At 37.8% G+C, this 72,089-nt stretch overlaps 5 protein-coding genes and 1 non-coding gene across 7 annotated transcripts; 1 reads left to right on the forward strand and 5 right to left on the reverse strand.

Annotated features, from left to right (window-relative positions):
* The first annotated feature begins 26,259 nt into the window (after positions 1-26,259).
* On the forward strand, positions 26,260-28,236 carry ABA4 (abscisic acid (aba)-deficient 4). The gene is made up of 6 exons (XM_078985472.1): positions 26,260-26,425; positions 26,899-27,094; positions 27,203-27,303; positions 27,539-27,667; positions 27,741-27,829; positions 28,041-28,236. The coding sequence occupies exons 1-6, from the start codon at positions 26,381-26,383 to the stop codon at positions 28,189-28,191; spliced, it is 711 nt and encodes a 236-aa protein (XP_078841598.1). The 5' UTR covers positions 26,260-26,380; the 3' UTR covers positions 28,192-28,236.
* Positions 28,237-28,306: 70 nt separating this feature from the next.
* Positions 28,307-31,173, reverse strand: LOC145036942 (alpha/beta-Hydrolases superfamily protein). The gene is made up of 8 exons (XM_078985471.1): positions 30,782-31,173; positions 30,537-30,581; positions 30,332-30,452; positions 30,180-30,228; positions 30,047-30,095; positions 28,965-29,062; positions 28,742-28,874; positions 28,307-28,664 (listed from the first exon to the last, which is right to left on the reverse strand). Exons 1-8 carry the CDS (start codon positions 31,124-31,126, stop codon positions 28,524-28,526), a joined length of 981 nt encoding a protein of 326 aa, XP_078841597.1. The 5' UTR covers positions 31,127-31,173; the 3' UTR covers positions 28,307-28,523.
* Positions 31,174-32,454: 1,281 nt separating this feature from the next.
* LOC145036944 (small ribosomal subunit protein eS7-like) lies at positions 32,455-34,165 on the reverse strand. 2 transcript variants are annotated; one of them, XM_078985473.1, is made up of 6 exons: positions 34,083-34,165; positions 33,416-33,500; positions 33,261-33,334; positions 33,050-33,173; positions 32,790-32,972; positions 32,455-32,717 (listed from the first exon to the last, which is right to left on the reverse strand). In XM_078985473.1, the coding sequence occupies exons 2-6, from the start codon at positions 33,488-33,490 to the stop codon at positions 32,598-32,600; spliced, it is 576 nt and encodes a 191-aa protein (XP_078841599.1). In that variant the 5' UTR covers positions 33,491-33,500; positions 34,083-34,165; the 3' UTR covers positions 32,455-32,597. The 2 variants fall into 2 exon arrangements, with proteins under 2 accessions (XP_078841599.1, XP_078841601.1); XM_078985475.1 differs by having other exon boundaries at positions 34,079-34,142.
* A 3,423-nt stretch (positions 34,166-37,588) lies between these two features.
* On the reverse strand, positions 37,589-38,711 carry LOC145035715 (zinc finger BED domain-containing protein RICESLEEPER 2-like). The gene is made up of 3 exons (XM_078984222.1): positions 37,902-38,711; positions 37,794-37,859; positions 37,589-37,681 (listed from the first exon to the last, which is right to left on the reverse strand). Exons 1-3 carry the CDS (start codon positions 38,709-38,711, stop codon positions 37,589-37,591), a joined length of 969 nt encoding a protein of 322 aa, XP_078840348.1.
* Positions 38,712-41,363: 2,652 nt separating this feature from the next.
* LOC145038171 (small nucleolar RNA R71) lies at positions 41,364-41,470 on the reverse strand. The gene has a single exon (XR_013679235.1). It is a non-coding gene; the product is annotated as a small nucleolar RNA R71 (small nucleolar RNA).
* Positions 41,471-65,725: 24,255 nt separating this feature from the next.
* On the reverse strand, positions 65,726-68,829 carry DIN9 (Mannose-6-phosphate isomerase, type I). The gene is made up of 5 exons (XM_078985476.1): positions 68,323-68,829; positions 67,507-67,674; positions 67,258-67,437; positions 66,889-67,155; positions 65,726-66,147 (listed from the first exon to the last, which is right to left on the reverse strand). The coding sequence occupies exons 1-5, from the start codon at positions 68,626-68,628 to the stop codon at positions 65,821-65,823; spliced, it is 1,248 nt and encodes a 415-aa protein (XP_078841602.1). The 5' UTR covers positions 68,629-68,829; the 3' UTR covers positions 65,726-65,820.
* Between the last annotated feature and the right edge of the window lie 3,260 nt (positions 68,830-72,089).

Genomic DNA, 72,089 nt, shown 5'->3' on the forward strand with positions numbered 1-72,089 from the left:
TTGAGTATAAGCCTTCTAGAGTTAAAGGATGGAACATTGTGAGAGTTGGTGACTTATCCAGCCATGCAAAGGCATAAAGCCATCAACTTTATGGATTAAGAGGCTTAGATGTGGTCGGATCTAGAATTTGGACGTGAGTCTTAACTGTTTAAGACCTAAAGAGTTAAAGGGCTGAAGCTGGGGAGTATGTCGGGCGTAATCCCAGTACGCGCCGCGTACTGGGTGGCGTTCCCTAATCCTGAGAGGCAGTCGGGTACGCCCAGCGTACACATCCGGTACCCGCAGCGTAACCCGGAAAGTTGACTTTTGAGTTGACTTTTAGGGTATGGTCTATTGTGGGGCTTTTGGGTTGTGAGAGGGGTAAAATGGTCTTTTACCCTTCTGAGAGTGTCATATGAGGACATATTCTAGCCTTTGAGAGTTATAATAATTAGAGTATTTTTTTATATGATTAGGCAGAGGTTAGACCAGCGTTACCGAGTCAGAGATTACCGAGATACCCGAGGTGAGTCTTCTCACTATACTTCACCTAGTGTGGTAACAGAGTTATGTGATAGAGTATTTTAGAGTTATGTGCCAATGTAATTTCATGTTATTTATGTGCTATGATTTATTGTGATATGTGCTATGCATGATTCAGAGTTACAGAGTTAGGACCTTCGGGTCCACAGAGTTAGGGCCAGAGGGCCCATAGAGAGTTGGGGCTGGAGGGCCCCACTGAGACATATAGACCTGAGGGTCAACAGAGTTACAGCCTCGAGTGGCTATTATGTGTTAGAGTGGTATTTTGGGGAACTCACTAAGCATTTATGCTTACAGTATTATGTGTTATGTGTTTCAGGTACCAGTGATGATCGCGGGAAGGCGCCGGCATGATTCGTACACACGCACACCGGAGTTTATGTATTTTGATCTTGGGTTTTGTACTGATACAATGTTGACACAATGTTTTTATTTATGATTGCAAATGATATTTTATGATTTTCAAAAGTGAAAAAAAATTGTTCAAATTTTTACGGTGTTACATTTAAGCATAAGCAATCACGTGACGTTTATGCATTAGAACTACACCCAAAACCATGATCGATGCATCATAATAAACCACAAAATCCTCGACACCCTCTAGCAGGGTCAAAATCGGTGCCTCACATAATCTCTGTCTCAAGGTATCAAATGTTGCCTGCTGCTTTGGCCCCCAATGAGAATTGACTATCATCTTCCTCAACTGAGTCAGAGGAACCACTATCTTGGAGAAATCTTGAATGAACCTCCGATAGTAGTGTGCTAACCCAAGGCAACTCAGAATCTCATATGGAGACCTCAAAACCTCCCACCTCATCATGGCCTCTACCTTGGCCGGATCGACCAGAATATCATTTTGTTTGACAAGGTACCCCAAAAACGCACCTCACGCAACCAGAACTTGCACTTAGAGAACTTCGCAAAAAGTGTCTCCATACTCAAAGTCTCCAACACCTCCCTCAAATGCTCCTCATGAAACTCCTAGGTCTTGGAATAGACCAGGATAATATCAATGAATACAATCACAGACCGATCCAGCATCGGCCTGCATACATGGTTCATGAGGTCCATGAACGCGGTTGGAGCATTGGTGAGCCCAAAGGGCATCACCATAAACTTGTAATGATCATAACGAGTTCGGAAGAATGTATTTTGCACATCCTCCTCTATGAACCTCATCTGATGATAACTTGAATGCAAATCAATCAGGGAAAACCAAGATGCACCCTGAAGTTTGTCAAACAAATATTCAATCCTCGGGAGTAGATAATGGTTCTTCACCGTTGGCTCATTCAGCTCTCGGTAGTCAATAAACATCCGATGAGACCCATCCTTCTTCTTCACAAATAGGTCGGTGCTCCCCATGGTGAACTGCTCAGTTGAATGAAACCCTTGTCTAACAGCTCTTGTAGTTGTGTATACAACTCCTACATCTCTGGTTGAGCTAACCAATACGGTGCTTTGGCTATCGGAGCCGCACCAGAAACAAGGTCAATCCTAAACTCCACGTGCCTCTCTGGAGGCACTCCAACAAAATCCTTTGGAAACACATCCGGGTACTCCCATACAATTGGCACACATCCACAGTCGCCTTACCCTTATCCCGGGCATCCATAATGTAGGCGACATATCCGGAACAACCCTGATGAAGATAGCATCTGTGTAATGTCTCAAAAATTATAATAAATTTAAACTTTTTAAAAATGACCCATTTAATAAAAAAAGTGTTTACAAAACCATTGTTTCCAAAACATTATCTAAAAACAAAGTCTCCCAACATCAAAAACATGAAACCAAGGATGTGTACGGTCACGCCTTTGCCTTGCCACGGTCCTCTTAAGTACCCAAGACAAAACCAAAACTGTAAGCCAACGCTTAGTAAGTTCTCCCAAAGTACCACCACATAAACATAACAAACAAAAGTATGCACATAGCTCCTTCAGCATTACCGAACTACTTCATCGGGCCTACAACTTATCTGGACAACTCTCATGGCGTTCAGTCTGACCGGTTCACCTTGTAGGCCTTTAGTCTATCCCAACCGCCTTGGGTATCTTGGCCTTCAACATAAAGAATGATCGCCTCAACCCAATACACCATCACATATCAACATATACCATAACAATAAATAGCTAGCACATACAGGTGGTCATACAGATCTAACAAATCACTATAGCATAGCAATATCCTATATACCAGGATACAGATCTAATAGATGACTACAACATAAAAACATCCTATATACCAGGATATAGGTATAACATATCACTACATCCTAATAGCATATGGTAAAACCAAGATATCTATCTAATGGGTCGGTCTTGGTGCTTTCGACCTGTAAGTACATTGAGGAAAACTCACCTCGCAGTCTAACGAATAGTTGATCAATACTCTGCTCCTAAATATTGGCTCAACTCAAATCCTAAATGTCAAATCATTTCCATTCTAAATTAATACCATTTCCCCAATAATACCCTTGGTCAAAACTGGTCAAAGTCAACAAGTCAACCGAGTCAACATAACAGAGTCAACTCAGTCGAGTCAACTCTGTTGAGTCAACTCAGGCTTCGTATGCGGGGAGTACTTCGGAGGTACATGGGACATACTAATTGTCTGAGGTATTGGGGCCAGATTTGCGTACACGCAACATACCCTTCGGTACGCCCAACGTACACAACAGTCCACCTCTTAACCTATTAAGTGCTTATTTCTTCGACTTAATACATCTAATTGAAGATCCAAGGCTAAAAATATAATCAAGAGTTGTAAAGTTTCCAACTTATGACTATGCATGTCCATTAATTACTTAAAACACAAAATCTCAACTTCTTAATGCCTTAAGACCTTCTATAGCATGCATGGAGTAAAACTAGCCATCAAGACCACATTTTTATGACTTAAGACCCCCATAAGGTCTGAAAGGACGAATTATTTGGTCAAGAGCAATCCATTCTTAAGAATCACCATATTTGGGACCAAAAAGTGCCTTAAAGGAAGAAATGGCTAGATCTACAAGATATAGTGATCAAGTTATGAACTTTTTACCTCTACAAGGTTGTTAGCTAGTGAGAAATCCTAGATCTAAGTTGCTTCCAAGCTTCAGCGTTCTTGCACCAACTTCTCCTTCTTCAAGAACACCAAAAAGGCACACAAATGAGCTCAAAATCACGCTTCTTACTTAGGGTTTTCTAGACGGTTAAAATCTCACATGGGGGCTGATCAAAGAAAGATAAATAAGGCTATATTAATGGTGTTTATATATGGACCAAACCCTAACAGATTAGGGTTTGAACTTCCTCCACATACGCCCTGCATACGAGGTGTACACCCAGCGTACTAGGGTTTGCCCTGGTACTCTTAGTATACACAACGTACGCCCATCGTACTACCCCATTGCCCAGAATTACTAAAATTCCACTATAGGTCATTTTGCACTCTTTCTTATACTCAGGGACTAAATTGCAACATTTGTTCATACATAGGGTTAAAATTGAAAATACCTCAACATCAGGATGTTACAATTATCCTCTACTTGAGCTAGACTCCATCCTCAAATTCTTCTATTGCAAACAACTCAGGATAATGCTCCCACATCTCTACCTCCAACTCCCAGATCCACTCGGAGCCTTTACAATTTTGCCATTGAACCTTTACCAAATGTATCTCCTTGATGTGCAAAATCTTCATCTTCCTTTCAACTATCATTATCGGCCTCTCAACATGATTCAGGTGCTCATAGACTTGAATATCATCCAAAGGGGCCACAACCTCATCATCCAACACACACTTCTGCCACTGCGAAACATGGAAAGTGTTGTGAATTCGGTTGAGCTCACTCGACAAATCCAACCGATAGGCTACTATGCCTACCCTGGCAATCACACATAAAGGTCTAATATATTGGGGTCCCAAGTTTCCCCTCTTATTGAAGAGTATCACACCCTTTCGGGGTGAGACCTTCAGTAGTACCATATCGCTGATGTGAAATTCCAACTCCGATCAGCGCCATAGGCATAACTCTTCTGCCGAGTCTGAGTTGTCTGTAGTATCCGCCTAATCTGTTGAATAAGCTTTGTGGTCTGAAGTACTGCCTCGGTCCTTCCCATTACTCTGTGACCGAATTCCCCCCAACAAATGGGTGCGGCATCTCCGACCATACAAGATCTTAAAAGGCGAGGCACCAATATTGGAGTGATAGCGCTTGCTGTAGGAAAACTCCACAAGAGGTAGGTAGGAATCCCAAATCCAACCAAAATCTATAATACAAGCTTGCACCATATCCTCAAGTGTCTGGATGATCTGCTCATTTTAGCCATCGGTTTGCAGATGATTAGTAGTGTTGAAATGTAGCCTCTTGCCCAGTTAATTGTGGAACTTCTGCCAGAATCGAAAAGTGAACTGAGCATCTTGGTCTGATACAATGGAGACCGGAAGCCCATGACGAGCAAAAATCTCCTGAACATACACATCGGTCAACTTTTTGGCCAAAAAGCTCTCTCAGATGGCCAAAAAGTGGGCACTCTTGGTCAATCGATCCATGATGACTCATATAACATCAAAACCCTTGGCGGTCTTCAGTAAACTGGTGATAAAATTCATGGTGATCTATTCCCACTTCCACATGGGAACCTCCAAAGGCTGCAATTTTCCATGTGGCCTCTGATGCTTGGACTTGACCATCCTACATGTCAAGCACCTCTCAACATACCAGGCTATCTCTCTTTTCATATACGGCCACTAGTAACTTAATCTCAAATCCCGATACATCTTGATGGCTCATGGTGTATAGAATAAGCGAGACTTATGAGCCTCTTCTAACACTATCTTCCTGATCCCACCAAAAAGTGAAACCTAAAACCGACTACACCGGGTCGACAACCCCCGACTATCGGTGACAAACCTGTCAATCTCTCCCATGATCCTCTCTTGTTTCTAATTCTCCTTCTTAACACCTTCTTCCTGTGCCCCTCTGATCAAATCCAAAAGTAGGGAATCAATGGATATCCTCATACACATCTCTCCAGCTGAAGATCCAACCGACTTGCGGCTCTAGGCATTCACTACCGCATTCACTTTACCCCGGATGGTAAAGGATCTCGTAGTCATAATCTTTGACCATGTCCAGCCACCTACATTGCCCCATATCAGGTTCAACTGGTCCATAAGATATCGCAAACTCTTATGATCCGTGTAAACGGTACAACGGACCCCATATAGATATTATCTCCAAATCTTGAGGGAAAACACCACTGCCACCAACTCTAGGTCCATGAGTAGGATATCATGCCTCATGCAACTTCAGCTGTCGAGAATCATAAGCAATCACTCGTCCCCTCTGCATAAGGACCGCCCCCAAACTAGTGATGTATGCATCACAAAATACCATGAAATCCTCGACACCCTCTAGAAGAGTCAACATTGGGGCCCCACATAACCTCTGTTGCAACGTATGAAAAGCAACCTGCTGCATAGGGCCCTATCGGAAATCTACTCCCTTCCTCATCAGATGAGTTAGGGGTACTGCAATCTTGGAGAAGTCATGAATAAATCTCGGATAATACCTTGCTAATACCAAGAAACTCCAAATCTCTGAGGGAGAGTTCGGAACCTCCCACTGCATCACGGCCTCGTTCTTAGACGGATCGACCAAAATTTTGTTCTGGTTAACGAGATGTCCTAGGAATTGGACCTCTCATAACCAGAACTCACACTTCCAAGAACTTGGCATACAGCCGTTCCCGCCTCAATACTCCTAAAAGCTATCGAAGGTGCTCCTCGTGCTGCTCTCTAGTCTTGGAATACACCAGGATATCATCAATGAACACAATAACTGATTGGTCGAGCATCGACCTACATACCCGATTCACTAAATCCATAAACATTACAGGCGCATTGGTGAGCCCAAATGGCGTTAACACAAACCCGTAATGCCCACAACGAGTCTGAAACGTGGTCACGTCCTCCTCTCTCACCTTCGCCGGATGATACCTCGACCTCAATTAGATCTTGGTGAACCAAGATGCACCCTGCAACTGATCAAAGAGGTCTTTAATGCGTGAAAGGGGATAACGGTTCTTCACCATCAACTTGTTTAACTCCTGGTAATACACATCTGGTGTGAACCATCCATCTTCTTGACGAACAGAATCGATGCTCCCCACAGTGAACTGCTCAGTCTGATGAACTACTTTCCTAACAACTCCTAAAACTGAGAGGACAACTCCTGCATCTCGGGTGGTGCCATGCGGTATGACGCCTTGGCAACCGGGGCCGAACCTGACACAAGGTCAATCCTGAAATCAACCTGCCTCACAGGAGGCACACCGGGTAATTCCTCTGGACACATCATAAAACTCTCTAAAAACGGGAACATCTGAAACCAAGACATGCTCCCCTACCTAAGTATCAACCACAAAGGAAAGATAACCCAAACATCCATGTTGAATATACTGCCAAGCCCTAGCCTCCGAACAAAACCATGATCCAACCCAGGTACCCTCTTCATAGATGACCTATTCTCCCCCACTTGGGGTTCAAACTATCACTCGATGACCCTTTCAATCAATCATATACCCAAACCTACTCAGACAATCCGCCCCCACTATCACACAAACATCCCCCGTGGGGATCGAAATTAAATCGATCAGATAAGGCACCCCAAAGATGTCCAATACACAACCCTAAAACACTCAGGATGCACAAACCCCATTTCTGTTGGCGATATAAACCCACAACAGACACTCCAACTCATTAAGGTGCACACCAAAATCCATATTAAAAGATCGAAACACGAAGGACCAACTCGCGCCCGAGTCAAATAACACAAGAGCAGACAAAGAATTCAATAAGAAAGTACCTATCAGAAACATTACCATAAGCATACCACAATATAACCGACATAACAATAAATAGATACACACCAATCATGACGTCTGGCACTGCCCTAGCCTCCACGGTAGTGAGCTGAAAAGCACGTCCCTGATCCTTCGAGGGCTCTGCCCATCCCTGGCGCCCATCGGTAATCCTCAAAGTGGCTTGTGTCGTGGCCTGTGCCAGCTTGGCATCGAGCAATGGATAGTTGACCTTCACATGGCCAACATGATCACAATGGTAGCAAATCATGTTGATCATTATTGGGGCTGACTGGTGACAATCCCTCGCAAAGTGCCCTTGTTTTCTACATTTGTGGCATCCAGAAGTAGATCGACAAGGACCCTCATGAACTTGTCGTACTTGCCACAAGTGCGTCCTCTCTAACTCCCAGATCTCACATCAGCAGCCTTGAACCGCTTTGCCATAGGCTGCAACTATATAGGCGTCAGCCTTAACTCTCTCGTTTGGATATCCATCTCAATCTCACACCACCTTGCGACCTCATATAACTCAATGAGTGAACCATATCGCTGATTGGAAACAAACTGGCGGATATCCATCGTGAGCATGCTTAAGTACCAGGTCATCTGAGCTTGCTCAGAAGCAGTAAACTCAGGGTAAAACAATGCTCTCTTAGTGAACATCTTGGTGATTTCTATCACCGACTCAGTACCCTAATGCAGGTCTAAATACTCCTGAGCCAATCTCTCCCTCTCAGCCAGAGGAATGTATCTCGAGCGAAACATATCAGAAAACTGCTCCATTGATACATCAGCTCTCAGCTCTGGAGTGTATGAACCAGTAACCAGTCTCCACCAATCCTTCGCTCTAGACCAAATAAGGTTTAGAGTTCACTTGACCTTCTGGTCAGCTGGACAGGAGCAAGTAAAGAATCATCCCTCCACATTGGACAACCAACTCATGGAGATGATCGGATCCTAGGCTACATTAAACATTAGGGGCTTCCTATAGCCGAAGTCCTGGTACTGGAAGTCTCTCCCCTACCAATCCCTGCAACAGCAACGACCGAGATGGTTGCAGCAGCAACAACCTCAAAATATGCAGCGTTAGGGATGAGCAGTTTTTCCCAAATCCCGATCTCGTACTGGTACCGTACCGGAACCGATACTGAACCGTACCGAATTTAAAAATACGGGACGGTAGTTGGTACTCCAAATACATAAATTCGGGAATCGGTACCGCGGGTACCAGTACTAGTACCGAGTACCGGTACCATTCCTGATACCAGTACCGGTGATGTTAATTCGGTTCGGTACTCGGGATTAACTTTTGATCAAATTTGGTATTCGGGAAATCGGGAACGGGACGGGTCGGTACCGGTTCCGCCCCACGCTCATCCCTATGCAGCGTACAAGTCATCAAAGAACTCCATCATAGTGGTCTTGATATACCCAAACAACTCTAGTATCTGCTCCTGGACAATAGAAACCAACTTAGCATGAATCATGTCCCTAACATGAGCCTCAGACATGAAACATCCCAAAAATACAGTCCAAAATTTTCATTTTTAATTATCAATAAAACCATAAATATTATTCATCATATAAAAATCATAAGTGGTGTATCACAAAATATCAACATCTGTTGAAACATATATCAGAGTATAACATCTCAAGCTAAACAAATGGTGTGTGCACTGCAATCATCCCGAACTCTTCCCCTTGCTACCGGAAGTACATGAAACCAAAACTGGAAACTATAAGCACGAAGCTTAGTGAGTCTCCCCAAACTACCACATACCATACACATAATCACATAATAGCATACATTGGGCCTTTCCCACTAAATCGGGCCCCGCCCAACATCGGACCGAAGTTCGGTACACATATAACATATCAACAAGCATATGACATAAACACATAACATAACATATAAACATTCCTCGGGCTTGCCTCGGCATCGGACTGAAGCCCGGAACATATAACATATAACATATAAGGTAAACATTCCTCGGGCTTGCCCTGACATTGGACCCAAGCCCAGAACTAATAAACATACACATGTAAGAATCACAAAGACATCAAGCATACAAACATTCCTCAGGATTGCCCCGACCTCGGACCGATTTCTGGAAACATATAATCTACATCGGGCTAACCCCGGCATCGTACCTAAGTCCGGCATATGTTAACATACATAAACGGGTCGACATTGGTGTCGTCGACCCATTCCTACTGGAGGAAAACTCACCTCACAAAGTTGGCAATTGAATCTCTTGGTAAGGAAATCTCTATCGGTTACTTCCGTGACTCCACAACTAACGTAATCAAAATAACACTTAATTAATATCCAAAATCTTTCTTAGGGTAAAATGACTACTTTACCCATGGTTAAAGTCAACATTTTGGTCAAAGTCAACGTTCTAGGTTGAATCAACTCGCCGAGTTGACCCATCAACTCGCCAAGTTCTATAAAACAAGAATCCTAAAATCACAATCCAACTCGTCGAGTCATCCCTCTGACTCACCGAGTTCCCTTGCTACTCGTAGTCGTGATAAAGCAAGTCAACTCAACGAGTCCTTCCTCAGACTCACCGAGTTCTACCTAGTACATAATCGAGACAAATTGACTCAACTCATCGAGTTCCCTGATGGACTCGACAAGTTCCTCAGTCTGTTAATGAATTAATCCCCTACTCTTCAGATCTAAGCTTCTTATTTCTCATGCACACTGAAAACGTCCTTTTAAGGGTAAAGTTTCCAACTTTAACCGTTTATACCTCTACTTCACGGGTTTAGCTCAAACCCTAACCGTTTAGGACCTAGATCTTGGTCCACAAGCCATCCATACACCAAACTAACACATACAAACAGAGATCTAGACCCTAAATACTACATGAACATGTAAAGATTCCACCTTTCACTCCATGCATGGCCTTTTGGAGCTTAAAAGGCCAAAATGACATCCTATGGCTTGCACGGGGCTTTAATAGTCATAAATTTTGCACCTTTATGCCATGAAAACCCTCCATGATTCCAGATTTGATGGTTCACTCACTTGGGATGTCCAAATCCCAAAGGTCAAGTTTCTTGGACCAAAAACCCAATAAGATGATTATAAAGAGATCTAAGAAGCTACTAGGCAAGTTTGAGACTTGCTTACTAGAAAATGATGAGGAAGAAATGAAGTCTCTGGATCTACTATCTTCTTCTTGAATCCCCAAGCTTCTCCTTCCTTCACAAGCTTCAAAACACACAAAGTTTCACTCACAAAAGGTTCACAATCTCATAATTGCATTAGGGTTTCTGAATCTAGGGTTTGGGACTTGGAGGCTGGAAATCAGGCCAACAAGTGGGGATTAAGATGATTAAATAAGGTGCAAAACCCCAAAATTAGGGTTTCATCCTGGCAGCCCTACTCGTCGAGTTGGGGGCTCTCAACACGTCAAGTAGGTTACTTAAAATCTAGCGTCTCTTTTGATCTCTACTCGACGAGTTCGAGGCTCCCAACTCGTTGAGTTGCTCTACAAAAATGAATAAATTATATTTTAAAAATGCGTACTAGCTAACAGGCATTACAATTCTCCCCCACTTGTCTTAGACTTCGTCCTTGAAGTCTGTTGGGTCAGGAAACAACTCTGGGTAGTACTCCCTTATTTCCTCCTCGGGCTCCCAAGTCCACTCTGAGCCCTTGTAGTGCTTCCACTTCACCTTTACTAGCTCCACCCTCTTGTTCCTCAGCTCCTTCGTCTTCTTTTTTAGAATAGCTATCGGTCTCTCAATGTAATCCAGGCTGTCATCAACTTGAATATCCTCTAGGGGCACAACCGTCGAGTCCTCCCCTAAGCAATTCCACAGCTGAGAAACATGGAAAGTGATGTGGATCTAGCTGGCTCTGCCAGAAGATCCAAACGGTAAGCAACTCGGCCCACCAAGCGAAAACCCTAAACGGGCCCATGCATCTGGGGTCCAGCTTGCCCCACTTCTTGAATCGGATGACACCTTTCCAAGATGACACCTTCAAGAGGACCATGTCGCCTACCTGAAACTCTAAGTCTGAATGGCGCTTGTTCGCATAGCTCTTCTGCCGAATATGAATAGTCTAGAGCCTGCTTTAGACATGTTGGATCCTCTTAGTATTCTTGAGTAGTATCTCCGTGCTCCCCATGTCTCTCTGACCGACCTCACCCAATAGATTGGGGTCCTACATTTCCTCCCGTAGAACATCTTTAAGGGAGGTCGGTATATGATGGTGTGGTAGCTATTGTTATACGAAAATTCTGCTAACAGAAGATACATATCCCAACTGCCACTAAAATCCAAAACACATGCGCGCAACATGTCCTCGAGAGTCTGATTCGTCCTCTCGCTCTGCCCATCCGTCTGAGGATGCAAAGCGGTGCTGAAGTGGGGGAGAGTATCCATCTCGTCGTGGAACTGCTCCAAAATCTGGAAGTGAAACGAACATCTCGGTCTAACACAACCTAAACAGGCACTCCATGTCATGCCACTACCTCACGTACGTAGATCTCCGGTAGCTTTCCAACCGATATACTCTCCTGAATCGCGATGAAGTGAGCACTCTTGGTCAACCGATCCATGATTACCCATATCAAATCTACTCCACGTACAGTCCTGGGAAGCTTCGTGATGAAGTCTGTAGTGATATTTTCCCATTTCTATACGGGAATGTCTAATGGTTGCATCTTGTCTTGTGGGCGCTGGTGTTCAGCCTTGACTTTCCCACAAGTCAATCACCGCTCTATGTACCATGCTACGTCCCGCTTCATGCAGGGCCACCGGTAATGAGGGTGAAGATCACGATATATCTTTGTTGCCTCGGGATGGATGGAGAACCTCGACTTATGGGCCTTATCCATCAGAACCTGTCATACCCCACCCCAATATGGAACCCAGACCCTCACATGCAGGGTCAACAACCCATGACTGCCATAATCAAAGGAGGCCACCTGGCCTATGATCTACTCGTACTTCCAGCGCTCCTCCTTCAGGCCCTTGACCAACGCCTCCCAAATCTACTCTAGCAATGGAGTAATCACTATCATCCTCAAACATATGTCTTGAATCGTGGCTTCCAATGCATTGCGGCTCAGGGCATCGGCCACCACATTGGCCTTGCCCGGGTGGTAAAGGATCTCACAGTCGTAATCCTTCACCACATCTAACCACCGACACTACCTCATGTTCAGATTCGGCTGATCCATGAGGTACCTCAATCTCTTGTGTTTTGTGTAAATGGTACAACGAACCCCATAGAGGTAATGCCGCCAAATCTTGAGGGCGAAAATCACATCCCCCAACTCTAAATCATGTGTCGGATAGTTCGCCTCGAAGCGTAAGCTATCATGGGACCTCGATGCATCAAAACCGCACCCATGCCCGTGATAAAGCGAGTTAACTCTTCGAGTGCTACCTAGTACAAAATCGGGACAAATCGACTCAACTCGTCAAGTTCCTCTATCGACTCGATGAGTTCCTTAGTCTGTTTGGGCCTTCTTAATGGATTAAGGCCCTACTCTTCAGATCTAAGCTTCTTATTTCTCATGCACACTGAAAACATCCTTTTAAGGGTAAAGTTCCCAACTTTACCCGTTAATACCTCTACTTCATGGGTTTAGCTCAAACCCTAACCCTTTAGGACCTTTCTTGGTCCACAAGCCATCTATACACCAAACTAACACATACAAACAAAGATCTAGACCCTAAATTCTACATGAACACGTAAAGCTTCCACCTTTCACTCCATGCATGGCCTTTTGGAGCTTAAAAGGCCAAAATGACATCCTATGGCTTGCATGGGGCTTCAATGGTCATAAAGTTTGCACCTTTATGCCATGAAAACCCTCCATGATTCCAGATCTGATGGTTCGCTCACTTGGGACGTCTAAATCCCAAAGTTCAAGCTTCTTGGACCAAAAACCCAATAAGATGATGATAAAGAGATCTAAGAAGCTACTAGGAAATTTTGAGACTTGCTTACCAGAAAATGATGAGGAAGAAATGAAGTCTTTGGATCTACTATCTTCTTCTTGAATCCCCAAGCTTCTCCTTCCTTCACAAGATTCAAAACACACAAAGTTTCACTCACAAAAGGCTCACAAGCTCACAATTGCATTAGGGTTTCTGAATCTAGGGTTTGGGACTTGGAGGCTGGAAATCAGGCCAGCAAGTGGAGATTAAGATGATTAAATAGGGTGTAAAACCCCAAAATTAGAATTTCATCCTGATAGCCATACTCGTCGAGTTGGGGGCTCTCAACTCGTTGAGTAGGTTACTTAAAATCCCGCGTCTGCTTTGATCTCTATTCGACGAGTTCGGGGGTCCCAACTCGTCGAGTTGCTCTACAAAAATGAATAAATTATGTTTTAAATGCGTACCAGGAAACAGGCGTTACAAGACATCCCTGGCCTATCCTGGCCACTCACCCCTACTCCTAATTTGGTGCTTGACTCAAATCGCCTCGTAACCACCATACTAAAAATAAACCAGAAAATATCAAATCAGGCGAATGTAATACAATAGGAACCATTCCACAACAAAACCCTAGGGGTTGTGACTTCCCTGCTACGCGTACGAGTCCTATGCTTGTAGTAGTAAAGGATCATACTACCTTCCGTACATATCCATATTTTTCTCAAAAGATCATCACAACAACCCCTAATAGCACACACTAGAATATGCATACACCCTGTTCTCACTTCCTATAGAAAGGCTAGACATTCCTTAACTGGTCGGTTGATCCCGCATAACTTATCCATGAAACTTCCACCAACCCTGCAGCACTCTTGTATGCTAATCATACATAACATTGGATCCTATAGATAGTCGAATACTTGATTCTACCCTAAGCCCACAACTAGACAAGGAACAAGAAATAAGGCTAAATCAAACATGCTCAGGCTATAAAATCTTAATTATGTAAAATTTTGGTGAATAAGCAACTACAGTAATGATGTAAATTTCATATAAGGAAGAAACCCTAGGCTATCAGGCATCAGATAATCAGACAATTCTATCATGCAATTCTTGAAGATCCCTAGCCTATCACTAACATGTTGTTCACTAACATGTTGTTCTATCATAACATAACATCAAATAACAGTATGATAATTATGGGTATACTTACTAGCTCCAGTTGATCGTTCACATCACATCCTTTCTTGATTATTTTCTAAAACAATGTTGAAGTCATTTGTAAAACTTTTGCAGTTCCTTAGTTTGAGACTGGATGCACAAATGTTCCTCCAATTCGCTCAAACCAAGGCTCCGATACCAACTTGTAACGCCTCAAAATTCACAACAAATTTAAAACTTTTTAACACAACCCATTTACTAAAAGAAGTGTTTGCAAAACCATTGTTTCCAAAATATTATCTAAAAACAAAGTCTCACAAAGATCAACATGAATCCAAGGATGTGTACAGTCACGCCTTTGCCTTGCTATGGTCCTCTGAAGTACCTGAAACAAAACAAAAACTGTAAGACAACGCTAAGTGAGTTCCCCCAAAGTACCACCACATAAACATAACAAACACTAGCATGCATACAGAGCCTTCAACATGACTAGACAACCTCACCGGGCCTACAACCTATCTGGACCGCTCTCTGGGCGTTCGTCCTGACTGGTCTTCCTTGCAGGCCTTCAGTCTATCCAAACCGTCCTGGGTATCTTGACCTACAACACAAAGCAGAACCGCCTCAACCCGATACACCATCCCATATCAACATATACCATAATAATCAATAGCTAGCACATACAGGTGGTTACACAGATCTAACAGATCATTACAACATAGCAATAACCTATATACTAGGGTACAGATCTAACAAATCACTACAACATAACATCATCCTATATATATATATATATATATATATATATATATATATATATATATCAGGATACAGATCTAACATATCAGTACAACATGACAATATACGGTAAAACTAGGATATTAATCCAATGGGACGGCCTTGGTGTCTTCGACCTATAAGTACATTGAGGAAAACTCACCTTACAGTCTGATGAATAGTAGATCAATACTTTTCTCCAAAATATTGGCTCAACCCAAATCCTGAATTTCAAAACATTTCCATTCTAATTTAAAAACATTTCCCCAAAAATACCCTTGGTCAAAACTGGTCAAAGTCAACAAGTCAACCGAGTCAACACAACAGAGCCAACTCAGGCTTTGTACGCGGGGTGTACTCTGGAGGTACGTGAGTCATACTAACTATTTGAGGCATCGAGGCCAGATCTTTGTACGCACAGCGTACCCTTCGGTATGCCCAACGTACGCAACGGTCCCCCTTTTAACCTATTAAGTGTTTATTTCTTCATGTCCAATTGCAGCTCCAAGGCTAAAATACCATCAAGAGTCATAAAGTTTCCAACTATATGACTTTGCATGTCCATTAAGTGCTTAAAAACAAAATATCAACATCTTAATGCCTTAAAACCTTCTATATCATGCATGGAGTAAAACTAGCCATCAAGACCACATTATTATGACTTAAGACCCCTCATAAGGTCTAAAAGGATGAATTATTTGGTCAAGAGCATTCGATGCTCAAGAATCACCATATTTGGGACCAGAAAGTTCCCTAAAGGAAGAAATGGTTAGATCTACAAGATAGAGCGATCAAGTTATGAACTTTTTACCTTCAAGAGGTTGCTAGCAAGTTAGGAATCCCAGATCTAAGTTGCTTCCAAGCTTCAAGGTTCTTGCACCAACTTCTCCTTCTTCAAGAACACCAAAAAAGGCACAAAAACGAGTTCAGAAACACTCTTCTCAATTAAGGTTTGCTAGAGGACTGAAATCTCAGATGGGGGTTGATCAAAGAATGATAAATGAGGCTATAGTGGTGTTTATATATGGACCAAATCATAAAAAATTACGCCTTAGACTTCCTCCACGGACACCCTGAGTACGAGGTGTACGCCTAGCATACTAGGGTTTGCCATAGTATGCTCAGCGTACACAACGTACGCCCACCGTACTACCTTATTTCCCAAAATTACTAAAATTCCACTATGGGCCATTTTACACTATTTCTTATACTAAAGGACTAAAATGCAATATTTATTCATACATAGGGTTAAAATTGAAAATACCTCAACATCGGGATGTTACAGTCTAGCCTAGCTAATGAACATAGTATCGGCCCACGCGGAGCTCTGTCTCCCTGAACCACTAACTCTCCACCACTTGAGGTCTGAATACATACCAACTGATGCTCACAATCAATCACCAACCCATTGGGGCTCAACCAGTCCATCCCTACAATAACCTTGTTCTCACGGAAATGAATTATAACCAAATCGATCATATACTGCTTGCTGAACATCTCAAGAATGCAACCCCGATGAACCCTCAATACTCGGACAAATCGATCGTCTACAATCTTAACCTGTAATGGAAAATCCAACTCTCCCAAAGCTCCAACAAACCGCTTGCTCAGCGCAAGGGATATAAAAGATCAGGTAGCCCCCGAATCAAACAATACCAGGGCAGAGATAACGTTCACAAGTAATGATCCTACAACAAAACATACAAATAGAAGAAAAAAATCAACATGAATAAAGAGATAAGGAGACGATACATACCCGTCACCACATCAGGTATTGCACGGGCCTCCTCGGTTGTCAGCTGAAAAGCCCTGCTCCTCACAACTTGCACGTCCACCTTGCCTGGCAGCCATTAGTAATCCGAAGATTCGTTGGATCGGGTGCTACCACTGGTCCCACTACTACTAGAATCGGGTAATTGGCCTTCTTATGGCCCCTCTGATTGCAATGTAAGAAAATCAGGTCAGATACCAGGGTAGTGGTGGTAGTAGTAGTAGTATAATCCCTGCTAATATGTCTCGTCTGGACGCACTTGAAGCAGCAAGAACTGCCCACCCTGGAAGCCCCCTCATGTATCCTGCTGCACTTTCCACAACAACTCCTACTCGGCTAGCCCCTCGACCTCGAGTCAAATACCTTGGGCCTCTTGCTTGCACTCCCTAAACCCTAATCCTGATTTGACTTCCTCTTCCACTCCATCTCCAAATCAATATCCCTTTCTCTAGATCTTGCAATCATATCCTCTAGTGTCTTGCAACCAGATCGACTCTCGAACTGCCAGATATCACTCCTCATCATATCATGGTATCTTGCCTTCTTCATCTCCTCATCCACCACATACCGCAAAACCAACAACACCCTCTCATGGAACATTGTAGTGATCTCAGCCACCGTCTCAGTAGTCTGGCGAAGGTCATGGAACTCCCTCACAAACGGTTTCACCTTAATTACCGGTGCAAACTCATCTCAAAATCTAGTCACATATTCATTTCATGTCATCGAATCAAGTGTTTCATTTCCCACAGATCGCCCAACCTCCTCCCACGAATCCCGATCTCTATCTTTAAAAAGACAGGAAACAAGTCTGACATTTGCCCCCATCAGGGAAACTGCTAGTGCAGAAGTCATTAACGACATCTGCTAACCATCATATGCTCGCAATAGGGGTCCTTCTCCCCGAAGTAATCTGGATCCCCACAAGCCCAGAACTCACAAAAGGTCAACGTGCAAGCTCTCATCAATGCCACCATCTCTGAACGAAAAGCACCCAAACGCTCATCCAAAATCTCCATAATTCCCTCATTGACAATACTAAAGATCACAGGATTCTGCTCAAGTATGCATCGGGTAATCTCAGATGAAATGAACTCCTGCATCTGTTCATGCAACTTCCCGGCTCCAGAACCCGAGCTTGGACCCTCACCAGCACTATAATCACTAATTGGTCTTCCTCAAAGGGACACCATACTGAAAATAGACCACTTAAACCATCAAAGCATGCATAAATAAATATTAAGGAGTCTCATACTCTATAAGCTTTTTGGATTCATCGCAACACTCCTTGGATCAAGTACGGATCCTCTTCTTCCAGTAGTATGGGCCTATACTAACTTCCCCATCTATATGTACTTTCCTCAAGGATCACTTTAAATCCTTCAAGTCACTCCTTATCCTTACATACTACCCTCAACAAGACAAGGCTCCCCACATTAAATCTCTTCCTAGGTTTTCCTAGGGCAATCCCCACACCACTCTCTGCCATCAGCTATAGAAGTAACTCCCTCTAACATCCTCTAGTTATCTCACTAATACAATTACATATTATCGACACCAGATAATTCTTCGAATGAAATGTCTCACATTACAAAGGTTGGTCTTAGACAAGAGCTACGCAATAGAGTTAAACCTAACCTTTTAAAATTATGTAGTCTCAATAATATATAACTTAGCATATTCACTTACTAGTTAGTTGAAGTTAATGTGAACCTAAAAAGCACAAAGCAAGTAGCATTCGAGAATTGATTAATCATAATCAAGCATACCCTAAGCAGGCCATCCTATTACTGACTGATCAATACTAGAATGCAAGTCTACAAGATCATATAGTAGGAATACAAAGCCATATTCCCTAGCATTCTATCATGTTATCCTGAGCAAATCATTAGCCCTAATATAACATGTGATTCACTGATTCACAATTAAAATCATAACATAAACCTGTATGGATATTTTGGGAAAACTTACTTGAGCTCGATCGATTACATGCACCACACCCTTTTTCTTTTATTAAAATACCCTTTTATACAACATTTTGATTTTGTAAAATATACCAAATCCTTATTGAGTTCAGACACACCCGAGAGTAGGCTTGAATCCCTCAACCTAAGGTTGTGATACCAACTTGTAACATCCCAAAAATTAAGATTAAAAACTTTGATTTTTAAATTAATATAACCGTTATCCAAACATCATCATATAAACCATGGTGAATCAAAGTGTATCAATAACATCCAAGTACATCAGAGTAATATACAAATGCAAAACGATGTGGTATGTGCACTACAATCATCCTGGGCTCTTTCCCTTCAAACCAGAAATACTTGAAACATAAACTAAAAACCGTAAGCAAAAAAGCTTAGTGAGTTCCCCAAAATACCACATACCATACATATAAAACATATAATAGGCCCCGCCCGGCATCGAGGCCCACTCTGTAAAAAGATCTGTCAGTCATCAGACCCCGCCCAGTATACATATAACATATAAACACATGCATAAAAATCACAAATATAAATAACATACAATACAATCATCAGGCTCCGTTGGCATCGGGCCCCACCCGATAATCATATAAACACATAACACATGAAAGTGTCACCCGTACAACTAGCATTCTAAACATCACAAACCATGGGTAGACATTGGTTCCTTCGACTCGCTAAACATAGTGAGGAAATTAATCTCAAACTGCAGAATCTCTCAGATAAAAATCTCAATCTATTGGTCCGGAAAATCCCCGCGTTATCATCATCAATAATATCCAATTAATAATTGGATCTCGACCCATAAACAAAAATCTAAGCTACTTCTCCAATTCTAAGGTAAAAGACCATTTTACCTTTTTTCTTAATTGGCTCATAAACAAGGCCCAACCCATCTACTCAAAAGGCCCAAATTCCTTAAATGGCATCCTAAGGCCCAATATGGTATAACTTCCTAATTGGACCCAAAAACTATCATGGACCTAATCCAAAGAAAGTCCATAGTCTATCCAAGGCCCAAAGTCAGAAATCCCATGGCCCAATAAGGCCCGAACCCTAAAAGCCCAAAACACGACCCAAACCCATGGAAGTCAAATCGAAAGTCAATCTGCTGAGTACGCGGGTCGTACTCAGCTTGTATGCATAGAGTACTCCTTCTGGGGCCAGTATGCATAACATACTAGTTGGGTACGCCTAACGTACTCCCCAAAATACCAAGCCAATTCATTAAGCACTTCATTTATTACGCCAATTGTAACAACCCAAAAATCAGGGGTAAAATTTTTATTTTTAATATAGCTATAACATTGATACCATTTATCCTAAACATTTCAAATCATCATTAAGTAAAACATATATTAGAGTTCATCCCAAAATCGTTCGTTGAAGAATTCATAGGTGTGTACACTCCGATCAATCCGAGCCCTTCCTTTCCAAAACGATGATACCTGAAACCATAAACAAACATGTAAGCATGAAGCTTAGTGAGTTTCCCAGAGTATACCATACACACAATTCACATATCACATATCCTATTAGCTATTAAATCTACCTTATAATACATAATCCATGTATACAAAAACCTGTAAGGATGTCGTGGGCTCCCCCCAGGGTCTTACTGAAGGGTTTTGAGCATTCTAACACTCCTAAGGTGTACATGCAACCCTAAATACCTTGGATCTATGTTTTCTCTATTATACATGCAAATATCAATTTCCAAGGTATTATTCTAACTAGCATAATATGAAGTACATATAATATAAATTCTAGTAGAATTACATACCTCTTTGTTGTAGCTTGCTTCCATGGAGCTTAAGGGCCTAGTGCCTCAAATGTGACACCTCAAATGGTTCAGACAACATCACCAACATCTTGGAATAACTTGAGAGAAAAGGTTCCTATGCTCATATTGGCTATCCCTCATGTGTACACACACTAGTTCCATTTCATGAACCATAAACCTCTTTATATAGTGTGGATGATTAGGGTTACATTCATGTAAACCCTAATACCCATGACCTTTCATTTCCATAGGATCCATGGGTTAAAACACTCCATGGACTATCCATGAAAGCTTGTTCCAAGGGATTTGGAATGATCATAGTTGTCTGAACCAGACAACTACAATGGGAGAAATTCAAGTTAGTTGATTTAAAGTCATTAATATAACACTCAATATGAAATATTAAGGCTAGGACCCAACACAATATTTTATAACTTGGAAGAGGGATGCCGTAATCCAAGCTATAAAATATTTGAAGGTAGGAGAATGACGATTCACGAATTTCCACCATGAAAAACAAAACAATTTATTAGGTTTTACTTGGATTTGAAACTCCTAGATATTTTGAGATTCATTGAACTTTTTAATGGTATGTTTCAATCTTGATTGTTCCCTCTCAAGTTTTGTGACTATCACTAAATTAATTCCAAGTTAATTCTTTATCAATACTAATTAAAATACATGATTTCATATTAGTAAATTAGAACTTATAATATATTAATAAATCATATATAACCTTCTCTCCATCCTAACAAATTGTCCTGATGATATGCAACCCAAATGGACCATGCTACTCTCAGGTCGAGTACATACCAATAATATTTATGGGCTTAGACATCTAATCCAACAATAATCTCATTCCCGAATAAATCATACTATTATCCCTGTAGGAAGCATACTCTTGTTCCCAAAGGAACCATGCTCTTATCCCCGTAGGAACCATACTCTTTTTCTCGAAAGTACCATTTATCTTTATATTTGTATCTTTGTTATGTGACTCGTCACATAACAATTGTCCCATGGATAATCTATCTCTTTATTTCATCAATAGATCGTCTAATATTTCTCTTCTAGTACCTATTCTTCATCTGCATCTAATAACATATTGGTACTCTACACACTACCATTCATGTTTATACATACTTACATATTCTTATGATTATACTATATATAATCATCATCTTCTATCTTTATCTACTATCTCTTCGGTATTAGCAAATAACCTTTTTATCTACTTAACAGACTTGAGGTATACTTACATACTCTGCTATATGTTTCTAACATATACCTCATACATACTCTAGTTTATATGTACATAATCTGATACATGTTCTTACAAGTATAATCATATATCTTCATCTCATCACTTAGATACATTCACTTAGTTCCCCAAGATTCAACATACAAACACACACACACACACCCATATATATATATATATATATAAGGTGAGCTATTACTCACACACACACATTCTCTTTCTCTAGATTATTTTCTATCTCTCTCTCTCTCTCTTTCTCTTTATATATATATATATAAAGAGAAATAGAGAGAGAGAGAGAGAGAGATAGAAAATAATCTAGAGAAAGAGAATGTGTGTGTGTGAGTAATAGCTCACCTTATCAGTTAGTGAAGACTAATTGTCCCACATTTTTCAATTCTATCACTGAAGCATTCTGAATCCATCTTCTTTGCTCTTAGGCCTATTTATACAAATACACAAGCATCTTAATACTTGTCTTATCCTACTAAGAGCTTTAGACTCTCTAAGTCAAAATAAGTACTTAATGGACCATAACTTTATCTTTTCATTCTCTAAATCTTAATCTACTTGAAATAATGAATTAAGCATCACATACTACTTAATTCATTATAATCTACTCTAATGCATCAATTCAAAATAATCACTAGTTAGGGTTTCAAACCCTAACTCTCATTGGATTGATTACACCATAGGAATCACTTTCTAAGATTGATTAAAGCATTTAAGCATTATCATCTACATCATAATCAAGTTATAGGTTGATCAATTCAACCAATCTATTCTAACTAACAATTTCCCCAAAATAGAGAAATAATACCTTGATGTGGAGAGGAGGAAAATCCTAACAACTCACTATCTCTAGCTTCTCTTGGCATGGATTTGACCCTAAAATCGCTATCTTTAAGCTCCCAATCGATCATCCCTTCAAAATGATCTAATGAGCTCTAACAGGTATGTAACCCATCTTAAATCCTCAACGTGCTGTGGTGGCTAATTGAACTATGGTCAACAGCAGCCACATGCTTGTCACGTCATGGAGTTCTACTTTCCACGTTATGGTGCTCTTTCTCAATGGCATCCTACTTTGGTCACTGCATTGTGGTGCCCGTACACCGCATCACAGAAGCATAGTACATTGTCGTTCTCTCTTACAAAGAAGAACTATGTTTGCATCCACTCACCGCACCGTGGCGAGTTATGTTCCGCCCTATAGTAACTAGGAATCAGCAAACTGCATTGATGATTTCATTCCAGTTTTGGGGACATCGATCTTTTACCCCAACTTCTAACCTTCATAACTTCTTTGTTTCCAACCCGCTTTTCTATGATGTTTATATTCACACTAAGATGGGACTCTACAATTCTATTAAGTCACTTATTACTGACTTAATACGGTTCTAATCTATTAAGTCACAAAGTTAGCCCAAAAACATATAAATATTCATTTTACCCTTTTGGCCAAAATGCATCTTCTCATGCATTTTTTCTCTTGAACTTCCTCATATACCCTCTTCTACGTGCCTTAAACTTATCTTGGCCATTTTTATGAAGTCACAACTTCATAATCTCATCTTTTTCTCATAAATGACTATTTTACCCTTTTGGTCAATATTTGACTAAAAGTCAACTTTCTCTAATTTAGGGTTCTTACAATCTACCCTCCTTAAAGAGATTTCATCCTCAAAATATTTTCTTACTCTCTTGGTCATTTTCTCACTTAACGACCCATTTCTAATAGGGATGAGCATAAGTGGGTACCCACCTCATTTGGAGAGAACCGGAACCGGTGGTTCCTAGAAAGTTAGAACCGGAACCGCTCTAGGCAGTTCTTAAATGTTTGGAACCAGTCCCGGAACTGGCGGTTCCTGTTCTGGGAGCGGGTAACCCGGTTACATTAATTTTATTAACTTTTATCGATAAAACCGCAATTTAGTTCGATCCAAATCAAGTCAATTTAGTGACGGACAAAATCGAACCAATATATTCTAAATCGGTCTAAGTAATATATATATATATATATATATATATATATATATATACATAAGCCGGTTCCGGCGGGTACCCAGCAGGTAGCGGTTCCGAAAAAATGAGAACCGGAACTGTAACCGCTTAGACGGTTCCATAACTTTAGGTACCAGAACCGGAACCACTTACGGCGATTACAGTTCCAAAAACGGCAGTTCCGAGGCGGTTCCGGTTCCAAAAGCGGGTACCCGGTTCCGATGCTCATCCCTAATTTCTAAGGTTATTTTCTTCTTTAACCTCTTACTGAAATAACTATCTACTTTCCTTTTCTTTGCATTTTCAATGTGATGGCGAATCTTTCTTCATTTCTCTATTCAAAAAGGTTGTTAAGGGACTTCTATTACTCTATATACTCTTATGCAATCACATTGCATACTTAGCACTATTTTTCACCTTTTGTTCTCACTTTTCACAACCACGTGCATAAACTTACCTCTTTCGTTCTTGATCGGTTCTCCATGTTCTCCCGGTAACCACTTTTCCCGAATTACAATAAAGTCACTAAGTTCACCAAAATTCGATACTAAGATCGAGTTTCAAATTTCAAGAGAGTCACTATATTATCACAAAATTTTGATTTTGACACCGGGTTTTTTTTTTCTCAATTATGGGTTATATTTTCAGTTTTGTTGCTATTTCAACCAACAGACCGATTCAGAAGATGCTATTATGGTTTAGACGCTTGATTTGTACGAAAAATAAATAAAGGTCAGTATAATGGTTCAAACTCACTTACAATTCAGCGAAAAGGGCATAGTCACCCTTTCAAGAGATATTATTGCGGTTAAGAAGCTCGATGTTCACAACAAAAAAATGACATGACAATATTGTGATGTGGAAGCCACATCCGATCTTATGTGGTAGGATTGAGTTTTAAATATCGTGTTTGCATCGAACCCAATTTCACATATCTTTTTAGGTCGAAGAAGTGGGTCAAACTCACTTAAAGGTCAGCGAGAAGGACTTACTCATCCATTTAGGTGACACTTTTATTATAATGTTTAATGTTTAATTCTCGTCAGAGTATTTATTCACAAATGGCGTAAAGGTCAATCTAGTGGTTCAAACTCACTTAAAAGTCAGTGAAAAGGGTGTACTCACCCTTTAATGAGATGCTATTGTGGTTGAGAAGCTTAATTTGTACAACAAGTGAATGAAGACCCCTACAAGGTTTATCAAGGAGATGCTTAGTGAGTTTGAACCACTAAATCGACCTTGTAGGGGTCTTTAATTATTTGTTGTACAAATCGAGCTTCTAAATTACAATAACATCTTCTAGAAGGGTGACTGTGCCCTTTTTCCTAACTTGTAAGTGAGTTTGAATTATTGGACTGACCTTCATTTAATTGTTGTACAAACCGAGCTTCTAAACCGCATCATCTCCTGAATCGGTCAATTGGTTAATATTGCAACAAAATTGTAAATGTAATGATATAATTGAAAATAAATAAATAAATAAATAAATAAACTCAATATCAAAATCGAAATTTTATGGTAATATAATGAGTTTCTTGCATTTTGAAACTCGGTGTCAAAATCAAAATTTTGGTGAACTTAGTGATTTAATTTGAGAAAAATGGTTACCAAGAGAATATGAAAAAATTATCATTTGATTGATATTGCAACAAAATTATAAATATAATAAAATAATTAAAAATAATAAAAATTTCATGTAAAAATCAATATTTTATGTTAATAGTGAGTTTCTTGTCATTGAAATCAACCGTTGAAGGCCTTAAGTGACACCATATGAAATTGAGGATGCAACAAACCTTGAGGACTAAAATCGTAATTTACAAAACTAAATATGAGGCTTGAAGTGAGGTTACCATATGAAATTGAGGATGCAACAAACCTTGAGGACTAAAATCATAATTTACAAAACTAAATACATGCGATAACAAATTTTGTTTGGAAAATGACATGGATATCGGATAGTGTTGGATTACACCTTTGAAATTTGAATCTTTATGTTTTGAAGTAGTTATATATTTGGTAACATATAGATATACACATAACATAATAAAATTAAGATGTAATTTTGTTTCTCTTTTTGAAAATATTCATACACAAAACCAATTTTATATCCTCTCTTCATTAAAATAAAAGGAAAACTAAATTAAATTGGGTGAGATGAATATTCACTCAACAGACAAAACTTTTCATTTCTTTTTTCTGAAAGGAAAGGAAAACAAGACTACTCATCTCTTTTGTATCTATGATTGTACTACCACTTCTAAATTCTTTTTTATATAACGACAACTTCATGAAGAATCGTAACCCATTTCATCTCTCAATCTCACTTACTTTCTTACATCTATAATGGCTATCTCTTCTTGCCTTTGTCACCATCAATTGGCACTCAAGGTATTGATTCTTTCCCATTTTACTGTATCTACGTGTGTCTGCATATGCTAAAACAACCTCACCTTCAACATTCATGATTTATTTGCCATTTTGCGATCTGGGTTCGATATTTCACGTTCATGGTGCTGAATTTGGTTGATTTTTCCAATTTGTGTATTTGCAAATGTCGTAATACTTCACCTTTGCATATTCATGATTTGTTTTCCGATTTACCAACTGGGTATGATTAATTTTGCTTTCTTCGTATCAATTTGGTTATTTGTGCCCATTTCACTCTGTTTATATCATCTATTTTGTGTGTTGTGTGTTTGCGGATTGAATCATCACTTTGCGTATATATGTTATGATGTTCATATACTTATATAACTTGTTTGTTTGTACTTTTCCCCCAATTGAATTGGTTTGCTTTTCCGTTTCCATTTTTGAACTCGATTGGCAATTTAGGGTTCATAAATGTTATATCTTTGTTGTAGATTAACCTCTTGACGACTGCATCCAAACACTCCAAATCCACATTCGCTCTTAAACCCATCAACACCGAATTTTACGGAATACATATCGGAAACAAGCTAAGAAATCAATGGAGTTTTATGAGAGGATCAGGAGCTATAATCATACCAAACGAAAGCTTCAATCTGCGTCAAAACCAGTCAAAACTGCAAGTATCATGTAATCCATTCTTACCCTTTGTTTATCATGAGATAAGTTATCGATTAAACATCTAGAACTTTGTTAATCTTATCATTTTATAGTTCGATTTGATCTTTGTTCATGTAGGTTTTGCTAGTATGCAATTAGCGAGTGATGCTTTTACATTAGGAACTGCTGCTGTTCTTCCCTTCTACACTCTTATGGTCGCAGCTCCAAAATCCGAATTGGTAAATTTTACAATGTTATAAAGCAAACAAAAAAAAAAGAAAAAAAAAAGGTATCCAAATAACTATTTAATGCTTTTTCATTTGACTTTATAAAAACAAGAATTAATCTTATAAACTATATATAGATATTTCTTTTTGACATAATACATAAAGAACTAAGCTTTAAACTTTCCCTAATTCCCTATATGGGACTGTGTCTAGCTGATGTGGGACACTGACAGGTTTTACCTTGCAGACTAAAAAGTGTATGAGAAGTAGCATACCATATGTATTGCTTGGCGTTTTATACTCGTATCTTCTTTATCTTTCGTGGACCCCGGATACATTTCGGTTGATGTTCGCAAGCAAATATTGGCTGCCCGAGGTAAGAATTTCCGCCCGAGTGATTTGCTAAATGATAATAGCCGATTTTTAACTTTACCATGGTTTACTTTCAGCTTCCGGGTGTAGCTAAGATGTTTTCTAATGAGATGACATTAGCCTCGGCTTGGATCCATTTGTTAGCCGTTGACCTCTACGCCGCAAGGTAGGAGGGTATTTACGTTTTTTTGCACAGACAAGATATCAGTAGCCATTCATTGTCCCACCTTTATAGATGGATGAAAATTTGTAAATTATGTACCATTGTGTATAAGTCTGGTGCATGCCAAAAATAGTCTGGTGCATATCAAACACAGTATATGAAACAACAGTTGTACCGATTGAAACTAACTTGTGGTTTTGATTGGTGGAAACAGACAGGTGTATCAGGATGGATTGGAGAATGAGATCGAGACGCGACATTCGGTTTCTCTTTGTTTGTTGTTTTGTCCAATTGGGATACTTGTTCATGCTATCACCAAGGCTTTAATTAGTACATTTAGAGAATCAAAAAGTGAGATTCATTGATGTTTTTATTTTTCCTATCAAGTGGTGGTGCATTTATTTGCTCAAGTCTTTTAATCTAATTGGTTATGGTTTTGGTGTAAATCTTCACAAGGTTAATCATGAATATGTTGTAGGATTTGTCTTAGGGGTTTATGATAGCATTGACATAATTAACTCTTCAACATTACACGGAATTAAATAAATCTCTCTAATTCCATAAAACGCCTTGTAATCCTCCCTTATCCCAACATAATCTACACTTCACCTTGTGCCAATAAGGACCTTTTAGTCATTTCACCACCATAAAATTGAAAAATAGAAACATAGATAACACTATTAGTTGCACTATCATGCTATAAGCTTTTTATCCACGACAAGATCAATTGTGCCCCTTTTTCCCATGAAGAATCCAACATCATATCATGCGCAACACCTTCAACACACACCGGTTCCACACAGTAAAAACTCCCGGTCTCCTCAAGTCCTTTCTCATCCTAGAAAACATCAAAATATAGTAAATGACCATTTTACCCTTTTCCCTAAAACACATAAAAACATTAACATTTACTACCACAATGAAGTCATCAGCTGCACCCATGACAAGAAGTCGAGTAAATTCAGATGATGCAACCGGAAGTGAAGCATTAAGTTTTCTTAAATCAAACAATGGCATTCTTGAACTTTCTCTCATCAATTCTTGATAACTGAAATTAACAACAAAATGATTTTTTTTTTTTTTTTTTTTTTTTGTATCACACAAAATAATCCATAAAAAATAAATCATTAAAACAAACCGCAAAACAAGATGATCTTCCATTCCTTTAGAGAAAAATGTTTCTTTGCAAAGGGGTAAAGATGTCTGAAAAGCTTTGGCTGCTAAGCTCATTGTGACCTAAATAAACACCAAACATATTATAACGACTTAATCTGGTAAGCTATATATATGAATGTTTATTTTTCTTTTATTATATGTTGTTATTTTCTCTATTAAAGTGTTTTTGCACAAAAAAGATTTATTTTTATTTTTCTAGCCTCCGTAAACAATTTGATTTTGAATAAATGACAATTTTACCCTTATTTAAAAGTTCTGATTTTGACCAAATGACAATACATGACAAACTTAGTAAAGGATCTGATTTTGACTAAATGACAATTTTACCCTTATATAAAGGTTCTGATTTTGACCAAATGACAAATTTAGTAAAGGATCTGATTTTGACTAAATGACAATTTTACCCTTATATAAAGGTTCTGATTTTGACCAAATGACAAATTTAGTAAAGGATCTGATTTTGACTAAATGACAATTTTACCCTTATATAAAGGTTCTGATTTTGACCAAATGACAAATTTAGTAAAGGATTTGATTTTGACTAAATAACAATTTTAACCTTACATAAAGGAACTGATTTTGACTAAATGACAATTTTACCCTTATATAAAGGATCTGATTTTGCCTAATGACAATAAATGACAAAATTAGTAAAGGATCTGATTTTGATTAAATGACAATTTTAACCTTACATAAAAATCTGATTTTCACTAAATGACAATTTTACCCTTATATAAAGGATCTGAGTTTGACTAAATGACAATTTTACCCTTATATAAAGGATCTGATTTTGACTAAATGACAATTTTAACCTTATATAAACTATCTGATTTTGACTAAAGAGAAATTAAATATTCTCTTACATTTTCTTCCTATTTATCATCCTCTCCTACCCATTTTAAATGGTAACAAGTAAATTAAAATATTATTACTTTCATTAAATATAACACATCTCATCATTTAACATGGGTATAAGGATGTGTAGAAGGATATTTAATTTCTCTTGATTAAATGACAATTTTACCCTTACATATTCATATCTACCTTAAAGGCAGCAACAGGTTTTGAAAAGAGATACCTCCATACTAAGCCACTGACCATGAAAACAGAACTTGTTAGCTGTGACACGTGTCAACAGGAAAAGAAAAGGAGATAATCGTAAAACATGAACAGCAACCTATTTCCGGTAGGCGGCACAGAGCAAACAAGCACAGCTCCGGCGAGTTCTGCAAATCAACGATTAAATCGAGCCTAAATTGCATGAATTTTCGATTTTCACATGAATCGATTCAAATTTCCTCATCTTCACAGATCTAAAAAAACACGAACCAGAGTATTCATTGGCGATGTAGTACTGGACGATGAGTCCTCCGAATGAATGTCCAATCAACACCGGTGGTGATAATTCTGTTTGTTTCTGGATGAAATCAGCAATATCGGCTGCGTGTGTCTATTGATGAAGCAACGAATTAATTACAGAATTTGTTGCAAAAAATCGGATGAATTATCAATGGCGATGATGGATAAAATGTACCTGAAGAGAACCTGCCACCGAACCCTCTGGAGCATCGCTTTCACCCTGGAAATGTTTCAAATTGTGATTTGAATGAGTATAAAAAGAAACATTTTGCACTTTAATTCGACGCGATTATACTTTTTTGTGATAATTTGAGCCAATTGAGTATTGACCTTCGAATTTCAACTTTCACGTACATAGAAATGGTGAAAGCTAAAATTGAAACCCTAAAAATGAAACAACGGAGGAAGGGGGAATTGAACCTGACCCAAAAGGCTGAGGGCGTAAGAATCGAACCCATTTTGGGAAAAGAAAGGCAACCAGTGTTCGGCCCAGCACCAAGCGGCATGAAAGCTTCCATGGACGAACACTAATGGAGGTGGATTCCATGATTTCTGTGTTTTACTTTTATCATCTTGCAGACATTTCTGGTAGATAACCTCCATGTTGAGACCAGAAGGGAGCTTGTGGAAAATACGAGATTGCCCCTGCTTCAACTTGTATGGCGCCTTCATTTTGTATTCCTTGCTGAGAATAGCTTGGGGCATTTTGGTGATTCTCGTAGTGGGTATGCTTGCGAGAAGACAACCATGAGCAGCAGCAGCCATTGTTTTGGTTTGAAGAAAAGCGTTTGTGGGTACATTTTTATCACTTCAGAGTTCAGAGTTTGAGATTGAGCGTTTTCTAAATAAACCCTTTGAATATCTATTTTTTTGGTATACACCCTTTAAGATTTCATTACAACATATACACACCCATTACTATCTTAATTGGCAATTAACACCTATAATGTTTGATTTCAATTTCCTTTAGTAATTAGTTAGATCAAAATGTGTCGAATACCATATATTAAGTTATACGTATCGAAGGTTAAGGAAACGACACAAAAACCCTAACATTTATATATTTTAATGGTTTATGTTAATATTAAATACTTACCATTTAATTTTACCAATTTAAAACTTATTAGAAGTATATTAATTATGGCATTGAACATGATAGACCTTGCCAACCAATGGAACATGATTTTCGATCAAGATATTTGGTAAGAAGCTAAGACTATTTTTTGTGGAATGGTTTGATGAATTTCCACACTTAGAAAAAAAATGGTGTTGTTGAAATCTATCATATTCTAAATAACTTTGGAATTTCTCCATTTGAAATTCTATTAACTCGGAAGGTCTCTACTGTTTGTTTTTGTTACGCACATGATCCCTCTCTTACCTAAAAAAACTATTTTGCCCCTGATTTTTTAATTTATTTAAATAAATACACCATCAACCTCATCCTCATCCCATTATCTTACTTATCCTACCAATTTTTTCCTATTCAAATAATAGTCAATTTAGGTAGAACAGAAACCAAATGCGTAACAAAAACAGGATCAAGCCTGTAACAAAAACAAATAGTAGAGATTTTCCGCATTAAAAGAATAAATTAAAAACCAAACACGTAAATTACCCTAAACCATAGAGACCATTCTTGTAATTTACTCTTTACATTTTTTTCAACCCAATCACTCTTTTGCATGGTGGAAAAGATACATTTGTAACCAAAACATTTAACACTTGGTGTAATAAAAGAAAAAGCATTGTGTAAAAACATTTGGGTAATGTTGAAAGTCATCACCAAGAGGGACAACAAAAGGTTATTTGCATTGAGAAAAAACCAATCTATGAGTGAAGTCATTAGTAATTAAACAAAACTTAAGCAAAGTAACTATGAAATTTGATTTAATGCTACAATTCAAAGTTGTAGACTTCTATCGAAAAATACATTGCCGTGTTTCACAATCATGTTGTGTTGGATTTGGATAACTCTCTTTTAGAAATATTTAAATGAATGTTCAAATACTCGATGTTTACGAAGAAATTTTGAAAAAGCAATTCAAGAAAGGCTCATCTTCATACAAAATGCAAGTTCAACAACCAATAACTTAAGCCAAACAAACTAAATAGAAAATTTTCAATCAAAACAGTATTTTCCTACAAAGAAAATAAGCATAATCTGATTCTTTTAAGTTGAAACTTCAGACATTAAAAAAGACAACAAAAATGAAACGACACAAATTCATACTTTTCAAGCCTCTGTGATTGGATACTCAAACACAACATCTTTCCCACAAAGCTTCCTGTAAACACCAGCAAATGTCTCCAGCTTATACTCTGTGTCATTTCTCGCCTTTGGATCCAAATAAATCTAAACACAAAAACAAAACATTTAAAAATCATTGAAACATTTACCCAAAAAACAATTAATTAATTAAATTACCTTGATGATTTTGGATCCATCAATTCTGTATCTGATACGCTTCCCAACAATCTCAGCTGGATAAACAATGTCTTCCAGCATGGCATCATGGACAGCTGTCAAAGTACGTGAACGTGGCCTTGTAGCAGCTGAACCCTTCTTAGGTGGAGGCACCATTCTTCTTGTTGCAATCAGAACCACATCCTGAAATTCATTTAAATTATTAAACCCATTTTATCAGTTTGAATTAAATCAAGAAAATGGAAAAATAAAAACTTTACCTTTCCACTGAACTTCTTTTCAAGCTCCCTCACAAGCTTGAGATGAATCTTGCGAAAGCCTTTCCTCAATCTGTATGGAACATGAATCACTACAGCCTTGCGATTTGTAGACACATCAATTTGGCTTCAAAAGGGGGAGAAGATAAAGAACAATTAATCAATTATGATAAAAAAAAATATGTATTGGAATTGTGGGGAGTGGTGTGCTTACGTGGCAGTGTTGATGTAGAGGTCTTTCAAGTCGCTCTTAAGGTCTTGGTTTGCGTTTTCCAAATCAAACAATGCCTACGTATACAAAAGTTAGTAGATAGAAAAAGTTTGAAGAGATTGTTAATGAAAAAGAAGAAAAAGTGAATTATTGATTACTTGAGCAACAGACTCCTCGAATTCAGTGGGCTCAACATCCTTGTCCTTCTGAATTTTCTTCCTTGAAGTATACATTTTGATGGATCTGATTATTTGAGAAAAGGAATTAAACGAAGTAGATAACAATAATGTGAAGTTGTAAAATCATATTTCCGAGTAAAATCCTTTAACATGTGATCATTATAAGAACAAAGTTCGGGAATTTGTGTTATGAGGTCAACTGATGTGATATAGCTTGAAATTTTCTGGTAAGAGATGTTACAAAAGGCTTTAAATTAACGACTTGAGACGTTTAATTTGAGTATCGGATCGATGAAGAGTATAAGCTAACAATTAAGATATGATTTCACCATAAACGATTCACCAGCATTGAGGATGAAAACAAAAATCGTTAAACACGTAAACACGTAAACAGTCACAACTATACTACAAAAATTCCTGTGTAAAGAAGTAATTCCGTCGAAATTATCAACACGGAGTTAAGAACAGATTCAGATCGAAACTACAATCTACTCAAGTGTAATAAAATCAAAGCATACAACGCTGAAGAACTAACGATAGCAGAAAAAACGATAACTCTACGCAACTGTCAATCAGTATTATAAAACCAGTACAAAATCTACTAACTTTTTGGAAAGAAACCACGAATAAGAGAAGACGCACCTACAATGGAAAACTCCGGCAGCTGTGAATGTAACCTCTGATGCTAGGAGTCGGCTCAGAGAAATGAAAACCCTAACTCTATTATAATGCTATTTCAACAAGCTTGATTTGGGCTGGGCTTTAAAGAATTGGTATAGGCCCATTTCGTTGTAGACTAGTATCTAGTGGGTTGGGTCGATTATTTATGAATCGAATACAAAAGAGTTTGGCATTCTGTTTAATTCATATATTTAACAAAAGAATAAATTATATAAATGATCCCTATGGTTTGGGATAATTTATACGTTTGATCCCTAACTTACTTTTTTAACTCGGAAGGTCCCTACAGTTTGGTTTTATTGCGCGCTTGGTCCCTATCTTACCTAAAAAGATTATTTTGCCCTTGATTTTTTAATTTATTTAAATAAAGTGGAGTAAGTAAGGTAAAGTAAGGTGAGGTGGAAGTGGGGTTGGGGTGTGTTTATTTAAATAAATTAAAAAATCAAGGGTAAAATAATTTTTTAGGTAAGACAGGGACCAAGTGCGCAACAAAAACAAACTGTAGGGACCTTCCGAGTTAAAAAAAATAATTTAGGGACCAAACATGCAAATTACCCTAAACCATAAGGACCATTCGTGTAATTAACTCTTAACAAAAATAAATATATGTGAATTTTTTGGATAGGCATATATATTATTGCATGTTACAAAGACAATGTAGATTATAGAGGTTTGCTTGCTCTCCTATGACCAAAATGTTTCGGACTTCGGTTTAAACGTTTATCAAATTGGTCATAGATGGGATGAAGAAAAGCAACTATGGGTCCGACCGAGGAAAAGATGTTTTTTATTAAATGTAATGTGTTTAGTTGTTTTAAATCATGTTTTTTTATTAGAAAGTACGAAAAGGTAATAAATTTAAAAGTCATTATCTTCAATCTTATCATCTATGTTGTTTTAGTTGCTTTTATTATCTTCGGTCTTATTGTAGTGTAGATTTTGTTATTTTAGTGACACAACTCTACCATTAGTTATTGGTGGTTTTATCCTTATCTTTATGAATTGGGATGTCATATTGTCATTTATTGTGAAATTAAAGATTCTATGAATTTGAAAAAATTCTTATAGGTTTCGATTCATCTTTCATTTCACCAGCTCAAAAAAAAATGATAGCCTTAGGCTAATAATTAATTTTGTAGTGACTCATTTATGATGATATGTACGGAGTTGTAAAAGATCAAATAAACATGAAGAATATAAAAAAGTAAATAAAGTATGTTTAAGCTCTCATTAGATCTAGTAAACTATTACAAAGTGGGTATTACAATAATTCTCTCATTTGTCTAGTCTCTTAAATGGATCTGACGTAAAATGGTAGCTACTCACTTCCTATTTATAGAAAATGTTAAATCCATTACACATCACAAAAGGGCAAGTCACATCCAAAAAGAACTTTGCACCCTAACATTTTCCACCTCAAAGTTAGGATTGGATGTTCCGTCTTTAATTTTCAAATGAGCTTAAAGCGATCAAGACCCAACTCCTCGTCGAAGTAACATTGGTCTTCAAATCCGCTTTGAAAAGGAATACCCGAGAAGCTTTGAATACACATTTCTACATTCTTCCTCTTTTTATAAGCAACAAATGATTATAAACCCCACAAATGATGAGAAGCGCTCGAGGAATAAACTTAACGAAACTCCACCTCGATGTGACAAAAATGAGACCACGAAAATCTTGTACGAAAAATAATCACGAAAAGTCGAGAAAAATCTTCAAAATTTGACTTTTAGGTGAGAGTTGCAAGAAATTCGAAAGTTGGGTTATAACTGTCAGTTTTGCAAATTTTACATGGACCCGTTGCGACATATCAGCTTCAAATGTGAAACTTTACCCCAAATGCAAAATTTGGCATAAAGCATCAATTCGCATCAATTGCATGGACTGAATCTAAAAATTCTTCCCACTTTACACAATTTTACCCCCAAGTCGAAAAAGGGCAGAAATTGTCAAAATTCTGAAACTTTAGGGATTCGAATTGAAACACCTTCACTTCGTCACAAAAAAAAATTACCCCAATTCGAAATTGGGTATATTTTGCCAAAACAATGAAATTACAGGGACTCGAATTGAAAAGTTCAAGAGTTCTTCCCCGATTGTCATATCAGATGTGAATAAATAGCAACAATAGTCAAACTTGATTATGACTTCAACTCAAAACCATACAAGTCGAATTATCAACACCATAAAGTCGACACTTCAAGTCTCGATTCGAAAATTCATCGTTCGATTCCAAATTACATGCGAGTCAAACGTAACAACCAACACCATACAAATCGAAATTGATTCCCCAAGCTTTTGATGTACTATTCGAATTCATTCTCCCTCAATTCGTTCCAGACACGAATATGACCCCAATTCATACCAGTCGATACTTGACTCGGACAACTTCAAAGACATGCGTTCGACTTGGACTCAACACCTATCACCATTGAAATCGATTTCAACGCCAATCAAAATCGTTCGACTCCAATGAATCCAAAATTCGAAGTTGAATTTTAACTCTCTACCTGAGCTGATTCAACACCATTGAACTTAAATTCGACTATTTCTTTTAATTCCAAGTAAGTCGAAACCGAAATTTGTTTCGATTTCAACCATTTTTCCTTAATAATCAAATTAACCAACACAATAAAATTGAGACCCAACTCTCAATTTGAATCCTACATACATGAATCAAACTCAAAATATATTTGATTTCTTGAAGCTTTTGGCATTCGATTTTCACAAACAATCATTCAACTCCAAAAACATTGACTTTCGTTTCCAAGTTCTTCTAGTCCAAATTGATATCCAAATCAAAAGCGTTCGATACCAAAGTCTTTAATTTCGAATTTAACCAAATCATTCACAGTTGAATATATGTTTCTACATCCAAATAGCTTTCGATTTCGAATCCAAAACACATTCGTCTTAGTAATTGAAATAATTCCCAAATGTTTGACTCGACTACAAATCACAAATCACCAATATCAGTCAAAATTGATTTCGATTTCAATCACATGTGTTCGACTTCAAACAATAACGTCGAACGATTCTAAAAGAATTTTGATCCAATCATTGATTTATTACTTTGAATGTGTAATGCTTTAACTTATGAACTTTAGTTTTGATCTACTAATTTGGTTGTTTACTTTCCCGATGTAAAATTTAGGAAATTTTATTCTTTAAATGGGTAAAACGGGTAAAACATGTTAAACGGGTTACATGGGTTAAACAGGTTTTGTGGGTTAAACAGGTCGTGCCGGGTTAGCGTGTTTTATACGTGTCGAGTCCAGGTTTGCAATTTTTAACTTGTTTAATAAACATGTCTTGTTTGTGTCACGTATTTCCAACTTGTTTAAGTTTCGCCACGACACGAACCTGACACGATACGACCCATTTTCCATCTCTACCTGCTCCTGCTACCTTGCGTATTACTGATGGTCGGTCGGGGAAGGTCGAGGCTCCTAGGGCTCGTGGGAGAGCTTTTCAGCTGACTGCGGAGGAGGTTCGCACAACACCTGATGTCGAAAGCTCAAAAGCAACAATAGATATTGGGATGGCCAAAATATCTCTATCCATCTGAGAAACAATGGGATACGTCCTTGAAGATGTTTCCAATACTCCAACACATTCAAATCACCTGTGCGAGGTAATTTTGGCTCCTCTAGGTAAGATTACAGCTCAGATTTACCACCAATAGTAAATTCACAACTAAAGAAATCATCAAAATCATAACAAAAATGTAGAAGTTATGCAACTACAAAAAAAATCATAAAATAAGATATGAGCAAATTATTACCGCCATATATGTGTCTGACTTATCATTGGCAACACCAGAATGAGATGAGCTTTCATTTGTCTTGGTTGTAGCACTAACAGTTGCATACTCATCAAAGAAGGAAAATATATTTTTTTTCTTAAACAAATCCAACTCAACATCAGAAGATGAATCATATATCTTTTTGAAAGCCCATTCAATAAAATGAAACGTGTAACAGGGATCAAAAACAATGGCAATGCCCATAATAGTAGTAAACTGACACCAATACTTGTCAAACTTCAAATGCACATTTTTAGTCATGTTCTTTATAAAAGTATCACCATTTTCCTTCTCTTCTTGCAAAAGCAATCTTATCTTTAAAACATTAGGAAAATAATTATTGGATGTTGGATACTTAGAACCCGAAAAATCTAAAGTCACATCATGGAAAACTTGCAAAAAGTTGCAAAAAATTTCAATCCTACTCCACTCTTCGAAGCTTGGGCGATGCACATAGTTAGCATCAGTCTTTGCTAAATGAAGAATTGATTTGTTGTGATACAATGCACTACCTAACATGTGATACGTAGAGTTCCAATGATTTTGAACATCTTGCATTAGCCCTCTTGTGGACTTAAGGCCAACATATTGAACAGAATGCAATAATGATTTTTTTCGAGCTTGAGAACCTTTGCAATACTTAATTGTATCTCTCACCTTAACGATAGCTCCATCTAATTCTTTTAAGCCATCTTGTACAATCAAATTAAGGATGCGAGCACAACAACAAACATGAAAATAATCACCATCAGACATCAAATTCAAATCAAACTTTAGTGCATTAGCCATAGAATCATTTGTATAGGCATTATCTAAGGGTATGGAAACTATTTTCTTATCAATTCCCCCTGTTTTAACAAGCCACGAACTCTTTCAGCTAAGGAAGCACCATTATGGGGAGGGGGCATAGAAGTAAAAGCTAAAATTCGTTTTGGCAAGCACCAATTATGATCAACAAAGTGAGCAGTCAATGAAATATACCCATCAGTTGTCACATAAGTCCAACAATCTGATGTTAATGCTATTCTACCAGGAACAAGTTACAACAAATCATAAAGCTTTGATTTCTCAATTGAATACATGTTGATAATTCTTTTGTATGGTATTTCTGCAAAAAATTTTAAATTATGGATATAAGTAAGCAAAACATTTCCTAATATCTTCATATTCTACAAATTGAAAGGGAAGATTATGTATAGCAATAGCAACAATGATATTGCCATATTTATACCTATTTTTAGGCAATATTTAAGTACATTTTTATTAATAAATTGATAATATGTTTAGAATAATGATACTTATGACTTTAAATTGTTATTTTCAGTCAATATAAAGGATTTTCGAAGAAAGGGACCAAAAGTGACAATATGCGGAACATGGGAGGCTTGGAAGACAAGAAAAGAATAAAATCACGATAAATACTTAATTCACGACGTGGCATGGGATTTCTAGAAGATAGACATCGCGACACGGAGGATTTCCTTGGAGAGTACGGATTACTTGAAGCCCACGACGTGGCACAGCTGGCCACGACGTGGTGCGGGTTTTTGGAGATTATTTAAGTGCTCCTGATTATTACGAAAGAGAACTTTTTGGGCAGAAAGAAAGGAGTTCCAGAAGGTGATTCAGAGCAGAAGAAAGGTTCTGGAAGAGGCTTTCAACACCAAAAAGAATAGAGGTTATTATTCTAGTTAAATAAGAACATGTCTTTCATTATTTTTAGCTATGTTGGTTTACTTGCTATGATGAGCAGCTGAATCTAGCTATTCTTGTTTAGCTAGATGAAGCTTTAAAATTATGAATAGTTCAATGTTTATGGATTAATTTTAGTTGGTAAAAATTGCTTGTGTTTGATTTGTATAACCTAGCATGCTATTGTTTGTTTCTATAATTGCTTGATTGCATGTTCTGTGTATCTTAGTGACCATTAAACTGCATGAACTTGTTTACCTAATGATTTAATGAACATTGAATTGTTAGAGCTAGGATTGACCAATCTTAGTTAGTAATTAGAATAAATAGAGCTTAGCTGTGTTAGAGAGCGTGTATTGTGACTATAATTGCGTTTATATTACAAATCTTACATAGCATATTTACATTCATAATTAGTTTTGTGTTTAATTATGTGTGAACATACATGGTTTGACATGAATTAGTTAATTATTGGTAAAATTAGAACTAAATTACTCATACAACTAAAAACCAACTTAATAATCCGTAATCATTAGCTAACCATAAGGGAGAAGTGGATTCAACCTAAACAAGAGCGTGTTTTTATTTATTGAATTTGATTTAAGTTCATCTGATCTTGTAAAACCAGATAAAACCCCTTTTATTTTTGTTAATAAATTAGGTTAATTTAATAGTAAGTAAATTAATTAGAACACCGTTCCCTGTGATCGACACCCGACTTACCCAAGCTATATTGTAATCTGACTAGGTACACTGCCTATAAGTGCATAGTTAGTTAAGTTTGTTAGGTTATAAATATTAAAATTAGTGAGTACTTTTGTGCACATCAAGTTTTTGGCACCGTTGCCGGGAAACGACTTAGTTTTTAGCTTATTTATTTGCATTAAATTAATCGGTCCTTCTTGTGGAGTAAAAAACCACAAAAAGTTAATTTTTCAGCAAAACAAAAAAATTTATGTTAATCACAGAGTCCACGCCGTGGCCATATACTGGCCACGACGTGGGAAGTTAAAAAAATTAAATTTTTAGTTTGTAGTTAGGTTTCTTATTTTAGTTCAGTTTTACGTTTTTTTTTAGTTTAGCAAGTTGCAGGAGTTCATGACCAGAAGCTCAAACACACACTTGGTGCCACCACTTGAAGATCCCGAGTCTGCACTTCACAAGAAAAAGATGTCGTTACAAGAATTAAAGTCAGCCTTTTCTAGGAAGTCGGGAAAGAAGACAGGATAGTCAAGTTCATCCGCGAGGCACAAGAGAAATCTTGAGCATTTGGATCATATGCCCGTCCAAACCGAGTCCGAAAGCGATACCGAGCTAGAATTTGAAGAACACACGAGCGAACCTGAGAACAAGCCAAGGAACGAGATGGCAGCAATTGAAGAGATGTCCATGGGAGCTTACAAGAAGTGGATCCGAGAAGATGTGGGTCCCGGTTTAGTCCAACCCGCAATACCTGCCACTGCCTCATTCGAGTTGAAGGGACACATATTGACTGCACTGAAGGATATCCCATTTTTTAGGAAAGATCATGAGGATGCTTTTAAGCATCTAGATGAAGTCAATGACATTACGGATTACTTCAATGTCCCAAATGTCAACAAAAACACAGTCTTGCTTAGGATGCTTCCCATCACTTTCAAAGGAGCTGCTAAGGAGTGGTTAAAATCACTTCCACCGGGTACAATCACCACTTGGGCTCAAATGCGTGAGCAATTCCTGGACCAGTTTTGCCCACCATCCAAGATAGCCAAACTCAAGAAGGCAATAGCCAACTTTGAGCAACAGACGGCGGATTCATTATACGAAGCATGGGGGCGGTACAAGGGTTTGCTCAGAAATTTCCCTCAGCATGATCTAAATATGCAACAAGAGATCTCAATCTTCTATGATGGGGTCAACGTTATGACGAGACAACTCCTTAACTCTCAAGGACCATTAACAAAGAAAAATCCAAGGGAGGTCAAGGAGTTGATTGAAGAATTCGCGAAGCACTCTCGCGAATACCACAACCCTAGGCAAGATGGAATCAAAGGCAGTGGAGGGGCCCAAACTGAAGAAATAGCAGCTGTAATGGCCATGCTAAATAATATGGATCAAAGGATAACACAAATGGACCAGTCAATACATGCCATAAGAGTGGGTTGCGAGAGATGTAGTGGTCCACACTTGACCAAGGACTGTAATGTAGATGAGTTTGGAAATAGGAAAGCTCAAGTGTGCTACTCTAGTGGGGATAAGTATGATGAGGATTGGAAGAAACCCAAGAAGGAGTGGCTGCCATATGAAGAGTATAAGAAGCAAAAAGAAGACAAGTATAGGCAGACCACGAGGCTTTTATCAAAAGGAGCAGCCACCAGTCGAGAAGAAACCCGACCTAGAGCCCATTTTGATGAAGTTTATGGAAGCTTCGGAAAAGAGACACAATGCCATTGATTTTGCCATTATGGAACAACAAACTTTGATAAAGAATCAGCAAGCCTCCTGTTGGGTTTTGAGCATTCTAACACTTCCTAAGTGTACATGCAACCCTAATAAACCTTGGATCTATGTTTGTCTAAGATACATGCAAATAATTAATTTTTCCAAGGTTTATATCCTAACTATCATGGCATGGGGAACATGAATCAAATAAAGCTAGGAGAAATACTTACCTTGAAGTTGTAGTTGATTGCTTGGAGTTTTTGAGCCTAGCACCAATAGTGTGGATGCCTCAAGTGGAAATCACAAATCACCACAAACTTGGAACTTTGAGAGAATAGTCACTACTATCTTGAAATTTGCCCTCACCTCAACAAGTGTCAACTACTCTTATTTCAAGAACCAAAGCCTCCTTTATATAGTGTGAAGGATTAGGGTTACATCCCTAAAACCCATGTCTCTTCATTTCCATGAGATCCATGGGTTAAAGCTCCATGGAGTATCCATGAACTTTTCCATGCAAGCCTAGCCCATTCCAAATAAGCTTTAGCCCACACTATAAATATAGAAGCCCATATTTAATTAGTAATATCTTTGATCTCTAAATTAATCCTAGATTAATTATAGATCACTACTAATTAAATAATATGATCTTATATTAATATATTAGAACTTATAATATATTAATAAATCATAACTTGTACTATTCTCAAATATTATCCATAAATTGTTCGGGTGAAGTGCAACCCAAATGGACCATGCCGGGTCGGGTCAAGTACATACCAAATATAGTTATGAACTTAGACACTATATCCAACAGTCTCCCACTTGGATAAGTCTAATAACTATAGTTGCAAGTATGACTTTAGAAACCGATAAGCAATCGTAGCTCTTTAAACTCTGTTGAACTAGAACGCACCATTTAAGATAAGTGATCATATAATCCTCTGTTCTAGATATCAGTTGGACAAATACATGGAACATGGTCTTGCTTATTGTCCAGCATTTGTTTCCCGATTTCCGATTTGTTTGACATAGAACTTAACTGAACACATCAATTTAGTTCTGACCGGGCCCACTACATAGGTCAAAACATAATCATCGAGGGGACCAGATATCAACTTCTAATCCAAGAAGGAACAGATAAACTTCGACTCATATGTTTGTTCTACCACTCATTGAATTACACACAAAGGCACGTTTTATAACATCGAGTTACCAATGCGTTTTCGTACAATCAATGCATAACCAACTTGTAAGTAACAAATCATATCTCTAGGTTTGAAGACTTATATGATATTACCGTCTCACGATCACTCGAGATAGGATTCCATGAAGTGATTCCAGTGAGCGTGGGTTGAGTCCAATGCTCAGAACTTATGAGCACTCATGATTGTTGTAGCCATGTCCAACACCTTAGACCTCTGCAACCAATCATGACAGTCTTGATTCATACCTACTTCAGACATATGACCGACTGTGGAGGTTTGAATAATATGATATACCAAACATAATTATTCTGGAAGTCAAAACATGCAAAAAGAAATAAAGTAAACGATCGACAAGAGATAGCAACACTTTACTCATAAATAAAACACCTTTTATTCATCATCAAATGTCAATTACACTTTACAAATTTCATAATTTATCTAACTACTAAAACTTATATAATCCTTTAGCCCTATGCTCTGAGCATGCTGAAGATGCTTAACCCTACTCAGTCCCTTCGTGAGGGGATCTGTTGGGTTCTCATCCGATGATACCCTCTTCGCTACGAGGATTCCTTCTTCTATTCGATGTCTGATGAAGTGATATTTTCTGTCAATGTGTCTGGATCTCCCATGATCTCTTGGTTCCTTGGCTAAGGCAACCGCACTATTGTTGTCACAGAAAATCTCCATCGGCTCTTTTATAGCTGGTACAACTCCAAGGTCTCCAATGAAGTTCTTTAGCCATATAGCCTCCTTTGCTGCCTCGCTTGCTGCTATATACTCTGATTCACAAGTGGAATCAGCCACTGTCTCCTGCTTGGAACTCTTCCAAGTGATTGCTCCTCCGTTTAAGGTAAAGACCCAGCCCGACTGAGAGCGGAAATTATCCCTATCAGTCTGGAAGCGAGCATCACTATACCCTATAACTCTCAAGTCATCACTCCCACCGAAGGTAAGGACCCAGTCCTTAGTCCTTCGCAGGTACTTGAGGATATTCTTTACCGCAGTCCAATGTTCCTTGCTAGGGTTCCCCTGATACCTGCTAACCATGCTCAAAGCAAAGACTACATCAGGTCGAGTACACGTCATAACATACATGATGGATCCTACAGCAGAAGCATAAGGTAGTCGACTTATTTCTGCTATCTCAGCCTCAGTACTAGGGCTTTGTGTCTTACTCAATCTGACATTACTTTGAATGGGTAACTCACCTTTCTTGGAGTTATGCATGTTAAATCTTTTCAACACTTTGTCCACATAGGTGCTTTGACTAAGTCCAATTAGTCTTTTACTCTGGTCTCTCAAGATCCTTATCCCTAGGATATAGGCAGCTTCACCTAGGTCCTTCATAGCAAAACACTTCCCAAGCCAGGACTTTACTTCCTGCAAAGTTGGGATGTCATTTCCTATGAGTAGTATGTCATCCACATACAATACCAAGAAGCCGACTATACTCCCACTAGCCTTGACATAAACACAAGATTCATCTTCACTCCTAGAAAAGCCAAATTCCCTGACCTTTTCATCAAAGCAAAGATTCCATCTGCGAGGTGCTTGCTTCAATCCATAAATGGATTTCTCAAGCTTACACACTCTATTAGGGTACTCGTTGCTGACAAAACCTTCTGGCTGACTCATGTAAACATCTTCAGCCAACTTTCCATTAAGGAAAGCAGTTTTGACATCCATTTGCCATATTTCATAGTCATGAAATGCAGCTATGGCTAACGGAACCCGAATAGACTTAATCTTGGCTACTGGAGAAAATGTCTCATCATAGTCCACTCCAGGAATTTGAGAGAAGCCCTTTGCAACCAGTCTAGCCTTATAAGTGTGTACTTTACCATCCATGTCGGTCTTCTTCTTGAAGACCCATTTTCACCTTACAGTCTTACGACCTGGTACATTCTCAACCAAGTTCCAAACTTGATTGTCATACATGGATTGTATCTCGCTATCTATAGCCTCTTTCCATTTCGCAGACTCGGGGACTGCCATGGCTTCCACGTAACTGTTAGGTTCATCCATACCTACTAGTGTCTCATCACTAATAAGTGTCTCACCTTCGCCAGTAATATGAAAACCATAGTAGTGCTCAGGTGCATTCCTAACTCTCGTGGAACGTCTCAGAGGTACAGAATCGTCAATTGGCTCAACAGGAGTTTCCTCCTCAAGTTGAGGGCTAGGGTTTGAAGTTCCTTCACCACTTGACTCTTGAAGTTCTTCCAGGTCAATTTGCCTCCCACTGTCTCATTGTCTTATAAATTCTCTCTCTTGAAAGACTCCTCTTCTTGCTACAAAGACCACATTATCACTAGGTCTGTAAAAGAGGTAACCAAAGGATCTTTGTGGGTAGCCGATGAAAATACACCTCTCGCTTCGGGGTTCTAGCTTATCATGAGACTCGCGCCTCACAAAAGCTTCGCAACCCCAAATCTTGATGTGGTCTAGTTTGGGTACTTTACCAGTCCACATCTCGTGAGGAGTTTTGGCAACTTTCTTTGTAGGGACTAGATTAAGGATATGGGCGGCAATCTCTAAGGCATACCCCCAGAATGAGATTGGTAGCGAAGCTCGACTCATCATGGAACGAACCATGTCTAACAAGGTTCGATTACGCCTCGCAGCCACACCATTCAACTGCGGTGTCCTGGGAGGTGTCAATTGTGAGACAATCCCACATTCCCTTAGATAGTCGAGGAACTCTGAACTAAGATACTCACCACCTCGATCGGATCGAAGCATCTTAATGTTCCTGCCCAATTGATTCTCGACTTCCTGTTTAAATTCCTTAAACCTTTCGAAAGTCTCTGACTTATGCTTGATTAAGTAGACATATCCATATCTACTGTAATCATCGGTAAAAGTCAAATAATAACGATTAGCATCCCTTGTGGCATGTTTGAATGGTCCACACACATCCGTGTGTACAAGGTCCAACAAACCTTCACCTCTCTCACAAGAACTTGTGAAGGGTGACTTTGTCATTTTTCCAAGTAAGCATGATTTGCAACTATCATCTGACTTTAGGTCAAACGACTCCAAGACTCCATCTCTTTGGAGTTGGCCTATGCGCTTCTTGCTTATATGTCCAAGTCGACAATGCCATAACGATGCTTTATCCAAGTTATTATTATTAATAGAATCAATAAACATCGCATTATTTCCTAAGTTATCAACCACAGATACTGTTTCATACACGCCATCACAAGGTAATGCTTTAAAATAAAGAACATTATTAAAGAAAGCATCAATAGAACCAACTTCATTATTAAATGAAAACGTAAAACCTTGTTTATACAATGCATGAAAGGAAATAATATTTCTTGCCATTTCTGGCGAATAACAACATTTATTCAAATCTAAACTAAACCCACTACTTAGCGACAAAGTATAAACTCCAATCTTGGTGACAGGTGTAACTTTCCTATTCCCCATGATTAAGTTTATTCTTCCTTGATCCACATTCTCACTTCTTCTTAGTCCCTGCAAGTCACAACAAATATGAATACCACAACCGGTATCAAGGACCCAAGATCTAGAACGGGGTGAGTTATTAGAAATGATAGTGTAAATACCTGCATGGTTGGGTTTAACTTTCCCATCCTTTACATCTTGCTGGTACTTTGGATAGTTTCGCTTCCAATGTGCCTTTTCATTGCAATAGAAACATTCAGACTCTTTTGGGTCAGAATAAGGAGTGATGAAACCTTTCTTGGTTCCATTTGAAGAAGAGCCATCAAGGGTCCTAACCTTGGTACCCTTCGAAGAACTCTTTCTCTTCTTCCCTCGTCCTTTCCCGATTGCCAAGACAGGGGCGGAGTTTGTAGAAGTAGGAGTAGTAACAACCGCCTTACCCTTAAGACCACTTTCCGTGGTCTTTAAGAGTCCTTGAAGTTTGTTGAGTATGACCTCTTCCTTGTTCATGTGGTATGTCATGTGGAATTGATCATAACATGAAGGTAAGGAGTGCAAAATGATATCTATTGCAAGCTCCTCAGGGAAGTTCACATTTAGCTTCAGCAAACGGTCCACAAATCTTTGCATTTTCTGCATGTGGCCCGTGATGGGTTCACCATCCTTCATGCGAGTTGTTATCATGGAGGAGATGATTTCATACCTCTCTTGACAAGCACTTTGATGGTATCTTTCCATCAAGTCTTGGTGCATCTCATAGGGGTAGAAATCTTCATAGGATTTTTGGAGATCCGCGGTCATAGTAGCCATCATGATGCATGCCACTTTGGTGGCATCCCTTTCATGTGCCCTAAACTCAGCGATCTCTTGAGGAGTAGCAACTGTCTCATCAATCTCCTTAAGCTCCTTATCGAGGACATATTCCTTGTCCTCGTAGCGAGTAATCATTCTGATGTTTCTGATCCATTCATTAAAGTTGGATCCATCAAAAGTGACTTTCCCACATAAGTTCATAAGAGTAAAGGAGCCATTGGGATTAGAGCCAGAAGCAGTAGTGTTTGCAGACATCTGGAAATGAAGAAGGTTTTAGTTTAGATATAGAGATAGTCCTTAATAAAACACCCAAATGTAGTATTAAGGCTAGGATCCAATCACAATATATTATAACTTAGGAGAGGTATGTTGTAGTCTAAGTAATAACATATTTGAGAGGTAGGTGAATGACGATTCACCAATTTCCACCAAAAAACGAAATAGTAAATATTAAGTTTTTGATTTGGTACTTAGAAATTCCTAGATTCTTTTGAGATTCAATGAAATTTTCAAAGGAATGTTTCAATCTCGAGTGTGCCCTCCAAGTTTTGTGACAGGGATGCCGAGGATCACAAAACGAGGTGTGAAGTAACCATGCAAACTACTTGGTACCCTTAATAAATTACCCCTCAATCGATGTGCCGGTTAACCACACACGCTCCATCGATACTATGATAAATATTAAGTCACCCTTTACCTACCTTGTTAAGTCCAAGTTAGTGTGTCGGTTAACCACACACGCTCCACTAACGACTTAGACAAAGTGTAAAGTGTAATTTCATGGATTAGCACCTTATTCACATTTTTCCTAACGTAACTAAGATTGGGAATTTAATAAAACATTTAGTTACTTAATAATATTCATCATACTTTTAATGAGAATTTATAAGTCCTCGTCTTACCCGTTCGGCTAACGACCCTCCACCGGTCAAGCAAGCGGTGGGTGAGAGTGGACACCCATTAAGTTGCCATTTTATAGGCAACAACTTTATACTCACCTTATAGACCGGCTTCGTGAATGAGGCGTACTAGCGGTAAGACAATTTTGTTCTTATACATACATATATATATATATATATATATATATATATATATATATATATATATATATATAATTATTAAATCATAATAATATAAGTATACGGGTTGAATTTTAACTTTTAAAATTCTAAGGGTTGAAACTAAAGTTTTTAATAAGACTTTACTTGTTCCAAAACTTGAGGGCAAGTTTTGTAAACTTTCAAAACTTTTCATTTCTTGTAACTTATGAGTTTAATGGAATAATAAAATGAAGACTCTTCATTTTTCTAACTCTTGTGTTCTTTTAATGGTTCTTAATCCAAGTGACTTTTGGTTTTCCATAACTTGAGGACAAGTTATGGACTCCATTAAAACACATTATGATCAAAATTAATCTACCACATAGGTTACAAATAATTCCTATGATCATCTAAACATCATAAGAACAAGAACATGAATATAAACACTTTCATGAATCAAAATCACACGTAAACTTTGTAATTTTGATAACTAGTTGTTGTAAATGAATTAGCAATGACATTACACCATCTAAAACAAGTTTTTCAAGTACCAAAACAGTTTAGGGTAATGTTTCTAATCCATTTCCAGCAACTAAAGTCGAAAATCTGCACTTTGTCGACCCTACTCGCCGAGTGCATGAACCTACTCGACGAGTAGGTTGAAGATACAAGTGAACTCGACGAGTCCCCCCATGGACTCGACGAGTCCAGCAGTCAGACAACAAGTTTTTCGACTTTTTCCAAAATATTGTATCAAGTATCAAACAAACAAGCCTAGGCTCTGATACCACTGTTGGGTTTTGAGCATTCTAACACTTCCTAAGTGTACATGCAACCCTAATAAACCTTGGATCTATGTTTGTCTAAGATACATGCAAATAATTAATTTTTCCAAGGTTTATATCCTAGATAGCATGGCATGAGGAACATGAATCAAATAAAGCTAGGAGAAATACTTACCTTGAAGTTGTAGTTGATTGCTTGGAGTTTTTGAGCCTAGCACCAATAGTGTGGATGCCTCAAGTGGAAATCACAAATCACCACAAACTTGGAACTTTGAGAGAATAGTCACTACTATCTTGAAATTTGCCCTCACCTCAACAAGTGTCAGCTACTGTCATTTCAAGAACCAAAGCCTCCTTTATATAGTGTGAAGGATTAGGGTTACATCCCTAAAACCCATGTCTCTTCATTTCCATGAGATCCATGGGTTAAAGCTCCATGGAGTATCCATGGACTTTTCCATGCAAGCCTAGCCCATTCCAAATAAGCTTTAGCCCACACTATAAATATAGAAGCCCATATTTAATTAGTAATATATTTGATCTCTAAATTAATCCTAGATTAATTATAGATCACTACTAATTAAATAATATGATCTTATATTAATATATTAGAACTTATAATATATTAATAAATCATAACTTGTACTATTCTCAAATATTATCCATAAATTGTTCGGGTGAAGTGCAACCCAAATGGACCATGCCGGGTCGGGTCAAGTACATACCAAATATAGTTATGAACTTAGACACTATATCCAACACCTCCATCCATAACCTTGAAGTACAATTTGGTCAACTAACCACTCTAGTTCAGGAACAATTATCCCCGAAGAATCCCGAAGTAAAGACCCAATCTCACGTAATGGCCATCGATATTGAAGAAGAAGCAATCTATGAGTTCCTGGAAGCATTGGAAGAAGAACCACAGTAGCCCGATCCAAAACCAAAGAAGTTAAAGTTCGAAATTGAAGAAGTTGTTGAACCAGCTTCGCGACGACGTGGCACTCCAATGGCCACGACGTGGCGCATGTCTGATCAAAAATCCTTTGAGTCTGTTCCAGCTTATCAGCCACCTTTGCCATTTCCCACTCGGGCTGCACTTAGTCTACTGGAGAAGGAGCATTTAGAGTTTGCAAAGTAGTTAGTTAAATAGTGAGATTTTATAACATTTTGCAATCAGGCAGTTTCCACGACGTGGGCATAGCCAGCCACGTCGTGGGTCAAAATGAAAAAACGAGATTAGATTATAGTTTTAAAGTCCACGACGTGGGCATAGCAAGCCACGACATGGCCGTTAAAAAGTCAGGGGGGACCATTTCCTTAAAACCCTTTGACCAACATCCTCATTCCCCACTTGATACTGCCGCACGAACGGGAACAAAATACCCCACAACCAATTTCTTAATCTACTTCCAATTTCCTTGCAAGTTCTTGTCAATTAAATCTACTTGGTATGTGTTCTACTCATTATTTGTAGTTAGTTCTTACAATTTTAAATTTTCATGGTTAGGGTTTATCTGATTCACGAAATTGGTTGGAACTAGTTGTTGATTCTAGGTTGCATGTCCCTTAAATGTCTATAGGAACAAACCCCAAGCATTAATTTGGGTAGAAATGGAATACAAAATGACCAATCGACAAACTGGGTGCGACTACGGTCCACGACGTGGCGTAGCCTGGCCACGTCGTGACTTCTGGCAGACAGCTTAAGTTGTTTTAATGTTTTGGATGTTTGCTGCTTTGGTTTGATTGTGTATACAGAAATGGAACCACGACGAGCTGTTCCACAGGTGGAAAACCCGATAGATGTAGCAAGTATACATCCCTTATACCAGTTTCCTCAAAACATTCCCCGACCGTTGTTAACTACTTACGAGAACCGGCTTGGATGGCTCTACAATAGGGAGTTTGCAATAGCCCCAATTATCGATTGGGGATGGCTTGGTGGAGTGGGAATGGTAGCTGAGCTGGAACGTTATTGGTCGAAGACATATGTTGGAGATCAATTTTCTTTCACTTGTCACGGGTGGAGGAATTTATTTGCCATTCAAGAACCCATCTACCGGGAATTGTCGGTAGAGTTTTTCTCTACCGTATGCTTCGAGGAACACACCCTTGATTTCACCTACAACCGGGCACTTGTGTTTCGTTTGGGTGGTGTTTATAGAGAGTGTAGTCTTCGGGAATTCGCTTGGCGTGTGGGCCTTTATACCGAATTGGAGACGCAATCTCCATTTTTCATACCGTTCTTGCTTGGATGCGTTCGGGATTTTGCTCCCGGCATTATGGATGTGCAGTTCTAGCGGGGCATTTCTAGCCATGAGTACAACACTCATGACTCGAGTGAGTCACAAATTCAGAATCTTGTTTTCCGATTTTTACACCGCCTTATCACTTTTTCAATAAATCACAAGCATCATGGTGATACAGTCCCCATTCAGAATCTGTTTTATTTATGGACTCTTATTACTTCGGGAGTTTGTTGTGATTTACCTTATATGTTGGCAAGGTTCATGGGGAAGAAAGTGGCCAATTCTAGGCCCGGGAGCCCGATTACAGGGGGGGCACTTGGTTACTCGCCTGGCTAGGTCATATCATATTTTGACCCATGACTTTGTGAGGAATCTTACTCGATTCTCGGACACAGATTTGACCATTCAAGTCTTGGGAGTTATGCGAGCGGTGGTGAATATCGGGGGTCGTTTTGTTATACCGCCGACAGATGACGAGCAAAAGGAGGCGCAGTGTAATGACCAAAAATTTCAACAAAATTTAAACTTTTCAAAAACAACCCATTTTAATAATGTTATTACAAAAAGGTTTTCAATACATTTATTATCAGAGTATTCCCATAACCATGTCATAAACATAAACACGAGGAGCGGTACGATCACACCTTTGCCTTGCCACGGTCTCCTGAAGAACCTGAAAAATATTAAACCACAACTGTAAGCCCAAAAGCTTAGTGAGATACCCCCCAAATACCAACCACATATACGCCCTTCCAGGCTACGACCTTACGGTCCAAAACATAATGCCTTCTGGCCCATAACATAGTATACATAACATAACAGAACATAGAACAACCATGCATATCGGGTCTACTGTGTGACTGGTCCGCCGTATCGGGCCTTCAGTCCACTGGGTACGTCTTCCGAGTCTAGTCATGTCCTTCGAGTCTGCAGTGTGGTTGGTCCGCCCGCACCGGGCCTTCAACCCACCTGGTCCACTCTCTGAGTCTACAAATGACTGGTCCGCCCGTATTGGGCCTTCAGTCGGCCTGGTCCACTCTCCGAGCCTCAGCACGTCTGGTCCGCCCTTGTGGGGCCTACAGCCTATCCGGACCGCTCGCTGGGCCTTCGGAATAACCGGTACGCCCTGGGTATCTTGGCCTACAGCACAAATCAGGACCCGCCTCAACCCAACTCCAGTCCAAACAACCATGTGCACATAACATACAATCATATAACAGTTCATAGTCAGCAAGCCGATCAAGCAGATCACATAACATATCATCATCCTAACTAGGATACCGACCTAACTGGTCATTAGCATAGCATCACCCTACATATCAGGAAACCGACCTTAACCAGGTCTCTAAGATATACCATCCTAGCTACCAGGATGCAAACATATCAAAGCAATAACATAACAACAAATACCCGAATCTCAATCCGATAAAGGGTCGGCCTTGGTGCCTTAGACCCTGTCAATATAGTGAGGATAACTCACCTCGCGAATGCCGATACTCTGAACTAAAGAAGCAGACTCGCGAGACCAACTCACCGAAAATCCCGAACTAACCATCATAACAAAATAAACATTAGGCCAATCATACATCCACTTATCGAGCCAAGACCAAGGTACAAATCTCATACAAAGTCCAATATTGGCCCAATTTACCAAATTGGGCCCACCTCACCAAATGGGCCTAGATCCAATGTCCATAACAATAATTGGGCCCAAAATACTCTATCCATAATTTCCAGACTTGGCCCAAAAACCAACTACCTACAAACGGCCCAAACTCAAAAGCCTAATATTAAGGTACATTCAGGGGGAGTACGCTGGGCGTACCCTCCTCGGTCCACGGGGCGTACACTCTTAATCGCGACTGGGAACCGGGGCTCAGGCCCGCTACGCGGGGCGTAACCATGTGTTACGCGGGGCGTAACTGCACTACACATAAAATCATTGTAACTTCTTAATGGCTTAAGCTATTAAGCCCAAACATCAGATCCCTAGGCCAAATATGATTAGAACTCATAAAGTCTCGAACTTTATCACTTGGGACATCCATAAGCTCTTAATACAAGGTCTCAATCCATTAAGACCTATATATCTCACACATGGAACAACTACAAGCCTTGGGACCTCATTTTTCTCACTCAAGACCTCTCCAAAGTTCTAAAAGGACAGATAATCTCGGCTAACACAAAGCATGAATCAAGATGACAACTTTGGGACAAGAAAGATGCTAAAAACTTCACAACACTTAGATCTATGCAAAATAATTGGCAAGCAAGAAGCTTTATACCTCAAACAAGCTCCAAAGGATGGTATCTCTTCAGATCTACAAGTTCCAATCGTTCCTGTTCTTCTTTGACAACTTCTCCTTTCTCCTTCTAGCCTTTCTTTTGCCAAAATGAGCTTTTCAAGGTCAAACACACCCAATAATGGAGGGAATGCGGGTTTCTAGGGTTTCTGAGGTTAAGGATGAGCTTATGGAGGCTAGGGTATGAACCAACATGTTCCTTATATAGTGGTGGCTCTTAAATTAGGGTTTGGGGTTTCTGAGAGTACGCTGGGCGTACCTCTAGTACGTTGGGCGTACTCACCCGGCCACCCCGCACTTTTCTCTCTATTACGTTGGGCGTACCCAGCCAAACTTCAAAATACATGCATGCCATGCATGCATGGGACCTTTTCCACTTATTCCACAAAGAGCTATAAACAATAATCATCTTCCAAACGTCGCAACTCCTCTACTCTAAACCCGCTCCCAAATAACTTTACATTCATGCGAGGGTGACAAGAAGCCCAATGCTTCTAACAACATACACCAGCCCAAAACATTCTCTGATGAAACCCATTTCCCGTAAAAGGACCAGAATTACCCTTCCTCTTAAATCTCAGGGACTCATAATTAAACACTTTAAGAACGGGGTGTTACACGCAGCCAGGGCAGCAACCACCAACCAGACCGCAACGTCGGAATGTGCGAGCTAGAGGTGAAGTCGAGAGAGAGCGTGCTGCTTCGCAGTATGTGCAGGGAGTGCCCACCGACCCTTTTCAGAGTCGGGTGGGAACGTATTTGGATAATCTACGGGGGCATGCCATTTACCATACCCAGCTTACTGAGGGTATTTATTCGCATTTGGGTGTGACCCGACCACCTTCTATGCCACCACAGTATCCTTATTTTCCGACATGGGAGGAGCTATGGCGTCCGCAAAATGATGGGGTAGGGCCAAGTGGAGCGCAAGATCGAGATGATGATTGATTTTATTTTATTTTTATTTTCTTTTGTTTTTGTCTAGTTTTTAGTTTTTTTTTTATGTTTGAATTTGGTGTGTAATGTACAACATTATTTAACTATGATGTTACTCTTTCTTTTGGGTTGTTCCATTTTTCAGATTAGCATTGGAATTCTAAGGAGCATATAAGGTTAACTTTCGAATCGTGTCAAGGAAGCTTAGAGTCGTGAGTTGGAACCCACAATTCAAGATAAGTGTGGGGTATATTAGTAGGAGAGAGGTTACAGTTGGGAAATATATTTGCATACAAGCATCTTAAACCATTTAGCCATTGGTCAAGTTGTTAGAGTAAATGAAACAAATAAGGCGTTTTCTGCTGATATCCAGTTTCCACGACGTGGAATCCTTACGCCACGTCGTGACGCTCGTGCAATTTGAAGAAATTAATAAGTTTGGTGTTCGCGGTTTTATCCCATATCACGACGTGGCCAGTTTCCAGCCACGACGTATCCCAGTTTATCACTGCCCACATTTTTACTTACAAACACCCACTTTGAAGAATTGAAGTTTCGAGTCATGTTCGTGGTTTATTTACATATTCACCCAGTTCTACACCAAGTTTCTATTTGGAAGTCCATATTAAAGATGCACGTTTTCCACACTTTTGGAGATGCTCACGCCACTATCCCAGGGGAGTCTGTTCCTTTTTCTCCATTTTCTTTAATTTTGATTTATTTTTATGCATACAATAAGGGCATTGTATGAAATAAGTGTGGGGTAGGGGTAGAAAAAGTAAATTGCTAGATAATCATAGAATTTGATAGTAAAAACTGGAAATTTTGAAAAATTGAATTTTTTAATAATTGGAATCTAGTAATAATAATTTGAGTTAATTGCTAGTGTTATGTGGGATGATCCGATGAAAGTTCAAATGTTTAGTTGAGCCAATACACGTTATAATGCATTTGTGGTCTCCCTTATTTGAGTGAAATCATGGAACAAAGACATAACCCCACTTGGTTTGAGGGATGCAATATGTTTAGCAGTCTAAACCTGAAATGCATCCAGGAAAATTATTATCATTAACCAATAAAGGTTGAGGTTGAGCGCCTCTGCTTAAGCATGTAGGTTTTGAGTGAAAAAAGTGAGGTACATGTAATATATATAAAAAAAGAGAATTACGGAAAAAGTTTGAAGAATTTTTGGAGCATCAAAGTTAAAGTATGAAGTTCAAAAGATCAATATTCCAAACAAGGAGCATGAAGAAAGGCTAAATCATGCATTTTGAGGCTATAAAGTCTTAACAATGTACAACTTAGCAGCATACCTAGAGCAATTAGCAAGGATGGGTTATACGCCTGTTTCCCTGGTACGAATTTAATTTAATTGTTTATTTATTTTGAGAGAAGGACTTGACGAGTTGGTGGCCCTAACTCGTCGAGTAGAGGGCAGTCTATGCGCGAGGTTTAAGTTATCGACTCGAAAAGTCGAGTCCCTGACTCAGCGAGTAGCCCGGCCAGGGTGAAACCCTAATTTTTGGGTTTTGCACCCTATTTAAGCATCCTAATCCCCACCCCTTGGCCTCATTTACAGCCACCTTGTCCTAAACCCTAATCCACAAAACCCTAGAGTCTTCTTTGAGTGTGAGAGCATTTTTTAAGTGGTTTTGTGTGTTTTGAAGCCTAGAAGAAGAAGAATAAGCTTGAAGGTTATAGATCTAGGGATTTCGTTCCATCCTTTTCACTTTCTAGTAATCAAGCTCTCAACTTGCCTTATAGTTCATTAGATCTCTTTATGGTCATTTTAAGGGTTTTTTTTGTCCAAGTAGTATGATTTATGAGACATGGATGTCCCAAGGGGATTATACTTTCAGATATGGAGTCATTAAGGGTTGTAAACGCATACAGGTGCAAACTTTATGCCATTTGGGCCTCATGCAAACCCTAAGGATGTTGTTATGGCCTTTTAAACCCCAAAGGGACCATACATGGAAGCAAGATCGAGACTTTACGTGCTTATCTGGTATCTAGGCCCTAGATCTAGGTTTTCATGCTTTGGTTTGGGATACTAAGGTTGTTTTCATAAGATCTATGTCCTAAAGGAATTAAGGTTTTAGCCAAACCCTTCAAAAAGGGCTATCAACGGGTAAAGTTGGAAACTTTACCCTTAGAAAGGTCTTTTCCAATAAACAATTGAAGTATGGGCTTTAGATCTATAGAATAAGGGCTTAATTTGTTAAGATGGCCAAACAGACAAAAGGAACTGTCGAGTCCATGGGGGAACTCGATGAGTCGGATCGTGTTGTCCCGTTTTAGTTTATGGTCGAACTCGACGAGTCTGTATAGGGACTCAACGAGTTGATTCGATAAGTCGCGACTATGAGTAGCTCGATAGGACTCGACGAGTCAGAGGACGACTCGGCGAGTTGAGTCGCGATTCCAGGATATCTGAGTTATAGAACTCGGCGAGTTGAAAGGTTGAATCGGCGAGTTGGTCAACCCAAAAGGCCGACTTTGACCAAAACGTTGACTTTGACCAGGGGTAAAATGGTCATTTTACCCTTAGATGGATTTTCAGTTTTCTGACTAAGTATTGTTGTATAAAGTTAGTTGGGGAGTTGTGGGAGTAGCCAACAGAGATTCGTCACACATGAGATCAGCATCCAATTTAAGAGGTGAGTTTTCCTCTAGTAGAACGGGTCGAAGGCACCAAGGGCGGCCTGTATATATGATGTGTATGACCAGTAACTGAGTGTGGGCAGGGCCCGTATCTCATAGCATTATTTGAGTATGGATATATATATATATATATATATATATATATATATATATATGATTGTTTGAAAGCTGTAGATCTACTTGTTGTCTGTGTGATACTTGTATGCATGTTAGTAGCTGAGTGTGGGCAGGGTTCATATCTCACAGTAGCCGAGTGTAGGCGAGGCCCGTATCTCATAGTAACTAATTGTGGGCAGGTCCCATATCTCATAGTCAGTGGAGTGTGGGTGGGGCCTGTATCTCCCAGTTAGCATAGTGTGGATGGGGCCCATATCTCCATGAGTGTGGGTGGGGCCCGTATCTCCTAGTTGCATGATTAGTTGTATGGTATGTGGTTATTTGGGGAGACTCACTAAGCTTTGTGATTACAACTTCAATTTTTGGTTTCAGGTACTTCTGGTAGTAAAGGGAAGGGCTTGGGATGACTGCATGGCACACACCACAACTTTAGCATGGGATATTTACTCTGATATTTGACATGAGATTGTTATGGTGACTGTTGTCACGACATTTTGAGATACATGGTTTATGATTTTTATATGATGATGATTTTATGGTTTTATTAATGATTTGAAAACAAAATTTTTGGACCGTATAACTGGGATGTTTCATGGGTCCAACTAAAAGAAACGACTTCATAGGCTAAGGCATAAAAAATCAGGCAACTCTAGCTCATACTCATGGAGATACCTAGCCTCTATCTAGCATGCAGTTCTAAAAACTCAGGAATAACTCATTTTGTTAATATAATCAAGTAAGGGTATTTTAGGAAATCATCGCTTGGGCTCTAGCTAATTGTACACACTGCTTCGTCCTGCTTTTCTCTTAAAGTCCTTTACTCTTTTAAAATATTTTTAAGAAAAAAGTTCATTTCTTTTTGAATTTTTTTAATAAATTCCTTGGTTTGAGTCCAGACATGCCCGAGGGTGTTCCTGAATCCCTCAAACCAAGGCTCTGATACCAACTTGTAACAACTCAATTTTTCAAAACAATTTTTTTCATTTTTAAATTCTCAAAACATAGTTCATAGCATCAACCCATGCCAAAACAAAATATCATGAAATAAAGTCAAGTATCCTAGAATCCTCATAAACTTTAATCGTCAAGCTGGCGTGCACAATCATGTCGGTGCCTTCCCGCGATCCTGTGATGTACCTGAAACACATTTAATCGACACTGTAAGAACAAAGCTTAGTGAGTTCCCCAAAATACCATAAACACAAATAATTAGCCTCCCATGGCTAAACCTCGCTAAGGACCCTCCGGTTATGTGTCTCAGTGAAGACCCTCCGGTCTCACGTCTCGGTATGGACCCTCTGGTCATAGCTCAATAGATATACAACATAACAACATAAGTCACAAAAGGCAGAATGCATAATAACACATAAATAGATAAAACCCTCCGGTTAGTAATACAATTAAGACCATCCGGTCCATAACATGAATAAGACCCTCCGGTCACACAAAAGTTACCACACAGGTAAGTATAGTGAGAAGACTCACCTCTCGCTGGGATGTAGTTAATCTCGCACCCGAACTGCAGGTCTAGACTCTGCCAAATTATGTCACATTAATCTCTAATTAATAAATAATACTAATATTCTTAAAATGCAAGACCGAGTCTCTCTACAAAATCTCAAGAAGGTTAAAAGACCATTTGCCCCTCCGTGACCAAAAGTCCACAAATTGGTCAAAAGCTCAAAAGTCAACGAAAGTCAACACCCAGCAAGTACGCTAGGCGTACAACCAACCATGTATGCATCGGGGGGTTCTCAGCGCTACGTTGCGTGTAGCTGGGAGTATGCACAGTGTACTCCTTAGATTTCCACTCATCACTCACTTGGTCTTAATCCGTTAAGACAAGTGCTACAACTATAGATCTGAGTTGAATAAGGCCTAATACTTCATAAAGTCGAGGACTTTAAGTCTTAGCTTGGCTGAACAAGTCCCAAACTCACAAAATCTATCCTTCTCAACTCAAAAGTCCACATAACTCATGCATGGAGAGGTTTAGATGACCAAGTTCCTATTTTTTATGAATCTAGACAACCAAACAGACTTAAAAGGATAGGAGATATGCTTTGGAGTTCACCAAACTCACAAACCTCCAAACTTGGGACATAAAACCCTAAAAATAGACCCAAAACATGAACTAACACACAATGAGCAAGTTTCGAACTTGATACCTCTGGAAGATGCAACAACAAGAGTAGAACTTAGATCCAAGAGCTATAAGCACAAGCTATCCTTCCATCAAGGCTCTTTCTTCACCAAAAGCTTCATAAGAACACTCAAATGAGCCACAAACACCCACACAAGCTAGAAATACGAAATTAGGGTTTGAGGGAGGTTGGAGGCTGGAAATGTTGGCTGGAAATGAGGTCATCAAATTTCTTAAATAGAGGCATATGTAACAACCTGTTATTTCAAGTCAGTAAAAATCGAGTCCTGTAACCTCTTTGAGAAAGGAAATAGAATATCATCGAAAAATGAAGTATTCAAAAACTCTATTTGGAGTACACTATGTGGTAGTTATCGTCTTAAGGTTTCCAGACATATAAATAACACAAAAATCCGAGTTATAACGAAGAAGTTATGCTCATTCTAAGTTTTCCGACAAAAACCAGCAATACGAAGTTGCGTAAAAACGCAAAGTTTCAATAAAACACTTTCCGACCTTAGGTGTCTAAATGAAAGTCGTAGATATCGTTAAACTACAAACATGCATAAAAAGAACGCTCAAATCGGACATCGTATGAATAAGTTATGAATTTTTAAAGAAATTCCTTAATCACGTCATTTTAATAAATAAATAATAAAAATAATTCCGGAATTTGCCAACGGAATCTAAATGAAAGTTGTAGATCGCAGTCTCACCTTCGCGGGGATATAAAGAACGTCAAAAACGGAGTTCGTATGAAGGAGATATGAATTTTCGAAGTTTGATAATTAATTTATATATATTTTTTTAATAAAACTTCGGTATTATCCGAAGGGGAGTCAGCGACCTCATCCGAGGTACGCGCTGCGTACTCCTGTACGCCCCGTGTACCCGAGGAACTTGGCCTCAAACCGTCCACGTCGCCCTATGCGAGGCACCCGACCCGACCCGTCCCATCCGACCCGACTGCCTGAGCCGTCCCATCCGAGGCCGAGGCAGTCGAGGCTTCGGTCACGCATGACGTACGCGTACGCGCTGCGTACGAGCGTACGCCCCGCCTACGTGGCCTCTCAGGCCCCCTATAAATAGCATGCGAGGGTTCCCGGAAAATGGCCCATTCTCTCTCCTTTTTCTTGCGTTTTACCTCGTTTTCCGTGCTCGCACTACCCCGAAGCCCTGGTCATTTTGTGCAAGTCCCGAAGGTCGATTTTTCTCCCGAGGAATCCCGAGATTTCCGAGGAAAATCCATTTCCCGAGACGAAACTCTGCCCGGTTTTCCATCTTGCTATCTTCAAACTTTCAAGTGAGTTCATACCCCTTTCAAACACACTTTAAATACATTTTAAATGCTTTTATACTCTTTTAGGGGGGGGGGGGGATACAAGTAAACATACGGTTATTATCGTGTATTTTATAAAGTTTCACTTCACTTGTTTTATCGAATAAATCACTTGGAACTCATTACTATTATGGAAAACTCTTGTCATACTTTGCGTGCATCAGACATTATACAAAGTATATAATGATTTCAAAGTAACTTTCGTTGTTAAGTCGTTTTATACATTCTAAAAACTTATGATTTTGCTTTGTCAAACATTGTGAAAAAAAGGATAAACTTTGCATAGAAAACTATCACTTTAATACGGGCTTAATTGAGAATCCATGAGACGTGTATATCTTCAAATGTTACTTTTCTTTATTAGAAAGTAATGCTGCAAGTCCTGTCTATAACCAGAGTCTCCCGTTCGGAGAACGTGTCAAATGTGTATAGATCTATACAGGAAGTCATGATCCCGTGCCCTGACTGTTAGCTACAGTCCGTCTTTTGGGGTGACAGTTGTCATAACGCTGCGACGCCTGAAGAACGTCGTTACAGGCATATTATATTTAGTATGGTTATAAAACTCATCGGATATACAATTATTATGGTATTATGCTTTTATGAACGAGTAGCTATTAAAACTATTCTTCATCTAATAAATGCGATCTTCGTATAGTTTTACTATATAAAACTATGACATAACTTTTGAGAACGTCGGTTTCTTGCGATTTTCGGTCTTAGAGACTGCCAATTATATTAGGAAAATAAGGGTTTCTCCTGCATACAAATCAAACAACTAATAGGAAAATAAGGGATTTTCCTGGTGCAATTATTTACAACTTATAACACGAATATTTATATGCATTTCATACTTTTATAAGAAAATAAGGGTTTTCTTGGAAAACACAACAACTCGTATCTCAACCATTAGGGAAAATATGGGATTTTCTGGATCTAATACATTCACTTTCAACACAACAAATCACAACTCTTTATATTTGAAATGCTGCGTTTTCTGGAAAATATACACACCCATTTTGGAATGGCATCCAATTTTTCTAAACTACTTATGAACTCACCAACTTAATTGTTGACACTTTTTCTTTGAAATAACTTGTATTCTCAGGGAACCGCTAAGTAGGTTTGGGAATCAACTTTTGGGATTAACGCGCTGGCGTTAATTACTTCTTTTGGATGATGTTTATGTATTTATCTTTTGAACATGTAATGGATACAATTATGTAAACATCTTGGAAACTTTAATATATATGGTGGTGTGTACTTTCCTTTCTATGAACTGTTATGATACTGAATATGACGTCCTCCGCCCCCGAACGTTTCCGCCGTTCTGGTTTGGGGGTGTGACAGCATAAAAGTGCATTAGGGTTTTTCTCCGAGCCTAGTACGCCTAATGTACTAGGTGGTCTCTACGATCATGCAAAGTGCATGTGTATGCTACATGTACACATGCATACGCCCTCGCGTACTCAATTGCCACCTTTTCTCAATAAGGATTAGACTTGACAAATACATAAAAGATTAAGGTCAGGGAACTATACCTTTTTTCAAGATGTTACATTTTGGGTTCAAGACATACATGTCTATAAAGCACCAATCTTTAGGTTGATTTTGATACTAGAATCTCTTTTGGAAATGTTGGGTTTCAGATCTTAATGATTTTGTACTTATTGGTTAAGCCCTTGAATCTTCAAGCTTTATGGATAGGTTTTTGAGCACTTGGAGTAGCCCCAAAGGATAAATTTGGAAACTTTATCTTTTTTGATAGCATTTGAGTTTAGATATGAGTCTTGGAGTCCCTGAAATCGTAGGAACAACTAAATGTATTAAGGTCAGGCAACATGACGTGTTTGCAAGCCAACACGATGTGTTGACTGGGATTTTCACAACCATCTGATTTATATAGACACAACGTGTTTATCGGTACACTAGATGAGCTGGGTCAACATGGACTGTTGACCTTGACTTTGACTCTAACCATGGTTGACCAAGTTTGACTTTTGACGGCATTTTTGGGTCTTTCGAGATTTAGATGGAATTGGTCACATGGTGGTTATAGGCATTTGAGTTGGGAGTTGAGATTCGGAGTTAGACCTTATCATTTCTGCACTACTTGAGAAGTAAGTCTTCATCACTATACTTTCGGGTCGAAGGCACCAAGGCTGACCTATTGGTTTGATAACCTGATATTGTATGCGAGTATAGAGTAGATATGCATGCTAGTTTTAGTATGCTAGTTTGGTAGATCTGTAGGGCTACTTGTGATACTGTCTGTTTATCTGAAAATGTTATTATCTGTTATATGTCGGCATATTGTGTGGGTTGGGTTGAGGTTGTACAGCTTTGTGCTGTAGCCAACAAACCATAGAGCATACCAAATATGAGCTGAGGGCCAGAGAGGGCATACCAGACTCATATTGAGGGTTCATGAGCCTTCCATATACGAGCTGAAGGTCGGGAAGGGCATGCCAAACTTGTACTGAGAGCTTAGTGGTATTCAGTCCAATGATTGGTCAGGCCGGAAGCAAGCCAAACATAAGTCGTGGGCCCATAGGGCAAGCCAGACTTATGTTGTGGGCCCAGGGGTAATTTAGTTTATTATTTGTGGACCCATTGCAGGTTGTTATTATATTTGTGTTGTTTGCTATGTATTGGTATTTTGGGGGAACTCACTAAGCTTTGGGCTTACAATTTTGGATTATGTTTTAGGTAGTTCAAAGGATCGAGGGAAGGCAAAGGCATGATCGTGCACTTCCTCATGTTTTATTTCACGATTTTGGGATTTCTCTGATGTTGAACTTATTCTGAAAACAATTTGTAAACAATGATGGTTTTTGAGTAAATTTTAAAAGTTTAAAATAATTGAGAATTTTATGAATGTTACACAAAGATGAAGAACTTACAACCATTTGAGATTCACCAAATAAAAAATGTCATCATTGATCAATTCTTGAGAACTTCAAGAACACCCGCTCTGATACCAATTGAAGTGGCCCATTTATGATGACATGTGCGGAATAGTAAAGATCAAGTGAATCATTCAATCATTAAGAATATAAAGAGTAAGTAAAATCTGTTTTAAGCTCTGATTAGAATAGTAAGATTTCAAGTGGGTAATGTAAATTCTCTCACTAAACTAATCTCTCAAAATGGGTTCCATTATGGTTCTTACATAAATGAGAATCACTCACTTCCTGTTTATAAGAAAGAGTCAACTCATTGCACATCACAAGATGGTAAGTTGCATTTAAGGAGAACTTTGCACCCTAACATTCTCCCCTTCAAAGTTAGGATTGTATGTCCAAACTTCAATTTCCAAACAAGCTCCAAGCAATCAAGATCCAACTCCCCATCGAAGTAATACCGATCTTCAAATCCGCTTTGAAACGGAATATCCGAGAAGCGTCGAATACCTATTTCCATGAATTATATATATATATATATATATATATATATATATATATATATATATATATATATATATATATATATATATATATATATATATATATATATATATATATATATATATATTGGGGTTCCATACCAAATTATTTCTAGATATTTGGCAAATAGACTTGCTCGTGTGGTTTATTTAGTGGTATGCATTGAACGGTTAGCTTTTATGAAGAGTTGTTGAATTCTTGATGACCCTTTAATGGTTAATAAGATACTTGATTGGTCCAAAAAAAAAGTTGTTGAAGATAAAGATTTATGACTCATTATCTTAGGAGTACTTGGATTAGATGTTACTCTTTTTTGGGGTTTTGGGTTTTGGTAAAAAGGAAAATAATTTTGGTGGATTTAAGCTTGCTTATGGTCAATTAGGTCGTATGTGTTGTTGAATGACAACCATTTATAGGATTTTTAACCGTAAAGAGGCTTGACATATGGAGAACTAATATTTTTTTTAAGGGAAGGTCTTCATGTGGCCATTGAAGATGTTATAGTTGTGAGTCGAAAAGGTGGCAAATAGTGATTTGACCATTTTACGCCTTTTTTTTATTCGAATGATGTGCTTTTCTTGGGAAAGTGGTCGGAGTGAAGACATCTCTAAAATGGTTTGGATGTTAAGTTATTTTTACTTGGTTTATGGCCTTAAATTGAACATTAGTAAATCAAATCTTTATGTGTCGTCATTTGATAAAGTTGGTAATTTATGGGTCTTACATGTAGCAAGGGAAACTTCATTTCCTTTATTTAGGCATTTTGATGGGGTGAATATGGCCATGGTGCAAAGGTTGGAAAAAAAAAAACTACTGCCAAATTTCAAAAAAGGTTATCCAAATATGTAGTAGGGGTGTGTTGTTGACCTCAGTTTTGACTTTTAAGGACCCTAGGGATATATTTCATTTCTTTGGATATTACTTTGCCTAATGTAAACAAGATTTGTTTGATTGGGTGGAGTCGTTTCGCTTATCTCCATCTAGAAAAAGGAGTTGAAGCAATCGACCTCAAACTCTTCAAATATTGGTGTGTATCTTCTTGTGTTGTTGCTTTTCCGAAGGCTTCGAAAGTGATACTCGAAGAAGTGATTCTATTTTTTATTCAATTGTCAACCATTTGTATAATTGGTTTGTTTATACTCGTACACTACTTTCTTGGTTAACTAAACTTCGTGTCTTCAAAACCCAGCCAATACAACTCATCTGTAATACACAAAGTCTTGATACTACGATGTATAATCTCATTTATTTCATTTAATATAACTTTTGTAATTATCAAACCATGTACAAAGCATGAGTCATTACTATATCACATAATAACGTTATATCATGGGTGTTGTGTTCATAAGAACCTTATTATTGACTCCAGCTCTATACAACTCCACCTTTGATTCGGTACTCACACAAACCTCAGTCCCAGCAGGTGCAAATAATGCGGAACCTTCCGACACTGATTCTTCCGATGATGATGTCAGCATTGATCCTTCTCCTGAAATAACCGCAAAAACCGCGGGCCCTGGGACAGCTGGAAAAACAACCGTCGCCCCTTTGGTCAACACACACCGGTCAACCTCAAACTCTTCAAATGGCGGCGTGTATCTTCTTGTATATGGATTTAAAGGCACCCCTTTCAAGATTTCAGGTAACCCCTGATAGATTTAATTTAAAACATAAAATTATTATTATTTTGAGTATTTGTCTAGATGGAAAATTACAGAAAAAACATATTTTGGTGCAGTTTAAGTGTTTAATCACCAAGACCATCTTCTACCTATTACACCTTTTTTTTTTTTTTTTTTAACTTTTGATGATTTTCAAAACAACCCTTGTATTTATTAGTTTTTTACAAATATGACACAGATACTTTTATTACTAGAACTTTACGAATTACATTATTAAAAAAGTATAACCAATTCAATATAAATAATATTTTATTGTCCGTTTTGTCCTGTTATATCAAATTTCACAAGTAATTTTTTATATCGATATTCTCCAAATTAACCAATATTACAAGAACTTTATAAATTGTATTGTTAGAAACGTATAACCAATTTAATATACATAATACTTTATTTTTCCAATCAACCCACAAAAATTTCACATTTTTTTCATAGTAACTTTCCAAATTAACCATTTTGTCCTGTTATATCACATTTCACCGGTAATTTTTTAATTTTATTTGTATCGATAATTTTCCAAATTAACCAAAACCGGTTAATTCAGAAAAAGATCCGAAACTTTTATGTTTTGATTGGAAAAAGATAAAAGTATAAATGCTTGTTAAACAACAAAATTTTCCCAAAACACAATGGTTTTTACTTTTTACATGACATGGCCATTTGTGAATTACCCAAAATACCCATGAAGAAATATAGGGATTATGAAGTAACCTGATTATAAGTAAGCATGGAGCAAAGTATTTTTACATCCATATACTTTGGAGTAAGGCCAGCACGAACAACGTTGTCGGAAGCCGCCATGCATTCGACACACTCACCAGTTAAATAGGCGTGGGGCTCATTTGCTCCTATATATAAAGCTTCGCCAGGGTTTAATTTCAAATGGTTAAAAAGTAAGGCGGCTAAAACCCCAACATCATTAGGGTATTGTTTCTCAAGCTTCAACACCAATTCTTCTTTACTACTTAACTGCCTTATCTAATAATTAAAAAAAAAAAAAAAATCATTTGTGAGTAAAACCACCACAATTTAATACAAGTACCATTTAAAAAAAAACAATAATTATTAAATAAATCATACCTCCTTTTCCATATTTAGACGAGTAATTAATCTTGACAATGTTGTGGAAATTGTCTCTCGATCAATTGACATGAGTTTTGTAAAAATTGACCAAAGAACTGGATCTTCTTTCACATCTCCATTTTCATTCCCAATCACTTCATTAATTTCTGGAACACTTTTAAGCACAAGATCAAGTTCCTATAAAAGTTTAAAGGAAAAAATTATGAGAAAGTAAATCGTAAAATGAATAAAAGATTAGAATTTTACCTCAGAACTAATGAACCCACATAAGGCTTCAAATTCTGTTAATGCTAAAGCCATTTCAGGCTTATGGTTTGCATCTTTATACATATTTGGTTGCAATTTATGAAGGATTTCTGCTAATTCTTTATCTGGATGAGCTTGAATTGATAATGATCGACCCACTGAAAGAACCTGATACACATGTACAGTGGGTTTCTATTTATAGTAAGATAACAACTACATAACCCAAATAAGGAAAGTAAATATTAGTGATCGTAATTGATCTTTCTTCTACACGATTCTTAGCTGGAGGTGAGCTGTGGATATCTATTTGTTACAGATTTTCTAAAATTAGGTTTCGAAGTTTCAAGATTTTGGAAAGCTTGTTGCAGATGAATGTGATGAGAAGCCATTTTGACCATTTTATAGCATATTAAACTGATTTCGTAAAAGGGTATTCGATTATAGACCAATTTGCTAATCGTTATCAATCTTACAAGCAATCATTCAAAAAATTGATTGTAACTTGGAGTAAATAAGCGTGATAAGGAAGAAAAAGGCGTCAAATTTGATCATGGAAATCGTAGTAACGATGTGATTGCGATTCGCAAGTGTTCTTCAGAAGAATAGGAGTCGTTCGTTATAAAAATGCACAAATTATAGAATCCTAATGTCGTAATTGTAGGTTTTTATCGTGAATAAACAAGAATTAACTGATCAATTTCATGTTTCCTTTCGAGATTTCATAAAATTCGAATACGTTGATTCCACAAAAACCAGATACAATTAGAAATTGATCAGAAAAACGACATGGAGGAGTAAGGAATTAAAATTGATTACCTTTAATAAGAACGGAAGATCACGTCCCCACTTCTGAACAACAACGTCACCCAAAACGTTAGGGTTTTGCAAAATCCAGTTCTTCAAACTCACATTATCAGTTTCTTCAACAAACGAGGGTCCGGAAACATGAGTACCAATCCAAAACTCAGCGTAATGCTTGTTTTCCTCAATTTGACCCCCACAATTCCTTTCAAACAGCCTGGCAACCCTCGAATCGTAGCCAATTCGACCCCAATCGTAGTTTTGAACCGAACATTTGAGCTTCACAAGGTGTTTTTCGGGGTTGTCTCCGTTAACCTCCATCGTTCGTTTCTGGAGATGAAAGATTGTTGTAGATATGAAAGAAATGGGGAGCTGTAACCGCTTTTTAAAGAGAAGTAGATAGAGGGAAAAGTTGAAATGAGAATGTCAATGTGTGTGCGTTTCCATGAATGACGGTGGCATTTTGGAGTTTTGAAGTCATCGTTTTCTTGGGAGTACCAAAGAGATTTGCATTGGAAGACTCATCTACAAGTCTACAAGAATGGTTGAGATATTTGCTGGAATCATCTTTAGGTTTAACACCATAACCAAATTTGCACCTCCTGGATAGGGTTTTGACATAAATGGATTATAAGTTTTTTTAGTATAAAGGGGGTTAAGCAAAAATGTTTGGATTTGTTTATTTGGTGGTATTTAAAATCTTAATGATTGTTTGATATATATTTTAACTTGGGTTGATAATAAGTTAGGTTTGATTTTCAGATTCAAACAGTTAAAAATCTCTTGTCTGATCTTATAAACTTTTATATGTATGGTTGTACATAATTTAGTCAAATCTGATTTCATTAGTAACTATCAAATAACTTTTAAAAAACAATAATATAATTTATTGTTTTGAAGTTGTTAAAGTTTGATACTTTGATGTGAAATGGCCAAAAGTTATATCTATATATTATATGGAAATTGTTGATCAAAAGTTATATTTATATATATGTAGTTGATGTGATAAATTTGATATATTAAGGGTTAAAATAAGGGTAATAGGTAAATTGGCTTTTTTATTAATAATAAATATTTTTATAAATTAAAAAGAACAACTCATTAAAAATTATTTATTGAAAATGATAAATATTTTTTATATTATAAAATACTTATTAGTATAACAAACTATGATAAATTAATAAACACTTAATAATCTTGTACCACCTTCAAATAATTAAGTTTTGATTTCATAAATGTTAGTATTCAAATGTCAACTTTAAACAATTATGCATTGGATTTTTTTTTGTATATTGAAGTATTCAATTTTGAATGTTTGATAAAAGCTCACTTTAGTTTACTTTTTATATTTTAAGAGTGACAATCAAATTGAAAGAATCATGTAGGAATTTGTGGGAAAAATGTCATTAGGTTAAATGTGGACATAGACCATGTTTTAAATTAAACAATTGATTGTTTCATTATTGAACTATGGTTTTTCATGTTTATAATATGACAAATTAAAAATATATGGTATGTTTGTTAAAATTAGTTGGTATTTGAAAATTAAAAGCCAAGACTAGCTTTTATTTGTTTAAAAGTATTCAACAAAAATAATTTTATTTTTTGAAAAATGTAAAAATACATTAAACATAAAATATAAACCTAAAAGCTTCTAAAATCTATATGAGAAAGTTTTTAAATATGAAGTTTGTTATTTAAAATAAAAGTTTTAAACTCATACTCTCACATAAAGCTTGCACTTTAAATTGAGATTCTCTTAAAAACAAACAACTTCTAAAATCTTTCAAAAACCCGTGGCCTAACATATTATAACATGCTATTTGTATATTATTTTTTGCATTTTAATTGCGATGATATGCAATAATATGTTGCTCTGAAAATAATCTTCTTTCAAATATGTTTTTTTAGTTCTACTTATCATAAGGGGCGGATCTAATATGTAGTACGGATTTTTCTTAAATTTTCTAGTCAAATGTAAATTTAGTGAAACCCCTTAGAAACCCGTTATGAATCCATCACAAAGTCTAATAGCTATAATTTTAGTGTAAATTCATTGGTTTAGTAACAATTTTATGCCATAAACTGTCGTCGAAAATGAATTTTTCTAGTTACAAAAATTGTTCAACTCCTAAATTTTCTTTTTGGATCCGTCACTGTTTATTTATTATGTCCTCGTGGAATTTATAATTATAATCATTTTGTCAAATATTGAAAATTTATTTATTATTGAATTTAATTAATTCATAATGAATAATTTTGTTGGATTCAAATAATCTCTCAAAACATAATTATCTTGTTTAAAAAAATAAATCTCGAACTAGCTTTAGGATATCATATTTGCAAGATGTTTTGATGTTTCCCTTTCAAGCATGCTTACTATGGTTTTAGAAATCAAAATCAATAATTTTACTTATAGTTTATCAAAGTAAAATCCAATTTGCTAGACATTACAAAATTAATTATTTTATTTTAAAATCGCAACAACCAGTCTCAATTCTCAAAAAAATATTAATTAAAACTAACATTGAGCTTATTAAAAAAATAATCATTTTTTTAGTTTCTAAAAAATAACCATTTTAGTCATAATGTTTCATTTAAGACTGTTTTTTTGAAAATACTATTTTTAATAATGTCTCAAAATTTCATTGAAGTGTTTTTAATATCGTAGTTCTCAATCAAATATATGATTTTAAGCAATTTTATTGTTTATACTTTTATTTTTCCATGTCGATTTAATATGTTGTTAGATTTTAGTAATATATATATATATATATATATATATATATATATATATATATATTCAAAATACCAAAATTGTTCATCAGATTTCAAACTTGTTATTAAAATATCAAATTCTTTTTTTTAAATTCAGAATTCCAAACCAAATGATTTTTTATCATAAATTCTTATTATAGTCCATCTATAATTACTCATTTCAAACTTGTTGGTATTTTTCCAAAAAAAAAAAAAAACTTTAATATTAATTCAATTTATGATTAGTTTTACTAATATCCCCACATCAATCAATCACTTTACGCATCACTCCAATTTGATAAGGGGTTCAATCAAAACTTTATAAATATGAAGGGTAGGTACTGCAATTTGATCAAACTTCGAGGGTGACTGAAGTATCTATGACTTCATTTAATCGCCAACGTGGCGTGTGACGAGAGCAGCCATAAATAGTTAGCGGTTGGGTGGTGCACTGGACGTGGTGGCGGTGGGATGGTGTATTCTAATGGCGTGGGCAGTTGCAATTGAGATTTTGACGGTTGGGCCCACCTGATGGCGACATAATGCAATTGGGCCTACTTTTAGGCCCATTTTTGATTATATATATTCTATCACATGTGGTGTTTGGCACATTTTTTTAGTGGTTTTGTGATCAGATAAATCGATTAGATATTCTATTTTACTACTCGTTGTGTTTTGACTTTGAATGTGTCTTTGGTTTTGAATTTGACAAAATCTATCATCAATGTAACATATAAGCTTAATTTATTATAATTACCTTTCATTGTGACATATTTATGACCCTGAAAGAGTGTGTATCTAGATGTAGTAGAAACTTTAAATTTCATGATATGGGTGTTATTTTAAATATTTTATTTTGATATTCTTTTAAACTTAACTAGTCATATCTGAAATTATGTTTTTTTTCTTTTTATTAAAACACATACTAAACATGCCAAAATTCATATAAATATTTTATTTTAATTTTCTTTTAAAATTAACTAGTCATATCTAAAATTATGTTTTTTTTTCTTTTTATTAAAACA

This window comes from Lactuca saligna, chromosome 3 (assembly GCF_052625555.1).
Source record: "Lactuca saligna cultivar CGN05327 chromosome 3, ASM5262555v1, whole genome shotgun sequence".
Classification (NCBI taxonomy): Eukaryota; Viridiplantae; Streptophyta; class Magnoliopsida; order Asterales; family Asteraceae; genus Lactuca; species Lactuca saligna.

Bases quoted from the DNA above. Each gene is read 5' to 3' on its own strand.
- ABA4 (XM_078985472.1), top strand. From the start codon at position 26,381: ATGGCTATCTCTTCTTGCCTTTGTCACCATCAATTGGCACTCAAG. The intron at 26,426-26,898 runs GTATTGATTCTT...TCTTTGTTGTAG, and splicing joins ACCATCAATTGGCACTCAAG to ATTAACCTCTTGACGACTGC. The intron at 27,095-27,202 runs GTAATCCATTCT...TTGTTCATGTAG, and splicing joins GTCAAAACTGCAAGTATCAT to GTTTTGCTAGTATGCAATTA.
- LOC145036942 (XM_078985471.1), bottom strand. From the start codon at position 31,126: ATGGCTGCTGCTGCTCATGGTTGTCTTCTCGCAAGCATACCCACTACG. The intron at 30,096-30,179 runs GTTGCTGTTCAT...TTTCATGGTCAG, and splicing joins GTGCCGCCTACCGGAAATAG to TGGCTTAGTATGGAGGTATC. The intron at 28,665-28,741 runs GTAGTAAATGTT...GATGTTTTCTAG, and splicing joins CAGCTGATGACTTCATTGTG to GATGAGAAAGGACTTGAGGA.
- LOC145036944 (XM_078985473.1), bottom strand. From the start codon at position 33,490: ATGTATACTTCAAGGAAGAAAATTCAGAAGGACAAGGATGTTGAGCCC. The intron at 32,973-33,049 runs GTAAAGTTTTTA...AATGAATTTCAG, and splicing joins AAAAGAAGTTCAGTGGAAAG to GATGTGGTTCTGATTGCAAC. The intron at 32,718-32,789 runs GTAATTTAATTA...TTTTGTGTTTAG, and splicing joins ATGGATCCAAAATCATCAAG to ATTTATTTGGATCCAAAGGC.
- LOC145035715 (XM_078984222.1), bottom strand. From the start codon at position 38,711: ATGGCTAATGCACTAAAGTTTGATTTGAATTTGATGTCTGATGGTGAT. The intron at 37,860-37,901 runs GTAATAATTTGC...TTTTTTTTGTAG, and splicing joins AGTCAGACACATATATGGCG to TTGCATAACTTCTACATTTT. The intron at 37,682-37,793 runs GTAAATCTGAGC...ATTGTTTCTCAG, and splicing joins TTGTGAATTTACTATTGGTG to ATGGATAGAGATATTTTGGC.
- DIN9 (XM_078985476.1), bottom strand. From the start codon at position 68,628: ATGGAGGTTAACGGAGACAACCCCGAAAAACACCTTGTGAAGCTCAAA. The intron at 67,438-67,506 runs GTAAAATTCTAA...AAACTTTTATAG, and splicing joins GTGGGTTCATTAGTTCTGAG to GAACTTGATCTTGTGCTTAA. The intron at 67,156-67,257 runs GTATGATTTATT...TTTAATTATTAG, and splicing joins GTCTAAATATGGAAAAGGAG to ATAAGGCAGTTAAGTAGTAA.